General features: G+C 38.8%; 6 protein-coding genes and 1 long non-coding RNA gene across 8 annotated transcripts; 4 read left to right on the top strand and 3 right to left on the bottom strand.

Annotated features, from left to right (window-relative positions):
- The first annotated feature begins 11054 nt into the window (after positions 1-11054).
- On the top strand, positions 11055-17906 carry LOC311278936. The gene is made up of 4 exons (XR_014625505.1): positions 11055-11219; positions 14083-14135; positions 17391-17550; positions 17711-17906. It is a non-coding gene; the product is annotated as an uncharacterized lncRNA (long non-coding RNA).
- A 4717-nt stretch (positions 17907-22623) lies between these two features.
- On the top strand, positions 22624-25725 carry dynll1 (dynein, light chain, LC8-type 1). The gene is made up of 3 exons (XM_084389609.1): positions 22624-22738; positions 23444-23582; positions 25338-25725. The coding sequence occupies exons 2-3, from the start codon at positions 23451-23453 to the stop codon at positions 25473-25475; spliced, it is 270 nt and encodes an 89-aa protein (XP_084245735.1). The 5' UTR covers positions 22624-22738; positions 23444-23450; the 3' UTR covers positions 25476-25725.
- A 944-nt stretch (positions 25726-26669) lies between these two features.
- On the bottom strand, positions 26670-30709 carry rpl6 (ribosomal protein L6). The gene is made up of 6 exons (XM_084389604.1): positions 29771-30709; positions 29569-29685; positions 28982-29125; positions 28142-28190; positions 26960-27144; positions 26670-26847 (listed from the first exon to the last, which is right to left on the bottom strand). The coding sequence occupies exons 1-6, from the start codon at positions 29915-29917 to the stop codon at positions 26695-26697; spliced, it is 795 nt and encodes a 264-aa protein (XP_084245730.1). The 5' UTR covers positions 29918-30709; the 3' UTR covers positions 26670-26694.
- A 1186-nt stretch (positions 30710-31895) lies between these two features.
- acaa2 (acetyl-CoA acyltransferase 2) lies at positions 31896-39487 on the bottom strand. Its single transcript, XM_084390504.1, has 10 exons — positions 39302-39487; positions 38411-38577; positions 37057-37185; positions 36863-36979; positions 35571-35718; positions 35321-35496; positions 34184-34313; positions 34025-34095; positions 33688-33842; positions 31896-32437 (listed from the first exon to the last, which is right to left on the bottom strand). The coding sequence occupies exons 1-10, from the start codon at positions 39315-39317 to the stop codon at positions 32353-32355; spliced, it is 1194 nt and encodes a 397-aa protein (XP_084246630.1). The 5' UTR covers positions 39318-39487; the 3' UTR covers positions 31896-32352.
- An 84-nt stretch (positions 39488-39571) lies between these two features.
- Positions 39572-42739, top strand: mrpl40 (mitochondrial ribosomal protein L40). 2 transcript variants are annotated; one of them, XM_084390506.1, is made up of 4 exons: positions 39572-39737; positions 39845-39919; positions 40277-40432; positions 42227-42739. In XM_084390506.1, the coding sequence occupies exons 1-4, from the start codon at positions 39682-39684 to the stop codon at positions 42534-42536; spliced, it is 597 nt and encodes a 198-aa protein (XP_084246632.1). In that variant the 5' UTR covers positions 39572-39681; the 3' UTR covers positions 42537-42739. The 2 variants fall into 2 exon arrangements, with proteins under 2 accessions (XP_084246632.1, XP_084246631.1); XM_084390505.1 differs by having other exon boundaries at positions 39597-39737; positions 39842-39919.
- A 2717-nt stretch (positions 42740-45456) lies between these two features.
- On the bottom strand, positions 45457-47734 carry cUnh22orf39 (chromosome Un C22orf39 homolog). The gene is made up of 3 exons (XM_084388391.1): positions 47678-47734; positions 47108-47275; positions 45457-46119 (listed from the first exon to the last, which is right to left on the bottom strand). The coding sequence occupies exons 1-3, from the start codon at positions 47696-47698 to the stop codon at positions 45988-45990; spliced, it is 321 nt and encodes a 106-aa protein (XP_084244517.1). The 5' UTR covers positions 47699-47734; the 3' UTR covers positions 45457-45987.
- A 187-nt stretch (positions 47735-47921) lies between these two features.
- Positions 47922-69229, top strand: gle1 (GLE1 RNA export mediator). The gene is made up of 16 exons (XM_084389386.1): positions 47922-48150; positions 49205-49447; positions 50786-50932; positions 52238-52386; positions 54195-54255; positions 55658-55906; positions 57366-57594; positions 58771-58883; positions 58998-59067; positions 60021-60163; positions 60238-60428; positions 62565-62694; positions 63436-63540; positions 63623-63705; positions 68591-68654; positions 68731-69229. The coding sequence occupies exons 1-16, from the start codon at positions 48052-48054 to the stop codon at positions 68797-68799; spliced, it is 2145 nt and encodes a 714-aa protein (XP_084245512.1). The 5' UTR covers positions 47922-48051; the 3' UTR covers positions 68800-69229.
- Positions 69230-71559: the final 2330 nt, after the last annotated feature.

Below are 71559 nucleotides of genomic sequence, written 5' to 3'. Positions count from 1 at the left end.
TTATAACCTGTGATACTTTTTACCGGATTCTTTGATGAATAAAAAGTTTATTATTTAAAAAGAGCAGCATTTATTTAAAAACATTTTTTTGTAATAATATACACTACATGTCAACGGTTGGGGTCAGTAAATTTCTTTGAAAAGAAATTAATACTTTTATTCAGCAAAGTTGTGTTAAATTGATTACAAAAAAAAAGTGATAGTAAAGATTTATATTGTTAGAAAATATTTATATGTTTAATAAATGCTGTTATTAACTTTTTTTTTATTCATCAGCGAATCCTGAAAAAAAGAATCACGTGTTCCAAAAAAATATTAAGCAGCACAACTGTTTCCAACATTGATAAATAAATAAAAAATCATCATATGAGAGTGATTTCTGAAGGATCATGTGACACTGAAGACTGGAGTAATGATGCTGAAAATTCAGCTTTGATCACAGGAATAAATTACACTTTAAAGCGCTAGTGCAAAGTGCCCGTGCAAAATCAGTTTTTGTGTGTGTTTTTTAGTGATGCACCGATGTGAAAATTGTGGCCGATACCGATAACCGATATTAATATTGCTGTTATGGCCGATACCGATATTTACCGATGTCGATATCTCTGTATAGAAAACACATTTTTATGATAATCAAATAAAGAGCTATTTTCCAAAACACTTTTTTTTTTACTTTTGTATTTTATTTTCAGAAATGACTGATAGTGAGCACCTTTACCTGTGTGCAAAATATGTCATCAGATTTTCAGAAGAAAAAAAAGAATATTTATATAAAAATACATTTTTATAAAGGATACAAGTGTGTCCTGAATTCACACTATGAATAAGGATGAATAGGCAATGTCAATGTCTGAGAGTTTTGTATAACATGCTCATTGGGTTAAATGGTGAGACTGACAAGTGCTGAAAAACTGTGCTGTTGAATTACACCTTCAGCCTATAGTTCAACGATGTGTAGGCTGCTCTGTAGCCTAACCTCTGTCATTAAGAAACATTAAAGGGATAGTTCACTTTGAAATAAAATTTTGGTATGTTTTAGCTTACCTCAAGGGCATCCAAGATGTAGGTGTCTTTGTTTCCGCAGTAGTTTCAATTTTTATATTTTTAGGCCAAACCGTTCTTGTCTGTCAGTAATGCAGGTCTATGGTCACTGTCTCAAAGAGCAAGCACAGAGTCCAAATTAAAACAATTCCCCATCGTAAGTACACATTGATGGCTTAAGACACGAAACGAGCGGTTTGTGTGAGAAAACGAACAGCATTTATATCGTTGTTACTAGGGCTGGGACGGTTACCGCATTACCGCGGTCACGTGACGCTTACCGCGGGTCTGAGCTCGTCACCGTCATCACCGCAAAAAAAATAAAAAAATAAAAAAATAAATAAACACTGGCCTTCACATGTGTTCACGTTGTGTCTAATGACATGGATTCATTGATTCTAATGACTTGGATTGTGTCTAATAACATTGTGTATTGCATGGATTCAAGGTTTTCTAAACAAAACTTATCAATAAATGGAGCAAATCCGACCTTTCGCAAGTACGCAAGTTGTTCCATGACACATAATAACATTCCATTCGTAGACTTGACTATAACCCCTTATTTACACTCTGTGGCGTGTTACGGCTGCGACGCGGCTACCGGAGCTGATCGCGCCCACTCTAGTCAATGCTTGTGTGTTTACAACAGCCACGACGCGTTTCAGAAGCGTCTCTCCGCGCCGCTTCGATAAAGATAGGCGCCTAGTCTATTTTCGACGGACGCCGTGTCCAAGCCGCACCATAAATAAAAAAAAAAGTAAAAGGACCTCAGCTTTTAATTGCACGTGCTTATTTAACACAATTCTCTCACGTGAAGACCGCATTTGTCAACCCTTGCGAGTCGCGGCAAGTGCACACTCACAGCACCAGAGAGGAATCTTGACGGCACTTGCTGCAAGAAAATGGATAAGTAGACTACATAATCAAATTCACAAATATTACACCATTTAAACATTATTAAAAATACATAGGCTACTGAGTTACTAAAACAATATTTGTCAAAGAATACACTTGTATGTTCACAGTTTGAACGTTCTGGTTTCCATTTGTTTAATATCAAGATCTGAGGTGAATTATCCATTGTTGCTTTTACAGCTACAAAGCTGGAGCACTAAACGATATTCAAAGTCACATTGCATGCTTTTAACATTAAATAAAGCACATAAACAGTACCTGAGATTATCATCGCCACACTTTGTTTGTTGTTCCAGCCGCGACGTCGCAGAAAAAAAAAACTGGGGGAGGGTGGGAAGGGGGGTTGAGGTTTAAAGCGGTTTACCGCAATACCGCAGGAATTTCTTGCTTTTCAACCGCGGTAAGAAAAAATCCATACCGTCCCAGCCCTAGTTGTTACCTCTTGAACACAGCCACGTCCAAATGATCTGAGGGCGCGGGCGGGCATAGATACACTAGACGTCGCCTTGGCTACTGCAGTTCATTGGAACGAAACTGTTCAATGAACCGGCTCAGGGATGCTGTTAAACTATCAACGAACGGAGGTAAGTTTGCAGTATATAGGTATATACACCTCTTACCTCGTTGATTGGGTCCACTCGTGTCTAATTAGGTTTAATTATCTGAACGTGCTCCTCCCGAACTTTGTTAATAAAACATCATTTAACACATCAGAAAAACATACCCGGGCAAGAGACAGACAATCTACTATTACATTTGCAGACGTTACGAGACTCGTGGAGGAAAATTCCGTCACCAAAAAAATAAATAAAAAAATATCAATAAAGGACATATACATTTTTCCTCAAGGAATTTGCCCATCATTATAAAGGTAAGTAGAGAGCGATCAGGCTAACTGCTACTGAACTGTTAACTAGAATGACACATCATTAGCGTGTCCAACATATCAACACCAGTTTGTATCTCTGGTACAATTTCTAAGAGTTGGGATGGGTGGGACATGTCCCCACCACTTTTGAAACATCTCGCTGCACTAAAATACCAATACAAATACATAAAACATTTCCAGTTAACTAGTAGAGCATTCATATAGTTCGTTTGTTAAATAAGAGGCGATCTAGCGCTGAAATGTGGTGTTTTTTTAAATAAAGTGATCAAAGTGCTCGTTGCCGCTGCGATCAGTGGCGAAGATACTGTTGTGGAGACTCTCTTTTCATTCCGGTGAAATTACAAAACAAAAATTCTTTGCCTGATATACAACCAGTGATAAACATAATCGGTTCTCTTTCATCATCTCGTTTCGAGATCCACCTATGGGAAGGGCATCCGTACCTGACCTCTGCAGAAGCATCCAATTGCACCAAGTCTGGCTAGACAGACAGAAGCGCGCAGCCAATGCCAGGTAAGGCCACACCCCTTACCTAGGCATATAACTTCTCCGCGCGCTGCTATTCCTCAGTTGACATTCGCTTCTCGCGATCTCTGCACTGACACAGTTCGGTTGGATTAACGTTACGCTGCTCACTTTCGAGTCTTCAGGAGGACATATCGCCAGATCAGCCTCCGCCAGACGTGAGTGACAGTCGTTTCTTCAGCCTATCCGCTGTGTTTTTTGCATCCGGAGCCGCCCGCGCTCTCGCTGTCCTTCACCTGCTCCTCCTTACATGGCTGCCCGCCACAGATTTTTCCGAGTTCTTCACCGCTGGCCCACCCAGGGCTATGTGACTGTCTAAACCGCCGCTTCTCTGGGGAACAGCCTATCACGACGAGCCTGCCCGGCCGCGTGTGGTTCTCTCATCGCCGCTAAGGACCCTCTCCTTCTGCGCGGTCTGCTTGGGCTTTACACGCTCAAGAAGCTTTGAAGAACCCGGAGAATTGCGGTCATTGTAATTGCTGTCCATGTTACGTTAGCTTTTACTAAGCCGGCTTTTAGTTGCACGACCCAGCGCGCCGTGCTCGGCCTTTCTGACTCGGATGGAGGACACGGTGATGATGACGCGCTACCGGGGGACTCCCGGAGCGCCACCTCTCTAATAAAATATTTGAGCTGACATCAGCCCAATCCGCATTCCCTGAAGAATTGACATCTTCGCGGGAAAACCTCACTCTCGTTGACGAACCGGCCGGTTCCGATGACGGGGATGACGCGGTCTTTTTAACGTTCACTAGGCTAGCGCTCACGCGGCCTTGCCTCAGTAACGTTAGCAGCTACATCCTCCTGAAGTTGTGAGCGAGCGGACGTTCGTCTCAACATTGTGTGGCCAGCCCCAGAGGGGCAAACAACTCTTAAAAACGTTTTTTTTCCAGCGTTCGCGAAGCTCATAAGCACGGCTGTTAACACGGTCTCACGGGCTTTTATGTGTTACGACTATACGTGTTGAGGCTTTCAATTATGCCTTCCTAGGAAGACGGCCCCGAACGCAAGCGGCCTGCCTGTTGTTCGACCGTTGGGAGTATCGAGCCCGCTTTCACGAGCCACGAGCCCTCCGGATTCTCTCCCGGTCCCGGAACCCCTGTCCAAAAGACACAGGGTCTCCCGCGGACGGTCGATTAATCCTGTCTCGTGGCTGCCCAGCCCGTGTGTTTAGTGATGCTGTCGTGAGGAAAGTACATAAGCAGTGTAACCACACCTCACGGACTTGGTTCCCCTCACCCAGTTATTAAAGGCTTCGGCCCCAGTGTTTTCCCAACACAAAACACACACATTACTAAACAACACATTTAACAAACGAATCAAATGAATTCGTGCAGATTTATATATCTGCCAACATAGAGAGCAAATCTCTCTGATCCCATGCATGTCGTCCTGAGTCTGTCCACAAGAGGGCGCCATTGCCTCACAAATCAACCAGCTAGGCTCACACAACTCAGTTGTGGCTGCCCAGCTCATGTGTTTTAGTGGACGTTATGTGTGGAAGGCTTCGGCCCCTGTGTTACCAAACACAAAACACACACATTACTAAACAACACATTTAACAAACGAATCAAATGAATTCGTGCAGATTTATATATCTGCCAACATAGAGAACAAATCTCTCTGATCCCATGCATGTCGCCCTGAGTCTGTCCACAAGAGGGCGCCATTGCCTCACAAATCAACCAGCTGGGCTCACACAACTCAGTTGTGGCTGCCCAGCTCATGTGTTTTTAGTGGACGTTGTGTGTGGAAGGCTTCGGCCCCTGTGTTCCCCAACACAAAACACACATATAACTAAATAACACTTTAAAACAAACAAATTAAATAAATCCGTTACAGAGAGAGTATCTCTCTCCGCGGATATTATTTTTCTGCCTGCACTTGAGACTGCCCAGTTCATGTGTTCAGGTGATGTGTGTTTTCCCCCCACTTAAAAATCAGGGGGCACTTTGTGAGGGAAAGTTTAGCACAGTGGACACCACACTATGTCCCCTTCACTCTGTCAATAAAGGCTTTCAGCCCCAGTGTTTGCCCAACACAAAACACACAAAGTTACAAATCAAATGAATACGTTTTGGAAAGAAGACCTCTCTCTGCAGAGAAAACGTCTCACTGCAGAGAGAGGAAATCCCTCCAAACCCCTGCATGTCGCCTCTAGTGTGCCCACTAGATGGCGCCTTTGCATCACAAATGAACCAGCGGGGCCCATGCAGCCCCGCTCCGGCCCGAGCGGGGGCGCTCTCGAGTCACGAAGCGGCTTGGCAAGCCGCTTCAGCGCACGAGTGGGTTTTGCGTACCGTAACCCAGGGATGCAGGCTGCAGTTTGCAATAAAACCTCCGCTTTTCAACGGTGTTCTCTCTTCTCACACAGAAGAAAACGCCTCACACATTCTGAAAGAGGAAATTTCCTCCCTCCTAAACAAGGGAGCGATTCAGATGGTGCCACCCAATCTGATAAACCATGGTTTTTATTCCTGGTATTTTCATTATCCAAAAGGCGTGGCGCCCCCCGCCCTATATTGGACCTTCAAGTGTTGAACAAACATTTGTGGAAATACAATTTCAGAATGTGACACAAGGCTCTCTCGCCCATGCCATAAAGCAGAACGACTGGTTCACATCAGTCGATCAAAAAGATGCTTTCTTTCACATAAGCATCTACCCTCCACACAGGAAATATCTTCGTTTCGCCTACCAAGGCATTTGTTACGAATTCACAGTTCTTCCGTTCGGGCGCAATTTGAGTCCCCGAACTTTCTGTCTGTGTGCGGAGGCGGGCGTGGCGCCCCTGAGACTATCAGGGCTGAGAATTCTGATTTACATATACGATTGGCTCATCATAGCCAAATCGAAGGAGAAGGTGTCGCTGGACACCGGCCGGGTGCTCGCGCACATCACATCCCTCGGGTTCAAGGTGAATGCGAGCAAAAGCAATCTGACTCCCAGTCAGAATGTCATTTTCCTGGGCTTGGAATTGAACTCAGTCTCCATGCGAGCGCGTCTCTCTCAAGAGTGCGTTCGCTCACTGATGGACTGTCTGTCTCAGTTCAGAGAAGGGGCGAGAGTACAATATCGCACATGCCTCAGGCTGCAGGGTCTCATGGCTTCATCTATCCAAGTTGTGCCAATGGATCTCCTGAGAATGAGAGCGTTCACAAAATGGGTTTTGTCACTACATTTCAGCCCGATTCACGATCTCTGCCGCTCTGTAACGGTGACCCGTGCCTGCTCGGCGGCCCTGCGCCATTGGGAGAGCGAGAACTTTTATGCACGGGGAACCCCCCTTGGGACGGTTACGATGCGTAAAGTTGTGACGACAGATGCGTACTTAACAGGCTGGGGAACCATCCAGGATGGCAGAATGCTGAACGGTCTGGGGCTGAGCAGACCATGTTCAGCGCACATTAACTATTTAGAGCTTTTACCATTTGGAAAGCTCTGAATCATTTTCTGCCTCGCCTGCAGGGACATCCCGTTCTAGTACGGTGTGATAATACCACGGCAGTGGCTTATACCAACCGTCAGGGCGGCATGCGCTCGTCGAAACTCCACGCTCTAGCTTACAGGCTTTTGATGTGGAGCAGATGGGTTCTGTCATAACGCGTGACTCATGTTCTGGGCATTCTGAACAGAGGCGCCGGATCTGCTATCGAGGGGAAACCCAATCTACGGGGATTGGCGTCTTCACCCGCAGATAGTGAAGATGCTATGGATGAGATTTGGACAGGCAGCCATAGATCTTTTCGCCTCGCGCGAAAACCACCATTGTCCTATGTTCTCCTCGCTAAAGGACATGGACGCGCCCCTCGGGGCAGACGCACTGGCCCACCCATGGCCCAAAGTGCAGCTGTATACTTTTTCTCCCCTGTGCCTGATAATTTCACACTGGCCAGGGTGAGAGAGCACAGCCTGTCTCTCATTCTGATAGCACCCAGGTGGCCCAAAGCCCCGTGGCTGGCAGAGATAATCCCTCTGTTATACGCCGAGCCATGGCGCCTCCCCCCTCGCACGGACATACTGTCCCAAGCTAAAGGGGAGATTTACCACCCCCACCCGGATAGGATGGCCCTCTGGGCCTGGCCCGTGAGAGGACTAACCTAAATGCACTGGGGCTCCCGCCTTGTGTAATCGCCACTACTCAGAATGCCAGGGTCGTTTCCACATGATCCCTAAATGGCTGTAAGTGGCAAGTGTTCAAAGGGTGGTGTGATGGGCGTGGTCTCACATCTTATCAGTGCTCGGTGCCTGATATTTTGTGTTTCATGCAAGACCTTATGGAAAGAGGCAGGTCCTTTTCCACCATTAAGGTCTACCTGGCTGCGTTTTCAGCCTATCATGTGGGTTTTGTGGGCTCCACCGTCACACCCTCTAACCCGCAGTTTAATGAAGGGTGCACGCCGCTCTTTGTCGGTCATCAGGAGATCTGTTCCAGAGTGGGACCTCTCCATGGTGCTGGAAGCACGGCCTCTGTATCGTTTGAGCCTCTGGGGAGTATTTCCTTAAGCTGCTGTCCCTCAAGACAGCTTTGCTCTTGGCCTTGGCATCTGCTAAACGGGTCAGTGAGCTATATGCACTCTTGGTTCACCCCTCGTGCCAAATTCTCCCTAAGTGGAGATAGGGTTTCCCTTAAGCCTAACCCGGTCGTCATGCCGAAATGCTTCCCTGCGTTCACTTCGGAGGTTTTTGGAGCTATCCGCTTTTTTTTTTTGCCTCCCCGGAGGATCAGGGGCTGAATGCTCTGTGTCTCGTCTGTGCTCTGCAAGCATATGACCAGGACCAGTGCTTTCCGCAAGAGCTCTTTGTTTCAAGGGCTCCCCCCCGCACAAAGGGGAGTCCCATTTCAAAGCAATGCCTCTAACATTGGCTTGTGGACGCTATACTATGGCTTATGAAGCAAAGGGAGTGCAGCCCCTAGGGGGCATCAGAGCTCATTCCACAAGGGGCTTAGCCCCCTCTTGGGCTTTGTTCAAGGGAGTGCCACTGCAGGACATCTGCTCCGCGGCCAGTTGGGCCTCTCCTCATACCTTTGAGCGTTACTACCGGTTGGATGTCACCAGAACCTCGGTGGCACACTCGGTCCTTGGGGTAGGGTCCTCTTAGCCCTTTCCCACAGCCCCGTTGGGTTAACCAACAAGGAGTGAATAGGCCGGCTGGCCATGTTCATTCCTGTCACCAAGCATTCGCATTCCTTCTTGGGTTTAGCCATGTGCATTGGTGGTGTGGGGGCCATTATCATGTATGTGTCTCATGCATGTTTCATGCCCTGCTTGTCCACAGCAGTTTAGCGTGGCATCACCCTTGCAGGGTCATGTTTGTGGGACGTGTCAGGCACTGCCTCTCTGAGGTGACCGTCCTTCTCTGGCCTTCAGAACCTCACTGTGAGTGTATTGGGCAATCGGGGAGCTGTCCATGTCTCTCCCATAGGTGGATCTCGAAACGAGATGATGAAAGAGAACAATAGGTTACTGTCGTAACCCCGGTTCTCTGAAACATCGAGTGGAGAGATCCACCAGCGTTGCCCCGCTTGCCGCACGAGAAGCGAATATACTTACTGAGGAATAGCAGCGCGCGGAGAAGTTATATGCCTAGGTAAGGGGTGTGGCCTTACCTGGCATTGGCTGCGCGCTTCTGTCTGTCTAGCCAGACTTGGTGCAATTGGATGCTTCTGCAGAGGTCAGGTACGGATGCCCTTCCCATAGGTGGATCTCTCCACTCGATGTTTCAGAGAACCGGGGTTACGACAGTAACCTATTGTTTTGAAGATGAGTTTAATTTAACTTTAAAAATACAATACACACCCTTGCCTCATTTAGTATGTGCAGTTCTATGAATAATGCAAATGAGCCCCGCCTCCACTCACTCACTCAGCTCAGGGGTCCGTTCTTCGTACGTCGCTAACTCACTTAGCTGGATTTGATTGTTGCCGATTTGGCATGATCTTGGATTGTTTGGTTCTTCAACGCTCATCCTGGACTTGCTTTCATAGCAACATGTGCGCAAACTTAAACCTGCTCGGGAGCAGGCTTATTATATGCATGAAACCATTCAGAAAAATTTGGGCACAAATGGGTTAACGGGCAGGACGCGCAGGCGAGACGATTGAAATACTGTTTCAACCGTCCCGACAGCGCATCCTGTCATTTAAACCTCTTTTGCTCTTAAACAAAAAAACTCTGATATTGCCCACTTGTGTATTGCGGTACTAATACACCTGCCGTATTATCATTACAATGGCACATGAAACAATAAATCCAACTTGTCAGTCAAAAAAAAGTACCGCACGAAAGAATTCACTCACCGCATTCAAAAACGACACGACGTAAAGAAGAAATGTTTTCGCGGGTATGTTAGGCATTGCGTGCTGTACGTGCTGACGAAATTTGACGTAGGGGGAGAGTGGGGTGAGTTGTGCCAGTTTTTACTCAAAGTGACTTTAAAGCCATGGCAGTAATGCCTTCAACTTAAGGATGTACATATATTTCAGGATGTACGTGGTGCATCCCTGAGAACAATAACTTTGGATCTGAAATAAATGGTTTCAGAAATATAGCTCTTGGAAAAAAAGTGGTCTCATGGCACAACTTGCCCCTGGTGCGGGGGAAGTTGTGCCTTTGGGGGAATACATTGGGGGTAAATTGTGCCAGTGATTTCTGAAGTAAAACAGAACATTTTAATGTTATGAACCATAATACTATATGAAAGCAAGATAAATTCAATACAAAATGACTAATTTAAGGTTTATTTAGATATTGTCACCCTGGAATACCATAGCATGTGTTTTTCATGGTCAATTGCATAGGGATTTTGTATTGAACATAACTCTGGATCACAGTGTCATAGAGACAAGTGGACGGGCTCATTTTACTCAGACGACCAATCAGTCTCTCAGGATCATTGTGAAGCTATCAAGCTACGCCCTAGAAACCATTTAGAGCACCATAGCAACACAATATATGATATTTGTGAATCATTTCAGGCAAAAAGGCTTTGGTAATAGATGCCTGTTGACATAGCGCTGTCTGTCAATTATGTAACATATAAGAATAAAGTGACTAGGCTAATTTCTAAACATCCTATTGTGACATAGGCCACTTAAAAACGGAATAAAACTTCTCTTTAATAACATAGTGCAAACTCAAAACTGAAATCAGTGTTAGCTAAATTAAACAAATAGCAGGCAGGCCCAAGTAAAACAAAGATGAGGCATGCCCATCTCCTCACTTCTCAAGATTATCCCCTGTGAGTATGTTGGTCTAGGTGGTCTGGATCTGGCACAACTTAACCCAGGCCCTTTGGCACAAATCACCCCAGACCCACAAGTTTGAAAAACTAGCATGATCCAGCAGTTAAGAGCTAACATCATGCTAACTGTATAGACTCATTGTGTAGCCTACTAAAGCACTAAAACGTGTGAAATGTTTTCAAACTTGTCTATAATTTTTCAGACACTATAATCAAAAAACCTTAATCATAGAAATTTTACTTTGAAAGGGAAAAAACTGTTTTTTGAACTAAAATATGCTTAACTCTCATGCCATGTGTCTCTCTTCTTTGGAGGACGAGTAAAAGTGATTGCTTTTCAAAATTATGTGGTCACATGACCAATTTCTTCTATGGTTTTCCAGAAACAAGGGTGGAACTACTTCCCCCCTGGCACAAATCACCCCACTCTCCCCCTACATGACGTGGTTTTCAAGAAAATCTCAGTGTTTCATCCGTCCCGCGTTTCAATCGTCCCGCCTCTCCCATACTGTAATTTGTTGATATTTGTTTATTTTCTAAGCCCTATCAACATAATCAAAGCTTTGCTGAAAATCCTGAAGGCGAGTCAGTGGATATCACACAGGTAATGTGTAAACTTTGAGCGAGAGATATGCTGGTGAAAAAGGCTCAAAATCCAGTCAATTCACTACAGAAAGTGAAAGTAAAAACTGATGAGATTTCGGCGCACATACTCTCAGAGACAACGAGAGATAAATCCTTTTTCAACAAATGATGACTGACTGTAAAAAGTCGAAATGCTAAATATCATGCTTAATATCGCTGATGGTTTTGACGACGCAACCCAGCACGGGGGTTTATCGCGCATATCATATAATGTGAGCAGTCAAGTCACAGCTAACCGTGTCCTAACTTTTCCATGTTAATTAGAGTTTTTGTCCAGCCGCGACGATTCTATTTTAGAAACTATTTTTCTGCGACGTCGCGCTGGAACAACACACACAAAGTGTGGCGATGATAATCTCAAGTACTGTTTATGTGCTTTATTTAATGTTAAAAGCGTGAAATGTGCCTTTGAATATTATTTAGTCCTCCAGCGTTGTAGCTGTAAAAGCAACAATGGATATAATTCACCTCAGATCTTGAAATTATAAAATTAAAACAGGAACGTTAAAAAGTGTATTATTTGACAAAGATTGTTTTAGTAACTCAGTAGGCCTAGCCTATGTATTTTTTAAAGGGTGTAATATTTGTGAATTTGATTATGTAGCTTAACCATTTTCTTGCGAGTGCAGTCAAGATTACTCTCTAGTGCTGTGCACTTGCTGCGAGACTCCCCCCACAGGCTGTTCTGATTGGCTATGATTTTTGATTGACGTTGTGACATCTCACAGTCAAGTGTGGACAGATTATCGGTGCGGATCCACTTGTCCATGCGACACTTCTGTCGCGCCGCACTCAACCATATTCCTATGGGTGACGTCAAGCGATTTTAACGTGCCCGCAAAGCATTCTGGGAAGGTGGCGCTTCATTTGGAAAAATGCTGCACATCAAAATGCTGGCCGATGCCCATCTTTATGCAAATTAATTCCGTTGAACGCGACGCGACTATAGAAGTAGAGCATATGGAGGCCATATGCATATGGCAGAACACGAAATCCAGGGGGAGGAGTTGGATCCAGATCCAACTCCTCCCACCTTACATATACCTAAACCTACCCATCTCCACCCCCTGATCCCTAAACCCACCCCTAAACCTACCAATCTCCACCCCTTATATCTGGATCCAACTCCGTCCCCTGGATCTCGTGTACTGCAGTGAGGTGCTACTGACATTTCCCGCTCGGTGAAAACCATGCCCATCAACGTACAAATGTGGGGAGGCGTTGCGACACCACGCAACAGTCCTGTTGCAAAACTGCCTGTCGCTGGAATCTTATCGCGTCGCATGTAGTTAGGACACGGTGTGACGATTGAGGAGATACGTCACTCACAATGTTTTCACTCAGCGTTGCATTTCGGGAAGGTCGCCATATTGGAAGGATACTCTATCCGTTGCCATGGTTACTTCGACAGCGAGAAAGAGAGAAATAGCGACAGAGAGAGAAAGAGCAGCATTTGTTTGCATTTTGCGATATGGAGCTAGCCTAGAAATCTAGACGCACCAGGGTAGTCTAGCAACTCTCCATTGACTTTCGGAGCTGTAAAAACCTAAATTGGGTCAGGCCAATCACATCAGGCGGGCTTTATATAATGACGACAGAGTTGCGATGGTTCCCTGCTACTTGAAAACAAAGAATGGCGGCTGCTGCTGGCGAACAGTCTTTCAAATCGGCTTTGGCGGACTCTGGAGGACTTGGAGTTAAATTTTTCTTTGAGAAAAGAGCAAAGAACGGCACTTAAGTCATTCTTAAAAAAGGAAGATGTGTTCGTAGTTTTGCCGGCCGGATTCAAAAGTTGAATCTATCAACTAGCAACTCCGCTGTTGGGCAAACGCTCTGGTTGGTTGAAGTGCTGTCCTATTGCGTGCAGAGTGAATTTGAAAGACAGCCGTTTATCCCGCCCCTCGGATTGAACCGTGTCTATGGAGAGTTGCCAGACCTAACATCTTGATTTAGGTCTGGCTTGCCAGGCTAATATGGAGCAGTTTCTTGGGAATAAAGAAGCAAAAGGAAAGGGGATCTATCATGAGAGACTAAATAACAACGCCAGGCATTTAGCTGATCCTGGTAAACACTCATTGTCACAGTTGTAAACACAACGGCTTTCTTGTTCGACGAGAGGTTTTGGCGTCACCGCATTTGTTTCCAGGCGGACCGATAAAGAACGCGACACACACGTCTCCCGGACATCTTGTAGAATTCAATCAGATCACGACTTCAAAACTCCTGAAGTGTTTCTAGAAAAGTGTGCCATATGCATCAGACGGTTCGTGGGCGTCACTGAGGCTGAGACTACCCTGAATACTGCACGAAATCCTCCTACGTTTCTATTTTCTATAGCCTACTGAAATGGTTAACTATTTTTATTCAGTAATTAAATGAACACAAAGGACATAAATCTTATAACAAGGGGATGTATCATTAGAGAAAAATAAATAACAGGCTACAGCTGATCCAAAAGTAGTAATAGAAAAGTCAATTTTTTTTTGTATTAAATGCTATAATATTTTCTGAAGATTAGATCCACTGTAAACAAATATCTTTACTTTATCAAAGTGTTTTCCCCATCATACAGACAGAGTTTAAAGCATTAACCAACTCTTTATTACTACATTCAACAATGGGTTTGAAAACCCCTGCCTATGTTGCTGTCAGGTGATGAACGAACGACTCGAACCTAAAGACTCTGAGACTTTTTAGTTTATGAAACATGTATAAGTGGCATCTGAGAGTGGTTTCGCTCCGTGGAAAGCCATATATTGAATAATTATCATGAACTGTGTGTTCACTCCGGGAACAACCATATAATGTTTTTTTCGTTACAGATCGGCAGAATGTCTCGCACAGCTGTTTGTTTGATATTGAGCATTCTATTTGGGTAAGTAGCATTAAAGATAGCATAGCATTACACAGCTTTTACATAACTGTTTATTTTATTTTATATTTTTATAAAGGCATATATAAATATATTTCTCAGTTGCATCATATAACAAGTGTTTTCGCTTCCGCTCTTCTCGTTTGATGTTCTGTACTGGTTCCTGGTGCTTCTATCAACAGTGAGCTGAGGCTTTAGCACTAAAAAAAATTCTTGTTCTTCTGGTCAAAAACCATTATAGGATTAGTGCACCAAGAGTGTTCTCGCTTGGGCTTCAGTACTGTTGTGGCCGTATGGAACAACTAAAGGCTGATTTATACTTAGATTTATACTTGCGTTGGACCTACGCCGTATCCTCTACGCTGTAGACTACGCGTCGGTTTTCATTTATACTTCTGCATCGTTGTCCATGTTGACGTGCAATTACACATGCAGAGGGAGCATGTGAAAACCGAGGGAGGGGTTCTGGCAGACCAATCACAGCGCTTGCGGTATGCATATAATTGACCCGTTGTTACATTTTTGTGAAGTGCACTTCAGGGTACACCGTTGGCTACGCGTGCTACACACAGCCTATGACGTAGCTATGGCATGAGTTCAACACAGAAGTATAAATTGGTCCAGTGGCACAGCAAACCTGGCCAGATCTTCTACTCTATGGCTTTCCCCCGACCCCCCTAATTATCCCAAATGTCAACAGGATACTTCAGGGGCACCACAGGATGCACCTAGTGGCACCGAATTAGCCATGGAGACTATGGTTCCCAATGTTATGCAGGCTTCTCAATAGGGAGCCCTAGAGCCTACCCAGGAGACCGGACCTTCTCCTTCAACTGCAGAGGCAGATTTGGCACCCAAGCCCAGATCGGCTACAGCTGTCTGGCTGCTGAGGAGCCAGAAGTACTGTTGAGGTCTTGTGATATAACGGTGCAAAATACAATCCTGAATTCGAGAGCACCTTCCACCAGGAATATCTATGTTTGTAGGTGAGCTTTTCACTGATTGGTGTACACTAAGAGGGTTGGTTCCAGAGCACTGCCCTGTGCCAATGGTATTATGTAGGGCACTCTCTACCCTAAAGTTATATGTGGCTGCAAATTTCTGCACAGCTTGTAAAGGTAAATGATCAACCATTAGGGTCCCATATTCTAATCACTCGCTTTCTTAAAGGGATAGTTCACTTTGAAATTAAATTTTGGTATGTTTTAGCTTACCTCAAGGGCATCCAAGATGTAGGTGTCTTTTTTTCCGCAGTAGTTTCAATTTTGATATTTTTAGGTCAAACCGTTCTTGTCTGTCAGTCATATAATGCAGGTCTATGGTCACTGTGTCAAAGAACATGCACAGAGTCCAAATTAAAACAATTCCCCATCGTCCAAATTAAACAATTCCCCATCGTAAGTACACACTGATGGCCTAAGACACGAAACGAGCGGTTTGTGTGAGAAAACGAACAGTATTTATATCGTTAATTTGGACTCTGTGCATGCTCTTTGAGACAGTGACCATAGACCTGCATTATATGACTGACAGACAAGAACGGTTTGACCTAAAAATATCAAAATTTAAACTACTGCGGAAAAAAAGACACCTACATCTTGGATGCTCTTGAAGTAAGCTAAAACATACCAAAATTTAATTTCAAAGTGAACTATCCCTTTAAAGCTGCTCAGACTGTTAGGGTGACTTCATGGGACCTCAGTCTGGTTTTAAAGTCCCCCTGTAGCCCCTCATTTAGTATACACAGTTCTATGAATATGCAAATGAGCCCCGCCTCCACTCACTCACTCAGCTCAGCGATCGACTTGTTGACGATCACACGTTGATCTGATTGGTTACAAGGTCGTTTGTGATGTCAGAAACACCAGTGATTTCAAAGCGTGTTTTTGAGACTGTCTGGTTCACTGCAGTTTTAAGGAGGAAATACTCAGCAATGCTGAGTTTTTTCCTCCACAGAAGCACGTCGGTAAACTAGGGAATGAACTTGCGCTCCCTGGGCGGTTCAGCGCAAAAAAGGAGGCGTGTTCCAGCGCAAACGTTCCTTCATGCTATTTTGCAGGTTTAGAAAACTGTTGCGCCACTAACCAGGAAAAAATGGTTTAAAGTCAGTGGCGCGTTGCGCATGTTATTCATATGCTATTTTAAGGGCGCATGCTTGGCCATAATCAATGTAGCGTGTGCACAACGCGCATACACTTATTCTCTCATCTACACAGAAGCAGCAGTTTACATTTTTGCAAATTATACATTATTACGATAGATAGATAGATAGATAGATAGATAGATAGATAGATAGATAGATAGATTATCATACGCCTTTTTAACCGAAGTTAATTTGGGTGGGTTTCTCCATCCCCAACGTCCCTCCTCGGCTGTGAACCGCTCCTGGCGCGCGTCTGGGAAATCCGCCGTTATAATAGGAATCCGCTTTAGAACAAGCGCGTCTGCTCTTAAAGGGAATGTGAGATGACGCTCTGGTTGGTTTATTTCACGTTACGCCCAAACCACACCTATGAATAATGAAGCTACTTCAGACCAACCCATTTTAGATTTGCGCCGGGCGCAAGAGTCATTTATCCCGCCGGTATAATAGCAACAGCGCCAAGACCCGCCCACAAAGTTACTTGCGCTTTGCGCTTTGACACTTGCGTTTCAGATCGTTAAAATAGGGTCCTATAACATATTTTAGCCATTATTCGTTGGAACTTTGATTAGCCATTTTTATGAACCAAACATTGAATTTGCACTTCCTGGCACTGAGCTAGTTAAATATCTCCATGCTTCTCCCGTGTTCATCATGTAGGCTGCCTGCCCGTGATCACGATCCGTCCGCTCATGCCGCTTTTCTCCTGCCTTCACCAATCAGTAGCGCTGTTTCGTCCTGGCTTCGGCATAAAGGCCAATTTTTGTAATTGCACCATTCTACTCTAACAATTTAGTTTAAGTTTAATTCAAGCACTTTCAAAGACCTATCTTTGTTTTCACAGACTTTCCCAGCCTTGAATCCGTGTGTCTGAAATACTTTCAAGAAGCGTGGGAACCCTCACTTAAATCTTACCGACCCCAAACTTTTGTTAATATAACTCCACAATTCCAGCTCGTCATATTAAAGTTTGGTTGCATCTTATAGTATTATGGGCCAGTAATTCCTTCACATAAACGGCAGCAGGTCTTGAAGAGTTGTTGGACCATCAGAAAAAATGTATATCTCCAGATTCTGTCCTGTTTAATTACTGTCGCATTTTCTCATTAAAACAGAGTCGGTCCTTACGGCAACACATCAGTCATGGGGAAGCCAGCGATTAAGATCCTTCTTGCAGACATGAGTTATGGGTTACAGCAGGAGGCTCTTCAGGTCGCTGTCATGGCTTCGATTCTGTATGAAAACGAAATGGACATGACTCGCTACATCGCAAAGGTTGGTTCTCTAGAGTTGTACTGTGAGACTGGAATGTCTCAGTGAAATGCAGTTGTTGTGAAAATGTGCTGTTTTTTTTGTCAGGAGCTTGATGGTGGAGATTGAGAGTTTTTTGTTGATGTGAGTTTGTGGAACATTAATACTGTGTCTTTCTTTAAAGGAGTTTGAGAAGAGGCATTGGGGGAGCTGGAACTGCATTATGGGGAACTCTGCTTCCTATTTGCATCATAAATGGAACTATTACTTCCGCTTCTCTATTGGCGACGAAAAAATTATTCTCTTCAGAAGTCCCTGAGGGTCAGCAATGGTTCAAAAAAGCTTATTTTAGCCAACCAAATAATAAACATGCTCCTTCAGCTCGTGGTTCATGTGTCTTTCTGCTGTGAAATCTGCACTGATTTTTATGAAGTAGCTAAACATAAGAATACCTTCTGTATTGTTATTATATTTCAAGATGAACACTTAGTTTATTTGATTATCCAAGTTCAAGTTCAAAGTTTATTATAAGCCCAAAGGGTCATTATTTGTGCAACATAAAATGTGTAAACATGTACAAAACACACAGTAAACAACAGAAACAGCACACAACATTCTGACATCTTATCAGTTTAAAAGCCAAAGCAGAAGGAATCATGTTAAAGTCACGGGACAGTGGATGAGATGAATCTGCAAGAGTAGATCTAGCTTTCTGTAAAACACACCGTTCAGAAATGTTTGATAACCCGTTCTGCTTAATGCCGATAATCTTACACTGACAATGACATTCAAGGATTTTCGATGTATAGCAAAGTACAGATTCAATATAAGATTAGTGAAGTGTTAGTTGAATTCATGTCAGTTTTATTTATTTATTTTGAAAAATCATATTCAAATATGAGTATCAAATATGATCATCAGGCTTTTGAGGAAGGTTTATTTGTTCATCTCTCAATCATCATTATATTGCATTACATTATATTAAATATCATCTTACTAAGACATATTATTGGCAGATATAGATATTGATATATATTTTATGTCAGTATCTTAATACTGTTATAAAGATCTCATTGATTTACAAGAATCAGAATTTCATCTTACTTTTTAGCCATATAAATACTGTATCAGCATCTGCAGCAAATTGCATATTATTGCTCAGTTTGAGTCTCTGAATAAATCTGAGCTGTTTTTCCTCCTCGAGTATGAGCTCAATATTCTCACTATATAGAGTATATTAGTGCTTATATAATAATTGAGCAATAAAATAATTAAGTTATAAAATATTATTAAATGCGTATATAGATGTATAATAAAAGTGTATATAAATATTATTAACATATTACAATTTAAAATTATGTTTTTCTATTTTAATATACTTTAAACTTTAAATTTATTCATGTGATCAAAGCTGAATGTTCAGCATCATTACTCCAGTCTTCAGTGTCACATGATCCTTCAGAAATCACTCTAATATGATGATTAATTTGATGATGAGCAGCATTTATTTAAAATAGAAATCGTTTGTAATAATATACACTACATGTCAAAGGTTGGGGTCAGTAAATTTCTTGGAAAAGAAATTAATACTTTTATTCAGCAAGGTTGTGTTAATTGATTTAAAAAAAGTGATAGTGTTACGGGAGGATAGAAACATGAGGCGTACGGATCCATATGCAAAGCCTTTTATTCACAAGAGATGTTTAGAACAGACAGAGGCCCAAACAAAGGCAAACAGGTGATCTGGACAAGACAATGAGCTTTCCAGAGACAGGCGAGGGTAAACAAACGAAGACCGTAATCCAGTGGACAAGGCGAGAGAATAAACAACCATGCTGAAGTCCAGGCGTCAGGCGAACAATATCCAACAGGGCAAGACGAGAGAGGTCATCCAAGGCGAGCAAGAGTCCAGAGCAGTGTAGGCTAACAATACTTAGCAATAGGAGAGCTTGTGCATGAGTGCTTTATAGTCCCCGTGATTGACTACAGGTGTGGGAACAATTAAAGCCATGAAACATGGGAAATGTAGTCCAGGGTAATCTGTGAAAAAGTCTTAATGGTGAACAGGCGACCTCTGGTGGTGAATGGATGGAAACAGCAGGCGTAAAATGTGAAAAGATAGTAAAGATTTCTATTGTTAGAAAATATTTCTATTTTGAATAAATGCTGTTCTTTTTAACTTTTTTTTATTCATCAGCGAATCCGGGAAAAAAAAGAATCACGTGTTCCAAAAAAATATTAACCCTTTCATGCATGAATTATGATAACCTCAGTCAGGATTTTTTTTCCTATGTGTTTTTATTGCTCTTAGGGCATGAAAAACAAGAATTGATTTTTATTTTATTTTTTTACAAATTTTTCAAAGAGATTTGAGTGGACAGCATGCGGTTATGGTTTAAACTGAAGATATACTGTATTAAATATAAGACAATAATCAAACAGATAAAGTATGTGAATTTAACAAACTAATCAATACAATTATATCAAATCATGTGAAAACTAAAATATATACAAAAAATATAAATGCAAAATATTGCAAAGGCTTCATACAACTTCATACAAGTTGCACTTCGCGTATCTTTGATATCAGAACATGAGGACGTGATTCCATCAGAATTTTCTACAGCCTGTCAAGGTACAACTGTGGAAACCACTCAGATGCTCCCTCCAGTGCACCAGAGTATGGAGATGTACCCTTATTAGCTGATCATTCTGATTATGTTCAAGATGGACATGCACATTTCTATCATAGCCCTCCTCTGAGAAAACCTAGCGATACGTTTTTTTCAATCTCATCTGAAATGATCAGTGTTGGGGGTAACGCATTACAAGTAACATGCATAACGCATTCAGATTACTTTTTTGATGTTACAAGAAAAATTAATGTGTTACAAGTAACATGCATTACCTAATCAGATTACTTTTTGATCTAACAAGTAATTAACTACAAGTATTAGTCCAGTCATTTTATGAAAAAAGGTTGAACAAATTGCAACAGAAGCAAAATCAACTGAGTTTGTATCTTCAATATGTCCTGAGTAAGGGGAAAAAAGTCCAGAAGAATCCCATTAGGGGAAAGTTTCGAAAAAGACCCAAATATAGTCTATTCATACGCCTACTCATTCTTTTTCTTATGTGAATAGGGTCAAATTTTAACCTTTAGATATCAACATGAAAATTACTGAGTTGATTACTTATCAAGACAAACAAAAAATGTATTACAAGTTTTTTTAAATTGTTTGTTAACATGGACAAACGGTGCATAATCTAATTACGTATGTGCTAATTTGCATGAATACCACAACAGATCTAAACATTGGGTATAGCCAGGTGAAAATGTCTTGTTGAATCTTGTTGACATATAACAGTAAAAGAAGTACTTTAGAGACCAGCCTTTATTCATTTTTAAGAGATGGGGTTTGGGGCTGGGTCCGTGGGACTGTTTCTGGGGGATGAGTCTGAGGGAAGAACAGGAGACAAGGGTAAGGAGAGTGCAGAAGAGAAAAGGTAAGTAAAATAAAAAGTGAATCCCCAGAAACAGTCCCACGGACCCAGCCCCAAACCCCATCTCTTATTTCGCATTCGTCCATCTCTGCAATACTTTTAAGCATGCGCGATGTTTCAAATAGTATAGCAAGTGTAAACATCTTATAAAGAAACGCATTACAATAACGCACATTACATAATCAGATTACTTTTTAATGTTATGAGTAAAGAAACACATTGAAATAACGCACATTACATAATCAGATTACTTTTTGATGTTATGAGTAAAGAAACGCATTACAAGTAACATGCATAATCAGATTACTTTTTGAACAAGTAAAGAAACGCATTACAAGTGTCATACATTAGCCTATGTAATCACATGACTTTTTTCGATGTCAATGAAAATTACATTCTAATAATACAAATACATTTATTTACAGTAGAAAAAGTCAATGCAGATTAAGTTTTTAAGTTTTAAATTTCAAAAACAATATTCACATTATAATTATGAATTGTAGCTGAAATATAGCCATTGCATGCATGACGTCCACTACAGTGGACATGTGATTAATCAGAGTTTTCTCTCAATCTAAAATCAAAACTTGGAAAATTTTACTGTGATATGACTCATTAGATATTGCTTGATGCTGCAATATTTTTTTTACCTACAAGAGTCTCCTATAGAAGGAATGGGTGGATATTCTGGAGCAACTTGGCATGTCTGACTGACCCTTGGCCATCTTGGTTTGGAGGGGGAAAAAATCGAAACACAACGGCTCGCCACTTGGTTGCAATGTATAGGATGATGCACCAGGGTCCAATGAAGAGATTGATGTGCAACTTTGCCATAAAAACCCGTGCAAATTCAAGAAAATGCTTTTTTAATAGCTACTGTAGTGACCACTATGCGTGAAAGGGTTAAGCAGCACAACTGTTTCCAACATTGATGAAAAAAAATCCTCATATTAGAGTGATTTCTGAAGGATCATGTGACACTGAAGACTGGAGTAATGATGTGACAATTCAGCTTTGATCACAGGATATAAATGACACTTTAAAGCATTTTAAAATAGAAAACTATTATTTTAAATTGTAATAATATTTCATAATATTACTGTGGGGGGGGGGGGGGGGGGGGGGGGGGGGGGTCTGTATTTTTGATCAAATATGATCAAAAGAGACTTCTTTCAAAAACATAAAAATTAGTAATGTTTCCAAACTTTTGACGGGTAAATGCCATTGTGTTCGCATTAGTTTCTTAGACTTGATGTCTATAACATTTTTTTGCAGTTTCTTTGTCTGCTGCGATTAACTTTTCACCTCATATTGATTTATTTAAACATGTATATTTAGGAAAATACTTAATTTCAAACTTTGGTTAAGAATAAATATCTCCACGATCACATTTCAACATTTCTCCCGCCCTTCTTCCGGAGAATTCCCTCTCTGATTGTTGCTATGGAGTCCAGCGAAGCGTCTTGAACGCAAGGCATGACGGTCTGAAATAAAATGCAGGGAAACATTGCAGCGAGACTCTTGCAGAGCTGACCAATCACAGAGCCTGGCTTGGCAGCGACAGCCAATAGGATTCAAGAGTGGGAGGAACCAACGGACAGTTACACACCTACATTACTTTGGTCAAGCACACAGCGTGAGCATCACACACAGGCGCTGCGAGTGAGACTCTTTTCTCTCTTTATACGGAAATCTGCACATAAATAAGGTGAAAACTTTTACATTTATCCTTTTCTACTGCATATTAGTCGGTATAACTAAATATCTAATGTGTTTTTCCGTTCAGAGCAAGCGATACTGTACCTAGTTGACACACATCTATATTTAATTCAGCTACGGACTTAAACTTAAATGAAATGATAATAACAAAGATTGATCAGAATAAAAATTAAAATATGCAAAAGTCTTTAATTTAACATAAAAACGCGCGAAGTATTTCTCATTTCTAAAAATAACCATGCCGCCATTCATTTATATTCCACTAATAAAAACACGCATCTCAAAAAGGCATTTGATTTGATAAGTTAAGATTATTCAGTTGGTTTATTCAGTCTGAAGTTATATGAACATTATTTGAAAATAAATATAAGTTTGGGGAAATCTGTGTTGCTGAGTACAGGATTTAGTTCAGGTGTCCATGGCAACAGTAACCTGGCGAAATATGCCACGTGATGTTATGTAATAAAGATGGAATAATGGCCGTGGAGCTTCTGATGTGCTGATTTTATATAATGCCCACCCTGACTATGATGGCTGACCACCATTCACCAGTTCCACCAGCAGATGCTTGAGGATTGTGGGATTGATTTGGGGCAGGGCACAAAGCATTATGGGTGCGTCACAGGGTGTTGTTTGGGCGTTCACAGATTAAATTCACTCATTCCTCATGAAATGTCTCTGTTTGTGGCTTCAGAACCACCATGTCTGACAGAAAGGCCGTGATCAAGAATGCGGACATGTCCGAGGAGATGCAGCAGGACGCTGTGGAGTGCGCCACACAGGCGCTGGAGAAGTACAACATCGAGAAGGACATCGCTGCCTACATCAAGAAGGTAAACGCCGGTTTGCCGGATATTCCAACTTCGATACGATACCTCGGAAAATATTGATTTTCGATATCATGGGGAAAACTGCCATATAGATATTTTTATCCAACTTCGATTCGATACCTTGGAAAATATCCATATTCGATACTATTTTCGATATCAAGGGGAAAGCTGCCACGTAGACTTTTTTATTTTTTTGTAATTTTGTTGAAATAGCTTTCTCACAGCACAGGGAGGCTTTATTTGAATCTTTGAACTAAACCTACACAAACAAGACAAGTAAACAGTCATCAATAACATAAGAACAAATAAAGAAATTGCAAATGGAATGACAAGTGAAGTAAACACAGCTTTAAGTGGTTCAGGTGGGTCTAACAGCAGTATTCATGTAAGAAATACTAAGTATAATTACAAACTAAGAAATTGAAGTCGTCATGAAATCAAAATACTTTGGGGTAAATGCTCTACACTGAAGTTAAGGCCCTGTTTACACGTACATGGTTATTTTGAAAAACGGTGACATTTCCCTTCGGTTGTGCCCTTCGTTTACTCGCAAACGGAGAATTCGCCTCTGAAAACGATTCTTTCTAAAAACTCCGGCCAGAGTGGAGATTCTGGAGAACTCTGTTTGCATATAAACTGAGAAAAATGTAGTTTTAGGCAGTCGACGTCACAGTATGCGACAGAACTTGCACTGCGTCAAAGGTGCGACCCATATTTTCGGGATTCTGATTGGCTAACATGGGCTTGAGCTTCTCGTTACACTGCCACCTACAGATATACACGGGTTTGTGTAAACGACCACTTTTCTGAAAACGGAGAGGGTGAAATGTCCGTTTATGAAAATAACCGGCCACGTGTAAACGTAGCCTAAGTCTGTTGCAACTTCCGGTTTATGCAGACTTAAAAAAAAGTAATCGGTTATATAAAATAACCCCAGATGGTCTTCATTGTAAATATTAAATACAGATCAATGCTTAAAGTATAAGTGCTTATAAATCCGTATTAAGCTGCTGTCCCTTTAAAAACGTATGCGCGGATCCAATATACTGATACACAACATGCGTTTGCTTTCTCAACTATTTACATTCCAAAACTGAATACGTGCCAAAATGGGCATTTTGGAAACATTTTGTGTGTATTTGACAGTTTATGCGTAATAAGCCATGACAAAGAACTCAATTTGGTTCTCGAGAGCTGTTTGAGAGGCGGCTTTATGTGCGCTCCGCTTGTATAGTATCAAAACCTGCGGGAATTATTGAAATTATGCGCAATACGAGCACTAGGCTATTCAACCGCAGCGAATGAGACGAGTGAGTGAGAGGAGAAGGTGTGTGTCAGTTCACCGTCGGAGAGAAGAGAGAGAACGCACAGCTGGTGTCAGTGTATCGATACAGCAGAAAATGAGGATTGGAACCGGTTCAGATATTACAGTATCGATGCATATCAATATTTTTGACAACACTAGTTGAGCTGAACACTTTATGGGCGTCCATTTTCTTTGTAAGGTTTATATTTAGCAGTGAAGATGTGCTCATGAATACTTTATTGTCAGGTTATTGGTGATGTCAACCCAGAATCAACATTTACTGAATGTTTCTGGTCTTATTGTGCATGATTCATTGGTTATTCCAAGTTGCAATACATCTTTTTTTTCTTTTTTTTACCCCTCCCTTCTGAGGTCAGGCCTTTCGCTTTGAGTAAATGTGTTGAAAACAGCATTTAATATTGATTAACTTTAAATGTATTCTTTCCATGCAGGAGTTCGACAAAAAGTACAACCCCACCTGGCATTGCATCGTGGGAAGGAACTTCGGGAGTTACGTGACTCACGAGACCAAACACTTCATCTACTTCTACCTGGGTCAGGTGGCCATCCTGCTCTTCAAGTCGGGCTGAGCGCCGGCAACACCATCCAACAGACCGCTACGAACTGACTGTACTGACGAGGCGAACCATTCCTGTACTGGGACCTGCCTTCTCTCGGCTGCTTCTCTGCTCCTTTCATTCTGATTATTGTTTAGAAAACGGCCATTCGGGAGGGAAATGCCATAAAGAAACAACTGTATTTATTTTTGTTTTCTATACAGCGTTTTATGTCACCTGCGTTTTTTTAATTAAAGCAAAATGGTTTGGCCGTTTGCCTGGAGTTTTGTGTCTGAAGGTTTATGGTGCAACTTCTTAGGATGGTAAAAGGAACTAATACTATAGTTATTGAGAGGGGAAACGAGAATGAACTCTTTTATTTGTATTTTAAAACAAATTTTGTGGTAAAAACCTGCAATTCTGAGGAAAGCCAATTGTGAGGGAGAGAAAAAATGATCACATAATTCTTCAGAATTGTGAGTATTCTGTGGTGGAAACAGGCATCCATAATCTTTCCCACATCTCATTAACTTTTCGGCCTGAGTTTTGTTCACCTATTGATGGGGAAAAAAGCAGCATGAAATTATGCAAGTATGAACTTGAGTAATATTGGTTGAAATCGAATATGAACAGGGTTGTACTTTGAACGGTTTCAATTTAGCATTTCAAGTTAATATTGATTTTTATATTTTTACATCATACATATTCATTTTAATGATTTTTAGTCATCTTGCAGCCATTGTGATCACGGACTTCCTCAAATCCAGTGAGGATGGACTCGCATCCAACAAACTTTAACTTCAAAATCACATTTGATTCAAGATGTGCATCTTATGGAACAAGAACATAAGCTAGGCATAACTTGTATTAGGCAAAATAGGTTGATGGGAACATTAACTTGTATTCATATCAGCATTAATATAAAAACATTTCTAACAATAGTGGTGTACACACACCACAGATCATTCCACCTAAAAATAGCCACTAGAGATGAATGCTCAAAGACAGACTGATTTAGAAACGTAAAGTGCCATTGCTTATAACAATACTTATTTTAAGCTGACTGCAATGAAAACATTAAAGCTATTTTTAAAATATTACCTTGTATAGACAAATTTCACACATGGTCCAATAGCAAAGTTACTTTCACACAATCTGACGAACATGCAGAATGATTTGGTATTCAACAAAATAACGCAAAAAAAATAAAAGAGGCAGAGAACGTGATATGGGTCGAGACTTTATTTGCAGTTTAGAAAACCAGTTTGTGTGGGTAGACCCCATTGGACAGGGAGAATGTGGAGCGCAGGTATCCCTTGAGCTCAGGGACCTTCTTGATCAGGGGAAGCAGAAGAGAATCCACTGCTTTCTGGTCCGCCTTGCGCTGCTCCGTCAACTGGTACTTCTGCAGAGACAGAACAAGAACAACATCAGAACACTCAGTTGCGGTCACAGACAGAGTCTCCATCCGGAGTCCTGCACAAGCGTCCGGTTGACTGGAGCTGATGGGGTTTTACCTCCTTCTCTGTGTCGAAGATTTCTCCCTCCTGGTGCTTGGGCTTCCTCATCTTCTTCTTCTTGAAGTAGGAATCGACCAGTGTACTGGGGAACTTGACGCCGGAGATGTCCAGCTTGGTGTTGGTGGCGATGCAGAACTTCTGGTGAGCTCTACGCAGAGGCACTCGGTTCAGAGCCAGAGGACCTGAGAGAGACAAGAGACGGGCATCAATTATTCACTCCCTCAAACTGCACAATAAAAGCTGCACACTAATGGGGGGGAAAGGGACATTGCAAGGTTTTGATTTCACAAGATGACTTGAACTATAAATTAATAAATATTAATCATTCTAGAATGATTAGGGTGATTTTGTTGGGGAGTTCATCTACACAAAACTAAAATGCTCTTCTCAGTCCCAAAGACTTTTTAGACTTGAGCGATTTGGGAAAAACATTGGGTGTGGGTACTTTCTTTTACTCTTCACAAGTTTTCATGCACCACATTCACACTGTTTTTGACCAACTCTCTCCAATGGATCTCTGAGCTACTGTGAGTGATTGGAGGCGGAGCTCATTTGCATATTCATAGAACCATATATACTAAATGAGGCAAGGGTGTCGAGTTACATTCAAGCTATTTTAAAGCATAAAGAATTTTTTCTCAAGGAAAAAACATTTAATTGTGTAATTTTGGTGATCAAAGATGAGTTAAGGGATAAAATGGACTACTTTCACTAATTACAATACTAATATTGATATACTAGTCCATTTTCAAACTGTATAGCATCAAGCTATTATTTTGATAGGTTGCTGGCAAATTAATAACTTTGCTGCTGGTTTCAGAGTGAAGATAGTTGCATGTTAATGAAACACAAACATGAACCACACACACACACACACACACACACACACACACACACGTGTAAATGACATTTTTCACTCTGAAACTGCAACACATTTACTAAAATCGCAGCCTTGACACACCAATCCATTTACAGGAGTCAACATTTGAAGTGGATCAAAAAAAGTTCATCAAAGTTGTCCTAAGACAAGAACGGGTATTGTTCAAAATTCATGTATAACTTTGATGAAAGGTTTTGATCCACTTCGAATGTTGACTACTGTATTTTATTTGGATATATGGAGCGGCCCTAGAGAAAATCATCTCTATCCACTGAACAAACAGACGTTGTGTCGCTCACCGGTGACGAGGAGGAGTCCGCTGTCCAGCTGCTTGAGGAAGACCACACGCTGCAGAAGAAACACATTCACAGTTAACAGCCTGTGACGTTCACTGCGATCCTCATCTGAACCTCTTTTGCAATGCAAATCTCAAGTGTAACTTGTCACCCCAATTCAGCAGAATAAAGTTAACAAGTGTTTGTGTGGGAGAGAGAGCATCTGCACAGGTCGCTGTTTCGCATGTAGGCGTTTCACCCATTGAGTTGCTACACAAGCATGTGAAGAACAATAGCTATATTTGGACATTAACTTCCGAGATTTAAAACCAAAGTCTGATGATATTCAATAGGGGTGTAACGAGACCCTCGTGTCACGATGCGATATTACTGTGATACTCCAAGACATGAGGTTAGAGGTTAACCAAAAAACTAACTGTTGATTAAAATGCTAAATTTGGTATTACATTGGGTGTGTAAATGAATAGACTTAGTGCTGAAACCCAATGCACAGGACAATAGAGACACCAGAATAACAATATTCATGATTCTGAAGCTGAAAATACAGAATTATTTTAGACGAATATGCCTGCACTCGGTCACTGACTAAATATATTTAAAATAATGTATGCTCCTTTTTACTGGCAACATCAGACATTTGGCATTATCAGGAGCCATAAATATTCCCCACTGCATTATATTCAACATTATATATAGTAGTATGTAGTACTGACACAAACTGTGACACGATATATTGTTACACCCCTAATACTCGAGAACGATTTCCCTGCTCTGAGCGGGAAGCAAGTGACTTGTTTAAATGACACTTGGTCCCATTTATTGCGCTCAACACTGCACATGTACCTTCCCACGGTGGCGTCCGGTCAGCAGGATCAGGACTGTTCCAGGGGTGATGGACTGGCGCAGTTTCCTCCGGTGCTGAGAGAAGGGCTTGATGCCGTGACTCCGCAGCTTACGCCGCACGTCTTCTGTGGGGTAATAACGGGGCTAGACACAGGAGAGAGAGGGAGAGAAGGAGAGAGAGAGAGAGATGTGAACACAATGTTAAATGCAATAGACCTTCGTCAGGTTAGACGCCATACTGAAATTAACCAATGAAAGCGAGGCTGAGAGGGATTACAATGGCACACACTGTATAAAGGTCTTAGATCATAACTTTCAAAACTCATATGGAGTTTGACTATTGTACTTTTTTTTTTTCAGAATTGCGTTAAGTTGCAATTTCTTAAATTGTTTATTTTGTTGAGGAAAGTCTTCCATAAGACTAAATATAAGGCTAGACATGGTTACAGAAATATTTGTAGAAAATTTGAGATCAGGGTCAAAATTGACATTAATATTTAACCTATTTTAAAATGGTCAGGCTCATAAAAAAAAAAACTCCAGCCCCAAATCTCAGGTATATCTGGTGGTAAGTGTCTTATTCTCACCATCTTGCGGCGTTTCACAGCACGGGTGCCTCCATTCTTGTCTCCGCCGACAGTTTTGGTGACTGTGTTGGAATTCTTCTTTTCCTTGATTTTCTTCTCCCGGATTTTCTTTTCAACCTGAAACAAGAAGACAGAGCTTCAGAAAGCCGCTGATGACGGGGTGAGACTGACCCTGGATCAGAGAGTTGCTGTGAACCCTCACCTTCGTCACGGGAGCTTTAGTCTTCCTCTTGTACATGGCCCTGCGAGCGGACATGACGGAGCGGGAGTAGCGGCCGATGCCCCTGACCAGCACAGGGTTACGGCTGCAGTGTTTACGGGCAACCTTCTTCTTATCGCCCTCAGCCATCTGAGAAAATAAGACACGTATTAAAATATGAATGCATACAAAGATATTACCACATTAATAACATGCATCAACCAATAGTAAAGCTGCTCTGAAAGTCAATATTTGTTATAAAGTACTTTTCACATGACATCTCAATATCAGCACTGCTATTTTACCAATTCTAATCACAAATAGAGTAACGTTAGGGCTCCTAAATTAGACAGTAATTATCATGAAGCATATCTGAACTCCTGCATATTGACTGTTGATCGTACAGCTTGTTAAATTAACGCACACCACAATAATAAAGAACTCTCTGCTTATACAAACACACATATACACACACCTACATCCATATACACACACACATACATGTATGTATATGTGTGTGTGTGCATGGTGTTACTACAGTAACTCAACGTGACCAGTTGTAGCATTGCTAACAGGCTAAAGTACACACATAAACACATTTATAGACTAACAAGCGTCTTTAGAGAGTCTGTTTTACGCTCTATTCACATGACAAGCCGTCACATATGACTTTATGGTTTTTAATATTAACAGAAACACACAAATCCCGTTTCAGTTCACATGCAGCCAGTGTCGGCCTCAGCGCGCGCCGAACATTCATAACGTACGTTAAAACATACATCACATCCACTAATATTCACATCTACTACTGCTATATGTGTATTAAAACATTTATATATGATCCAGAGTGAAATATTATGCACCGATTAATCAGATTAATGCAGATTGTACTTGGACAAAACAGACACGAAAGCCACAATTACCTTCAGCTAGAAAAAAAAGACCGACATCCGGGCACTTGACGTATATATAGTCGTGACGTGATACGCCCGGGGTTTTGCTTACGCTCTTAAAGGCACACGCGCTTCTTTTGGCCACACGACGGGCGCGCGAGTGGCGCTCATCGGCTGAGGAAGGCAAATACATGAAAACCTTTGTAATGTTTTTGTCTTTTGTGAAATGTCGCAAATTGTACATTTGTATGTTATAAAAAGTTAATTAAAGTAATAAAGCATCGTTAGAAACGGAAGGTCAGATTACATTTATTTTGCTGCTGCCAATGCAAAGTTTTGTAAATTGTTGTACAGTTAAAGAATGCATGTAATAAACTTACCCTATATATAGAATGTAATATATGTAATATAAAGAATGTATATGCACATTGTATGTATTGCATGTACATGGGATTTAAAAAAAAGTGTGTGTGTGTGTCTGTCTGTCTGTCTGTCTATCTATCTATCTATTCCATTCTATATATAGGGTAAGGTTATATATGTATAAATAAAAAGTATATTTTTTAGTGTGTCTATATATATATATATATAGTATACTGAATATACTTTTTCACATTTTAAATCCCATATACAGTATGTATGCATATATATGCCCTATATATTTTTTATATGTATATACAGTACAGGCCAAAAGTTTGGAAACATTACTATTTTTAATGTTTTTGAAAGAAGTTTCTTCTGCTCATCAAGCCTGCATTTATTTGATCAAAAATACAGAAAAAAAAGTAATATTGTGATATATTATTACAATTTAAAATATGATCCTGAAAATGCAGCTTTGCATCACAGAAATAAATGATAATTTAAAGTATAATAAATTGAAAACCAATTATTTTAAATTGTAATAATATACCACAATATATATATATATTAAAAAAAATCTGTATTTTTGATCAAATAAATGCAGGCTTGATGAGCAGAAGAGACTTCTTTCAAAAACATTAAAAATAGTAATGTTTCCAAACTTTTGGCCTGTACTGGATATAAACCTGATTTAGAATAAGAACATCCTTTAGTCTCCTCAGAGTTATTTATTTAAAGACTGGAAGTGCATCCAAAGGTAATCCTTGTGAATCTATGTGCTACGGCTGATCCACCTGTGATTGTAGTCTCTATAACTATTAATAAATCTGCATGCCAAGAGGGAAAAAGTAAAGGCTGAACATTACACAGTGTCGTATTTTACAGCTCATTCTTTATTGATAAGAACAGTCAGGGCTCTGGTCGGTGAACATGTCAACATTCTATACAAAATCATTTAGTAAAGTCCATAATCAAGAGTTTTTGTTACATGGAGTTGAATCACAACAGAATGAATATATTACATTTCTGGAAAGCATGAGATGGTTAATCCAGCCGGATGTGGAATTAGGCACAGAGACTAAAGTACAGCAAAGGCACGTTACTTCCAGCATCACTGAACCGTAACCAAACACGAACTCCTGCACAGACACGGCTCCATCACTCAATCACATGATCCTTTTACAAGAACAATAATCAAGTGCAAAATAAACTTTTTATTCCAAGTTTGTACACAGACTGTGTTTTTCTTACAGACTTTGGGACGGTGTGAATTAGGCTTTGAATTTGACTTGATTTGTTTGCAGCAACATGTGTGTGTGTGAGATGTTCTCAGTTTGTGTTTTCCAGGACGATTGCGATTCCCTGACCGCCACCGATGCAGGCAGAGCCGACCGCATACTTTCCCCCGCGTCTCCTGGGAACAGAGAATACAACACATCACATGACTTCATGCTATATTAATACAGCAATGCATGATCAGGATTACACAACCTGAAAATGGCTCTTAAAACCCATTTTACTGCCATAATGTGACTATTTCTGAGTGAAACAGGATATTCAGATCTAAACTTAAAGGGATACTCCACTTTTTTTGGAAATAGGCTTATTTTACAGCTCCCCCAGAGTTAAACATTTGAGTTTTACCGTTTTCGAATCCATTCAGCCGATCTCCGGGTCTGGCGGTACCACTTTTAGCATAGCTTAGCATAGATCATTGAATCGGACAGGACCATTAGCATCTCTCTCAAAAAAATGACCAAAGAGTTTTGATATTTTTCCTATTTAAAACTTGACTCTTCTGTAGTTACATCGTGTACTAAGACCGACGGAAAATGTAAAGTTGCGATTTTCTAGGCTGATATGGCTAGGAACTACTCTCATTCCTGCGTAATAATCAAGAAACTTTTCTGCCGTACCATGAGTGCAGCAGGTGTAATGATAGTGATGCACAGTTAGATCAGAAATGTGCATTCAGAAAGTCATTTCATGTTGACTTTGAACAGAATCCATGTAAATAGGTCACAGTAGATGTGTTTTCATCCACCTATTTTTATGCAAATTTTGAAATATTGCATAAAAAAAAAAGGTTGGATGGAAACGCCAAGATGCACATAACTTTTAAAAATGAGTATAAAAACATATACACTCAAATGAGGCAGATTATTCTTTCATCCGATAAGAAAACATGCATAAACTACTTTAGGAACATATTTACTGAATACATCCTCAATGTGCAACAAAAACCTGCCTCAATCAAAGTTGTGATTGGATAACTGGACTAACCAGCGGACCAATCGCATCAAAGCATCTCAAATGTTGGATTGGTGGCTCTGAGGCGCCTGAGCAAAAGTCTGGTTTAATTCCCTCCAGAAGCGTCTCGCACGATTGCCTTCCCAAACACCAGCATCCGAACGCAAGAACATTACAGCGTTTATTACATTTCGTCTGACGCTCTGAGACGAAACTCACTTATAATGGAGGGAAAAAAAGCCACAACTTCCATTTTTATTACAGATATTTTGTGTCATTTTCCCAGGAAGTGACGATTATGGGCTCTTGAACACACGGGATGGAAACGTTGCTTTATTCGCAAATGTTTTATGCGATATTCAAAGTTAAATTCACCACTTTGGAAGGGAACATTGCTATTGTAAGTGTCTTCACCTGAGCTCGTGAACGAGGTGCGCAGTGATTCTGGTCCCAGAGGCTCCGAGCGGGTGTCCGATGGCGATGGCTCCTCCGTTAACATTGGTCTTCTCAGGGTCCAAGCCCAAAGCTTTAGCCACTGCCAGATACTGAGCAGCGAACGCTTCGTTGACCTGACAGACACAGAAAACAGATATATGAAACCCTGCTTGACAATCTTTGAAAAACATCACTAACTAAATCCACTCTTCATCACTCTAGTTAACATTTAAGTGGGCATTCTCTGAAGTTAAACAACTCATGCATAGTGTGATGAGCCTAATTAGAAACCAAGAGTATGTATATATTATTCTACCTCCACCAGGTCCATGTCTTTGAGTGAGAGACCAGCCTTCTTCAGGGCTTCGGTGATGGCAGGTACAGGCCCTGTTGTATTTACAAAATATGATATAGTTATTTATTTATTTCCCCCCTGCTAAGTATAGAAGAATACGTTGGTGGATATTGGACTCACCAATTCCCATGATGCTGGGATCACAGCCTGAGATGTGATAGGCCACAATTCTAGCCAATGGTGTGAGTTTGTGAGCCTTCAGAGCGTCCTCACTGGCTATGACCACAGCAGCAGCTCCATCAGACACGCCCTGTGGGTGGAGCCAGTGACATCATAAACACATGCAAAACACAAAATCACTAGTGGCAATGCTGACTAACATTTAGATTTTTTATAATATATATATGTATGAAGAGTTCAGATGCAAAAGCCTCTAAGTGCCATCAGAAATTTTCTTCTAGAATGATCATTTTTATAAAGCTTGTATATTTAAATTCAGTAATTTCACTTAATTGGCAATGAAAATTACCTATTAATTGTAATTTAAGTGAAATTATTGAACTTAAATATACAAGCTTGATAAAAATGATCATTCTAGAAGAAAATTTCAGATGGCACTTAGAGGCTTTTTATATATATATATATATATGGTTGATCTTTTTTTTAAGTCTCTTCTGCTCGCCCAGGCTGCATTTATTTGATAATAAAAACAGTAAAAGTAGTAATATTGTGAAATATTACTACAATTTAAAATAATCATTGTCTATGTGAATATGTTAAATTGTAATTTATATCCTGTGATCAAAGCTAGATTTTCAGCATCATTACTCCAGTCTTCAGTGTCACATGATCCTTCAGAAATCATTCTAATATGATTTAAAAGAAACATTTATGATTATTATCGATGTTGAAAACAGTTGTGCTGCTTCATATTTTGGTGAAAACAGTGATACACCACAATTAAAAATTTGACGGGAAGATACCAAGAGAGAAAAATAAATTACTTATAAATACTACTTATAAATATTACTAATAAAATACTTATATTCAGCAAGGACCAATTCGATAATTAAAATCGATCAAAAGTGACAGTAAACACATGTATAATACTACAAAAGATTTGTATCCAAATAAAATAAATGCTGTTCTTTTGAACTTTCTATTCATCAAAGAATCCAAAAAAAATAAAAAATAAAAAATTCAGTTTCCTCCAAAAAAAATGAAGCAGTACAACCGTTTCTTGAGCAGCAAATCAGCATATTAGAATTATTGAAATGCTGTTTAGAAGCACATGCTCTTTTGTTCAGTTCTCCCCACCGAAGCGTTGGCTGCAGTGACGGTTCCTGCTTTCTTGAAGACGGTGGGCAGCTTCGCCATCTGCTCCAGTGTGGTCTGAGGACGCGGGTGTTCGTCAGCCGTCATCGACACTTTCCCTTTCTTGGCTTTCACGTCGACGGGTGCGATCTCAGCGGTGTAATACCCAGCCTCATGAGCTGCAGCAGAGAGAGAGAGATGTGTGTGAGTGTGTGACCCAATGCAGTGCTGGGCTGTCGATCGATACGCTCACCTGCTTTCCACCTCTGCTGCGTCCCATAGGAGTACTGGTCGCAGTCGTCGCGTGTGATCTGGTATTTCTCTGCCAGGTTTTCTGCTGTGATGCCCATGGGGAGCTTTATGTGCAGATCTGTCAGTCCTGCCCACAGCGTGTCTTCCAGCTGATTCACACACACACACACACACACACACACACACACACACACACACACACCAAATGTTATTCAAAGCTTCATACAGTAAGTACTGTATTCCAAAACCTTACACTAAATATACCCTGTAAATTTCACTGTCTATATGTGCTGGTGTTCTTAGCACTGGTCATGAGGATGAAACGTTAATACATTTATTTTTTAATTGTGAAATTATTCAGGAGTTTTGGTCTAATTTATGCTCTCGTTTAGCTATTGTTGTCCAATCCTTTAATTTAAAAGATATGTTTTTACTATTATACTTACACTACCAACAATGACTTTGGAATATATCCTCAGTCTCTTTATTTTGTTTGGTAAATTTATCATCACTTTTTATGATCTCACATTTTTTGATTGAGACAAACTCACTTCTCAAATCTCTTTAACTAGTAATAAAAAAAGTGACAGATTACAGCAGCAATATGAGATTTTTAATGCTTAATAAGGTTTAGCCTGCTTTCCTCTGCTTGTTAATGTAGTCCATTTTATTTTATTCATTATTTTTTTATTAATATTTTTTTAAATGTCAATTTATAATGTTTTTAACTTTATTTATTTAGCTTATGTATAGGTGTTTTTTTATTTATTGTATGCATGTTTTCTTTTTTCAGTTTTCTGTAAATGCTCTTTAATGTTTGTTAGAATGTTCATGATATTCAGGGTTTTAACACCTTTTGACCAATAACATTTCCACGACTCCTCATTTGTCAATACTAGATAAAAAACATTTTATTGCACTCACTAAGAGCCAATTAAATATTTTGATCAGAGCATAACTAGACGGTTTTATATGGACAATGTTTCAAAACACTTAATCGCATGCAATAGCGAGTGCCGTTGACTCTGTTTCCTATGCAATGACATTAGCCAATCATAAGAGTGGGCGTTTACTGACGCCTTAAAGGAGCCGCGCCTTCAAAGCCGTTCATTTCAGACCGAGGCTCAGAATGAAGTTTGAAAATAATTGTTTTTACACATATATATTTGTTTTTTTGAGCAAAAACTTTATTAACATTATAAGTGAACCTCAAGGAACATATAAAAATATTAAAAAAATCCATGTCACGACTCCTTTAAATTCAGAATCATTGAACACCATGATGATCTTTACCTTCAAATCAACTCCAAACTTTGTCCCGAAGCGGATGTTCCTGACGGCGTAAGGAGCTTGACTCATGCTCTCTGAGCCGCCACACAGGACGACCTCTGACTCCTTCAGGTAGATCTCCTACAGCACAACACACACTGATCAGCATCTCCTGTGAGGAAACTACTGCGCCGTTTCGGTTTCATTTGGGTTCGTACCTGTGCTCCATTGATTATGGACTGGAATCCAGACCCGCAGAGGCGGTTGACAGTCAGCGCCGGCACTGGGATGGGAACACCACACCGCAGACCCACGTGACGCGCGATGTAGGGAGCGTCAGCAGAGCTCTGAACGAGAGAGAGAGAGAGAGAGAGAGAGAGAAAATTAAACAATAAAACACAACTTCAACTTTTATTAGGTGAAAAAAGAGATTATATCCTACTAGCAGGAAGATACAGTGATGCCTGTCACAAAAAGAGGGAGGACTCGACTATTCAGTGATGCACTCACACACACACTTGCACGCACACAAACACTCACACACAGTGAATTCTAAATTGTTCATAGAATCCTGAAATGTTGATTAATTGTTCTACTTTTGTTTAGAGAGAGATAGTTATAATATTTGATGCTTGATTTTACTTGCATGTGGATACTTGCATGATTTGTCTTATACATACATATATACAGTATATATAGTATGCAAGTAACTATATATATATTAGATATATGACTGAACACTGGATAAAGTCAGGTTGCAAAATTCTGGTTTCATTTTGTTGACATTAGAGTTAAAGTTTTTTTTTTTTGTTAGATTTTGGATTTCTCTTTTTATGTCAACAGTCAGAAAAAAAAGTTTTGACCATATTCATTGGAGTAAAATATCATATAAACCTGTAAAAGCCTCCAGAATATAGATAAGAAATTGTGAAGTTTGGTGTGTGTAAAGCGGCTGAAGTGGAGATTTCTGACTCACAGCTTTAAAAGATATAGTTTTGTAGTTGAAATCTGCAGATGCAAACAGATAAAGTAAACCTTTAAAGTAAAACGGGTCAGAGGTCACTCGTCATGCGTCGGGTCAGAGGTCACTCTTCCACTGGAACTAGACTCACGTACAGATGTTACCAGAAGCCAGTGATTATAGTTTATAAAGTTATAAATATGGATATTTCTCTTTCACAAACGCAAGGCTTCGCTTCAGAAGGCCTTTATTAACCCACTAAGGCTTATGAATTACTTTTATGATGGATGGATGCACTTTTTTGGGTTTAAAAATCTCAGTTACCATTAACTCCCATTACAAAGTTAGGAAGAGCCAGGATATTTTTTAATATAACTCCGATTGTGTTCGGCTGAAAGAAGAAAGTCATACACCTAGGATGGCTTATGTGTGAGTAAACTATGGAATAATTAACATTTTTGGGTGAACTATCCCTTTAAATAAGTAATGGGATGTTTGCTTTCCACTATTCTGAAAGAGGACAATGTATGTAAGCAAAATAAACCAAAATCTCAAAACTGACCAGTGCATGTAGTGTCTTAAAATTGAATATACTGAATATCATATCCCACCTGCATGACATTTCCCATGATGATACTGTTGACCAGTTCCGGCGCCACATTCCCAGCAGCGAGAGCAGCTTTAGCGGCGTGTTCAGCCAGATCCGTAGCGCTGTGGTCCTTCAGAACGCCTCCATACGTGCCGAACGGCGTTCTCTTGGCCGAGACTATGAACACACCTGGACAAACACAGACATGAGAGATCTGCTTAGATCTGGGCTGCGTTTCCCAAAAGCCTCGTGAGCCTAAGGTGATGGTAGAGACCATTGGTGGCAATTGCTCTACGATCAACTAAGGCTTACAATGCAAACTCAGCCCTGGTCAGTAGGTTCCTGCAGTTAATATTAAGAAAATCAACACTTTACAATATGCAAAATGTAGAAATGCATAGTAACCATGATACACTTTTATACATTAACATACATCGTTAAAAAGAGTAAACATTACAAAGACAAACAAGACTTTTAATGTGTGTCACTGACCTCACCTTTAACCTAATTCTGTCAGTAATGACTGTTATATATATATAGTTTGATCTGATGCTTGATTTTCCTACAGAACAGGTCACTCTTATTTTTTACTTACATTTATTTCAGTTTTGGTTATGATGATGATTCAAAATGAAGCTTTGAATCTCTCAATAATTAGCTGAAGACAAAATCCCTTTAAATAAACAATAAATAAACTGCACACCCATGAATATTTCAGAGCTGTTTCACTGGTTGGGATCATAAAACGAGAAAACAAATTCAAATAGGAAGCAAAAGGAAAGTATAACAATAAGTGACATTGAAGTTCAAGTGCAGTTTGTATAAGAGCAAAAGCGGAAAAAACAAACAAATCATTCGCGTAGTTTCAATATAATGCACTTAATTCAAAGTAAAATATATAAAGTTTACTAACCTCTCAGGAGAGACATGATAGTGATTGTAGTTGAGAAGGTGTTATTGACCGTTTGAGCGACACACACACACCGCGCCGACCTTTCACCCACTTTACCCTCAACATTCACTTCACAACATTCGACAAACCTGTCAAATATTACATTACGCTACATAATGCACATTTTACACGTCAACTTACATTAAATTATCTATGTAATAAGTATGATGTTTAATATCCCTGAAATCGGTCGAAGATGAAGATATAGTAATGCGGAAAGTGCGTATGTCAAACGGACGTGTTTTTACCACGACCTACAGATTCGCATTGGCCACCGGAAGGTGTAAAACAGTTTTAACTTCTCATCATTGATATTTGTAAAGTCGATATTCCTGGGAATTATGGCGGGGATTGTGTGTCGTACTGCAAGCCGGATTATATCGAGTCAAGCATCATGGTACGTGTTTGACTGTAGAAATCCACGTGCATCTGATAATACCAGTATTTCTCTAATAGAGGTCATGATGATGATGATGATGATGATAAATCTCTCTTTTACAGTAGCAGTTCTGTGGTTGCTGTCAGACACAGTCACTGGTTCACATCAATGCTTTCCCTGAAAACCTCAGTGCCATTAAGGTCAGTGCAGAAGTATTAAACACTATTCCCTAATGTAAATCACCATAGTTTATTTACTGTAGCTCCCATGGAAATACCATAGGACTGCCATATTTCATATACCATGTAATCATGATTTTCATGGTACTACAAGTTACTTAAAATAATACCATAGGACATTTAGCTGCTGTGTAACCACCACTGTTATTATAAAACAGAAATGAATCTTCTAATACTGTTTCATGGAGTTTGCATATCAGTTTATTATGATTTTAACTGTAGAAAATACAGAGTTTTGGCCTGAAAACTATGGACTTACCATGGTAAAGTTTTGTATTTCACTATAGGAAATGTTGAGATTTCTGTCTTGTCCAACAGAGCAGAGCCGAAGAAGAAGAAGAAAGTGGACCCGCGCCGAGAGATAATGATGAAAGAACGTCTAAAGAAGAAGCTTAAAAAGCTGGAGCGAGTTCCTCCAGAAATGATTCCCATTGAAGACTTCATTACATCAGCCAAGAGCTTCGACAACACCAGGTAAAATAACTGGACACACATACTTTATCATAAAAACATACATACTTTACATATAAAAACATGTTTTCTACATGTTTAGAGGACTAGTAAAGTCTATAAAATGACACAAATTGAGATTATATGGGAATTATGTTTACTACTGGTCAGAGTTTATTTATTTGATCAAAAATACAGTAAAAATTGTAATAATGTGAAATATTCACTGTCATCCCCCTTATTGCGCATAGATGTGAATATCCAAACGTAATACAGACCAAAGGTTGGTCTCTTTTTAAAGAGGACACAAAAAAAATATGAAAGTGCAAAAAAGTTATATAAGTTTAAATTTACTTTAAAACAACTGTACTTTTTTATTTTATACAAATATATTTTTTAGAAAGTAATTTGGACTTTAAAAATGCTATAAAAAAGTTGATATCACAAAAATTTAAGTTCCTGTGAGATTAATAGAAATAGTCACCGGGTGACGCCCACATTATGTTCTCTTTTAACAAATTAATACATTTCTATCACAGTCACCAAATATGGAACCTTGAGTCTCAGACCTTAACAACCTTATGTGTTTTATTAAGATTAGAAAAAGAATTGTGCTGTACATTTTTAATATGAAACACAACACCGCCCGCTTAAAGAAATTACAAGTAGCATTTCCATGGTAAATGGTGTCTGATTTTAAAATGGTTTTACTGGATGAATACTGAGGGTGTAAGCGTTCGAATGATACCTAATTTATGATGATTAATAAAATATGTGATAGGAAAAAAGGCAATTAAAAAAAGAGTGTCAGTTAAAGTCGGCATGAAATCAAAATGGACCCTATTTACTTTGTTAGCGCATATTACTAGTCTTGTGGTGAACAATTAATCCGTGCAAGTTAAAACACAGAAAAAAATGTTTTGGCTTCGTAATCTTTAATCAAAATCTGAAAATGCCCCTCCCCTCTGCCTTGGAGGACCTTCCCTGATGACGTATGCTTGACGGCTTGGGTTGAGAAACGCTTAACCACTCCCCTCAAACCGTTAGTCTGTAATGAGCGAGAGATGGAGAGGAGGAGCACTAGAGTAAAACCCTGCCCTCTGTTCAATATTCCTTTTCACTGGGAAATACGTCACAGCACTGGAGAAAAGTCGTTTGCAACTTCCGGTTCACACGGACTTTAAGTGGTTAAAATAACTGTTTTCTATTTTAATATATTTGAAAATTAATTTTATTCCTGTCCTGACAAAGCTGAATTTTTCTGATTCAAAGAATCCTGGAAAAAAGTATCATGGTTTCCAAAAAAAAATGAAGCATTAAAAACTATTTTTAATATTAATAATTAAGATAATAATAATATAATATAATATAATATAATATAATATAATAAATAGTAATATATAAAATAATATAATCTTATTATAATTATTAGTATTATATCATGTGACGCTGAAGACTGGAGTAATGATGCTGAAAATTCCGCTTTGATCACTGGAATAAATTACATTTCACAATATATTCACATTGAAATTATAATGATATTCACATTATTACTGTTTTACAATATTTACAATGAATGCAACCTTGATGACCACAAACCAAAAACATCATAATTTCCAAACTTTTGCCCAGTAGTGTACCGTAGACACCAAAAACATTAAACAAACATCTTATATTACTAACTTTTTAATGACGGACTTTTCAAGAAAAACGCTTTACATTCATGGTATAAAAAAGGGAGGGAAAACAGTAGAATAAGGGTTACTGTGTACATTGTGATTGGGTGATTTGAATGAATCTGATTCCTGTTTTCTCCAGGGTCCGTGAGGCTCCTGAACTGAGTTTCGAGGAGAGCGAGCGCAGAGCTCTCCTGCTGAAGGAATGGTCCCGATACAAGCGCTCGCAGCACCAGACGGAGATGCTGGTGATCCAGGAGGCGCTGGAGGCCCAGACACAAGCGCTGGAGGAGCTGAAGCTGGAGTCAGAAGAGCTTTATAAAGCAGCAGTCAGTCCCGATACAGACATCTTCCCTTTCCAGCACGACGGCCCCTGTTACACGCCGCCGCTTACGAGCTACGAGGCTCCAGAAGGCAAATACAACGACATTACGCGAGTGTACACGCAGTGAGGTCGAGCTACGGCTCTGAGGAGGGGACACACGTGTTGCTTTCTGGGATCGCGACTGATGTCAAAAACATCAGAGAAACGGACTGTGAGAATGAAGAGCTAAATTATCTTTATTATAATGTGTTGTTGTTCGTCTGCTCCATTAAATCACCCGTTAACACACCTGAACACGAGGACAAATAATAAAGTTTTTGCAAGCCTTGATGTGGTCTTTAAATCATTTCTTTCATTTACATTTACATTTAATCATTTTAGCAGACGGTTTTATCCAAAGCGACTTACAAATGAGGAGAGCAACAGAAGCAATCAAACCAACAATATGTGTTTGGTCTAACGTTGTTCATTTGTGTAATTTGTAAAAAAAAAAAGTACTTTATTTTTTTAAATGGATATAGGATAGAAGAGAAAAGAAAATGTTAGTATTAATGGACCAAATGTTGCCGTTTCATACCTTTATTGGGATATTATGGCAGTGACTTTTAGTGTCAGAATACAGATACAATAATTATCCATTTACATATTAATTTCTGATTTCTGTTGCGCAATAAATAAGATCTCCAGTGAAACAATAAATGCCAAACTCTTGTAAAAACATTTCATGTCTTCATTCATAAACATATATAGAATTAAAATACTTTAAACTGCAAAATTATGGCTTTTGGACTTAAAGAGTTAAATAGTCAATAATTTTATCACTTAAAACTCATCTTTTAGCTTAAAATGACGTTTAAGCGTTTTTTCCTTGGAAAAAAATGTGTCATGCCTTAAAATACACACTGCTGGTAACAAACTACGAGTGTACACGCAGTGAGGTCAAGTTACGGCTCTGAGGAGGGGATATAAGTGTTGTTTTCTGGCTCATGACTGATGTCAAAAACATCAGAGAATGAAGAGCCAAAATTATCTTTATTATAATGTGTTGTTGTTCGTCTGCTCTGTTAAATCACCCGTTAACACACCTGAACACGAGGACAAATAATAAACGTTTTTGCAAGCCTTGATGTGGTCTTTAAATCTAAATTTAAATTTCTTTCATACCTTTATTGGGATATTGAGCTTTATGCCAGTGACTTTTAGGTGGTCAGTGTCAGAATACAGATATATAATTAACCATTTACTTATTCATTTCTGATTTCTGTAGTGCAATACATAAGATCTCCAGTGAAACAATAAATGCCAAACTCTTGTTAAAATGTGTCATAAACACATTTAGAATTAAAATACTTTAAACTGCAAAATTATGACTTTTGGACTGAAGGTGTTAAAGTCCGCCTGTAGTCAATCATTTTATCCTTTAAAACTCATCTTTTATCACCTAAATAACATTTAAACATTTTTTTTTCCTTGAAAAAAAATTCTTCATGCCTTAAAATATCTTGAATGTAACTCGACACCCTCGCCTCATTTAGTATACGTGGTTCTATGAATATGCAAATGAGCCCCCCCTCCACTCACTCACTCAGCTCAGAGATCCACTGGTTGACGATCACACGTTGATCTGATTGGTTACAAGGTAGTTTGTGACGTCAGAAACACCAGCGATTTCAAAGCGTGTTTTTGAGACTGTCTTTGGTTCACTGCAGTTTTAAGGAGAAAATACTCAGCAATGGTGTCGACTTATGAATTTGCACATGGTTTGTCTTAAAACACATTAAAAACACCACATAGACACACAAACAACATTTAAAACCTTGATTTTCACCACAGATAAGAGTTTAAATGGAAAATAATCAAAACATAGGACATTATCTAATATTTCTGTGCCATATTGACTCTCATGAAATGCTTGAATGTTAATTTTTTTAGTTACATATTTAACTTGATAAAGACTTTTTAAGCTGATTTGCATTTCCCAGTGAAAACCGGGAAAATCATATCTACAACAGACATAAAATATTTTTTCTGTATTTAAAAAAGTGGGGAAAGGCTCCTTTTTATCTTCATAAGGTGGTAGATAACTAAAATAACAAAACATAACCAAGAAATGTTATTATTTTGGGTCTGTACGGTTGCCTTAAAATATTAAAGTGGTGGTATAATGCCCTTTTCACAAGATGTAAAATAAGTCTCTGATGTCCCCAGAGTGTGTGTGAGAAGTTCTAACTCAAAATACCCCACAGATATTTTTATATAGCATGTTAAATTTTCACTTTTTGAGCAAAAACGCACCATTTTTGTGTCTGTCCCTTTAAATGCAAATGAGCTGCTGCTCCCGGCACAGGGGGCGGAGCTTCAAGAGCTTGTGTTCTTTTACCTCACACACACATGCACTGGAAATTAAAAAAACTTTTAGCCTTTTATGTTCAAACCAGAGTCAGACAATAATAGAGAGACTCGAGAAGAAGTGACAACATGTAGAAGCAACAGGACATTTCTGAATGGTTAGTTGATGAATTTATGTAGCTTATGTGTAGTTATCTTCTAGTCATTAATTAGCATATTCTGTCTTGATAATCTATAAATCGTGTTCCGGGGGCGGGGTGTATGCAAATTTTAGGGTTAGTGATGTCACTAACCCAGGAGGAATGTGGTGTAGTCTCTACCAGCGGTTTGTTGCAGTCCTTAAAAAGCTATTTCTTTAAATGAAAATATCTCCCTTAGCTTTGAACTTTGAGTGTCGTAACTTTGCAGATGTTGTTTATGCTCAAACAGCAACATTACACACTAACTAAAGTTAGAAAAGTGAAATCATAATCAACCACCCCTTTAAAATATGTGGGTCAAACTGACCCACGAACATCACAGACGTATTAGAAATAATGTGTATATGTCAAAACACACCAGAGTGTTGAAACTTGGCATTTCATGACCCTAAATGAGAAAGTCACAAAATGTCAACAAAAACAAAAAAACATAGGTTAACCGGTATTTCCAACAACTCAAAAATCAAAATGGGTCAAATTTACCTGCAACATTACACTAGGGTTTGTTAAATTATTAATACCTTTATTGGGATATTGAGCTTTATGGCAGTGACTTTTAGGTGGTCAGTGTCAGAATACAGATACTACATATAATATAATTACCCATTTACATATTCATTTCTGATTTCTGTAGCGCAATAAATAAGATCTCCAGTGAAACAATAAATGCCAAACTCTTGTTAAAACATTTCATGTCTACTAATTTATAAACCCATTTATAGAATTAAAATACTTTAAACTGCTAAATTATGGCTTTTGGACTGAAAGAGTTGGGCTTCCTGCATATAAAGCCTATTCTTTAATTACAGATATATTTACTCTTTCATGAAATGCTTGAATGTTAATTTTATTAAGTTACATATCAAGATCAAGACTTTTTAAGCTGCTTTGCATTTCCCGGGAAAATCAGATCAGAAGCGCGTGGGTCCAGTAGAGGTAGTGTGAGGAGATTCCCAACGGGAAGTTCATGCGACTCAAGTACTGTGTTCTTGCATCATCAATAGTCCTGTATGATCTGCATGTGTGTGTTTAAGAGTCCTGTGGTTTGTCCTGGTTGAGAGGGAGATGCCAGTCATCCGGAGGGGTTTGCCGAAGCTCCCAGACCGGAGTGAACTTTCTCTGCTCAGCGACCCGTCTCCTCTCACTCTCCTGGAGGGATTCCTGATGGTGTGTATGAGATGATGAACACACAGTATAAGAGAAGTGTAACTCGTCGACCAGGGTTACAACTGGTCAAAAGTTTTGGTCGGATAAAAAATTACAGTAAAAACAGAAATATTGTGAAATATCATTATAATTTAAAATAACTGTGAATATATGTATATATTTTTCAGTGATCAAAGCTGAATTTTCAGGATCATTACTCCAGTATTTAGTATGGTAGCTTGTTTCCCACCACAGAATAAAAATTAAAAAAGGTAATTTTGACTTTTTAATCTCGTAATTTTGACTTTATTATCATGCAATTGCAAGAACAAGTCAGAATTGTGAGATAAAAAGTCGCAATTACCTTTTAAATGGTTTTATTCAGTGGCAGACCTTCTTTAATGTCACATGATCCTTCAGAAATCATTCTAATATTCTGATTTGCTGCACAGTTATTATCAATTATTATTGATGATAATGATACATTTTTACTGCTTAATATTTTTTGGTGGAAACCTTGTTACAAGGTTCAAAGTTCAAAAGAACAGCGTTTATTTGAAATAAAATTCTTATTTTGACCAATTTAATGCATTTTTGCTGCATAAAAGCATTCATTTCTCTTCTTTTTTTAAATCTTACTTCAACTTTTGAATGATAGTGTATCACGGTTTTCACAAAAATATGAAGCAGGACACCTGTTTTAAACAATGAAAATAAACAGAAATATTTCTTGAGCATCAAATCATCATATTAGAGTGATTTCTGAAGGATCATGTGACACTGAAGATTGGAGTAATGATGCTGAAAATTCAGCTTTGATCACAGGATATAAATTACATTTGACAATATATTCAAATAGAAAACAGCTATTTTACATTGTACAAATATTTCACATTTCTGATCACATAAATGCAGCCTTGGAGAGCAGAAGAGATTTATTTCCATATTATTTCCATGCTTTTGACTGGTAGTGTAAGCTAATCCCACATCTGTCGAGACTCACCTTGGCGTGTGTGCTTTGGTTTTTCTCCCACTCTTTACAGGTGTAATAGTCTTGTTTCCACTGCTGGCAGTCTGGTGCTTTGCCGTAGGTGTAGTATTCATGGAATCTGTTGAATAAACTCTTGCAGTGCTTGAATTCACTCCAGTAGACGTCACAGGAACGTGGTGGCTGTGGCCAAGAATTAAAAATACACTCATTAAAAAAAAACAATAAAAAAAACAGGTACATACAAATATTTTAGGGCCAAAACAAAAGTCATGCAGTATAACTGGTAACAATAATGGTACTATTTAGTACTGAGTGATTACACTAACAAAATGAACTATTTAGTGGTACTGCCACAGTAAAGGTACAATATTTATGAAGAATAACATGGTAATTCACACCAAAAGCATAGTAGTACCATTGTATTTGGTATGCTTTATTGACTTTACTGGGTTAAGTAGTACACCTCATTATGCAAATACACTGATAACATACAATATTTACTATATGTACAAAACAAACGGAAAACGAGTTACTCAACATTTCCATAGAAAATATATAGACATATATAGATATTAGACTGACCCTCCACTGTGACCCTGCCATACTGCGCGCGCTCTTCTCTGGTGACTTTTGTCGGCGTTTTAGTTTACTCTACTGCCATCTATTGACAATGTGAAATAAACTGAAATTGGCCTTAAAATTGAATATATTATTAGAATAATTTTTTTTTATCATGTTCTTATTCTGTTTACGCGTCTGTATTATATGTGTATTGTATGATAATTATCGATACATGTATTTAATTAGTCATCCAGACTTTTATTTTGTAGTCATCAGCAGCAGGCGGAAGCGGAAGTGGCAGTGTCACCGGCGGTCCGTTTAGGCTACATCGGTGTTAGTTAAAGCTTCACGTAAAGTAAATCCGTGAGGGGTAAACACTCCCTAATGTCCCAAAAATGCCTTCTGAAAATCTACGCTTTGAAACTTTAGTGGCCCTGAAAAACTCTCCGAAGGGGAAGCTCAAATACAGCCCAGACTGGCTGGAAAAAGGGGAGGTAAACATGCTGACAATTTCAGAATTGTGTTATTTAGCTCATATCTTAGCATTATGATGGTTTAATCACATTTAATACTAACAAAAATTAACCATGGTGCTTACATTTTTTTGTATGCCTTGGTAACGTTACTCTGTGAAGTACCTTTATGATACCATGGCATAAATATGGTAATCATATGTATGAGAATACCATGTTATTATTATGTTATACTATCACTGTACCATGATATTGTTATATGATACTATCACTGAACCACGGTACAGCCACAGTAACTTGTTGTAAAGGATCTAAATTATAGTTCTTAGTTTGCTAGAGCCAAAAAAAAAAGTCAGATTTCATAATAATAATAATAATAATAATAAACAAAATGTATCAAGCTCTTTTCATACATGTAGTAGCTTTTTAAAGTATCTTTAGCTTTAGCTTTTTAAAGTACTTTACTAGAATGAAAACCCTTTATTCAATACATTTATTACTATGTTTATTAATATATGTTCATGTTATTTAATAAAAATCCAGCCGTTCATTGTTTGTTCATGCTAGTTCACCGTGCATTAACTAATGTTTACAAATCCAACTTTTGATTTTAATAATGTATTAGTAAATGTTTAAATTAAAACTAAGATTAATAAATGCTGTAGAACTCTTGTTCATTTCTAATGTTAACTAATGAAACCTTATTTCAAAGTGTTACCCATTTGTTTGACATTTCAGCGTTTACTTATGGAAACTTATTTCCGCCACAGGAATAACGAATAAAAAGTTACTTGTACATTTTTATCTCACAATTCAGATTTTTTCTATTTTTAGCAAAATAAAAAATCACAAGATATATTAAACTCACATTCTGAGAATAAAAGTCGGAATTGTGAGAAAAAAAGTCTTTATTTTAAAATCCACGGTGGAAACAAGCTTCCATATTGACTCAACTAAAGAGAAAAGTGTATAATAAAACCTTTTGAAATATTTCATAAAGCAATTAAATGTTTACGAACAATCACTAAAGTTTTCTTCCGTTTTGTCCTGTGATCTTTATTTCGTTGTTTTGCAGGATGTTCTGGCCGGCTGTATTGAGGTGTCCAGTCTGTCTCCTCTGTCAGGGCAGATTCTGAAGAGAATGAGTCCTCGACCGCTGCTCAAGACCTGCTCTCTGACCTCATGTGTTCGTGATACGAGTCCTGGTCTTTCTGAAGATGCTGCCGCCTGCGGTTCGCTTCCCATCAGCCCCAGACAGGCTTCATCCCCCAGCTCTCCACCTCCGGTCTCCATCTTCACCGAGGAGGATGAGGAGAAGGTGACGTCTTTGCTTATTAAGCCACGAAATGCATGACTTGCTTTTACATTTATTTATCAGGTTTACATAAGTGATTTATCTTAAAGAGACAGTAACATGACTTTGCAATACAAACTTCCCAAATCGCTCAGGAAAGTGTTAGCTAGAACCGGGGTCCAAATTTCATTGAGCACTAAATGCAACTAATACTAGCTTAGTGAGGAACGGCAACATAATTTGTGGTTTAAAGGGGTGGTATAAAGCCCTTTTCACAAGATGTAAAATAAGTCTCTGATGTCCCCAGAGTGTGTGTGTGAAGTTTTAGCTCAAAATACCCCACAGATATTTTTATATAGCATGTTAAAGTTGTCACTTTTTGAGGGTGAGCAAAAACGCACCGTTTTTGAGTCTGTCCCTTTAAATGCAAATGAGCTGCTGCTACCGGCACAGGGGGCGGAGCTTCAAGAGCTGTGTAAAAACGGTGTAAAACCACGTGATAGCCTGACCCTTGCTAATGTAAGCGAGGATTCAATCATGTCTATCGTTTAGTTTAGCCATTTGAAGTTTATCTAGGATTCCTAAAGGTTTGGTTTTGTTCTCCAGAACTCTACGTGTTAATATTTCTCACATTAACTCACTAATATGGAAATATATGTGGAACAAAGTCATATTTTTTGCGACCTGTGCTCTCTCTCACTGCTTTACAAGGGAAAACGGCTAAATGAATCTGTAGTCACAGGGACAAAATGCATTTTGTTGCAAATTATAACAACACACGCAAGCTAAATGCAGATTGTAAGTGGTGATATTTCTTTCAGTAGGGAAAAAAGTTGACACTATGAAACAACAGTGGAATAATAATCCTATTATGCTCATTTACAGGTTCATAATTTTGTTTATGGGGTCTACTAGAATATGTTTACATCATTTATTGTTCAAAAAACTTTATTTTCTTATAGCATCTGTTTTCACCCTCTGTCCGTTGTGTCCGAAATCGCCCCCTATACCCTTAAATAAGGCACTATTTGAAGGGACAACCATTTGTAATGTTGTCTGAAACCATAGTGGACGTTATCGAGTGCACTCATTCAATCCCACAATGCACCGCAATAACGAGTGTACAACCAATGTACGCATATATCAGCCGATACCGATATCGTGCATCCCTAATTTTTTCTTTTTTGATCATCCATTACACATTAATATTTTAGTGCGTAACATAATTCTTATAAATATATATTGTTCTGTTTCATGCTTGAGTGAAAGAATATTGTGTGCTGTTGCTGGTCATATTGGGACTCATGAGATTGTGGCACTGCAATGCTGATTGTTCCTGCTTGTGTTTATTGTTCATGTCAGAAAGGGGAGGAAATAAAGGAGGCTCCTGTTGTCAGTCCTGAAGCGAGTGTCAGCTCGACCCCGTCGATCTCCGTTCTGTCACCCAGAGCCACACAGATGGCCGGCTGCATCCGCATGTGTGAGCAGAAACACAAGGCCAGAGCAAAGGTACAACACACACTCTCTCTGCACTATTTAACAAAATCACAGCATTACTGTAGAAATGCAGCCTTGGTGAGCAGAAGACACTTCTTTCATTTAAAACATAAAAAAATATTACCGACCCCAAACTTTTGAACAGCAGTGTATATGTAGGATTATAAAACGGATAGTTCCAGTCCTTGATTCTGATTGGTTGAGCCGCGTTCAAAGCCGTTGTAAATTACTCAACAAACACACACCTGTGACCGGATTACATTAGTGTTACTGCGCAACTGCCGTTTATGAGTCTTTGTCGCTGCATGTGTTGCTTAGCAACCTCTTTGGAACTACATTGCTTGTCGGAGGAATAAATGTGTTGTTATATTTTTTTGTTGCTGGTGTTTATTTTATGAATAAAATAAATATTAAAATGAAATTTTTTATGGAGTAACCGTTTTATTTAAGCAATAAGCCCCTTGAAGCCGTGTTTTACAGTGGATTTAGAACAGCTAAGGGGGTTTAGCTGTTTAGCTCCACGTCGTAGCTAACAACGCCCCTTAGCTGTTCTAAATCCACTGTAAAACACGGCTCCAAGGGGCTTATTGCTTAAATAACTAACCAGACACTGGTTGTGTCCGAAATCACCCCCTATACTCTTAAAGGAATAGTTTCCTTCCCCTATACCCTTAAATAAGGCACTATTTGAGGGAACAGCCATTTGTAGTGGTGTCCGAAACCATAGTGGATGTTATCGGGTGCACTCAATCAATCCCACAATGCACTGCAAAAATGAGTGTACAACCGATGTACGGCTCAAGGGCTAGAGAATACCCACAATGCACTGTGAGGGTTCTAGGTCCTGGGCCTACTGTCAGATAAAATTATTAGTCTATTTTTTTTTTTGTCATATCAAACCTTTGGTTAAGATTAAGCTTACTTAATCTTTTTCATTTCTTTAAATTTGTTCTGCCATGTCTGGTAAATCAGTTGAGGCAGCAGACAAAAACTACTCAGCATTCTTCACATTATTTCAACAGCCATTAGGCTGCTATTTTTTATAATGTACCAAAAGTTTGTATTGCAATTAAACTTATATCATTCATTCTATGACAAAGGAAAAAAAAATGCTCTAAAGAGATCTAACGCCTCCCACCCCACATTCATGCTTTAAAATTATTTTGGTGGGTCTTGAGATAGGTTATTCTTGTCTAGGTGGGTCCTGGAATGGAAAAGTTTGAGAACCCCTGATGTAGGGAATAGTGAATGAGGGGGTGATTTGGGACACAGTCTCTGATGGTGTGTGTGTGTGTGTGTGTGTGTTTTCTCTCACAGATGGAGCTGAGCCTCAGACAGGAGCAACAGGAGCGGCTGGTGGCCACAGTCGCCAACCGGGAGTCTGAGCAGCTCAAGCGCTTCGAGGAGTTCATGGAGCTCAAACAGAGACAGGATCACCAGAGTATGAGAGATATGATGGAGAAAGAGTATGTGACCCCTGATCTGTCACTCACACTGGGCGCGTTTCCATTACAGATTTGCATAAAACTTTTGCGTTTTTTCTTCTTCTAAATGTCAATAAAAAACCATTGCGAAATGGTTTCCATTAACCGATGTTATGCGACTAAAATGTACATTTTTCCTCTCTCGATAAATCATTCCAGAAATCATGGAATGGATGTTGTTCGATTTATATATATCCCAGCCATGCACTAGCCATTATTTTTAATGGAAGGAGACGTAGGCGTGTATCCAAGCATTAATGGCAAGAAAAGACCCTTATACTTGTGCGCGGCTCATATGAGGTGTTTCTGGGTGTTTCTCCCTCATATCTGCCTCTTGATTGTGGCATTTCTTTGAGGTTTAGAATCCAGTATTCCTGTAATTCATTGTCTTTTATGAATTTAATACAGAACTTTGTCTCGTATTCTGTCTAAACATACGTCTCGTCTTCTGTCCAGTCTACGTCAGCTGACCTGTAAATGCGCAAAAACTGTTTCCATTGCAGTTTTGTGAAGTATTCCTTTTTTGAATTACCAGAAAAACCTCCTCATGCGAGCGTAAAAACTTTTTTGCGATTAAATGGGAGTTTTTGCGAAATTTACGTGTGTCCATTGGGCGTATTTTCAATTCGCGATTTCAATTTGCGCAATTTGAAGGGTAATGGAAACGCGGCCACTGATGCATTCATTCTTATTTAGAGTCAATGGCCCTCATTTATCAAAAGTGCATACACCAAATTTCCAGCGTACACCTGGCGTACACCCAAAACCACGGTGACTTTGAGATTTATCAATATGGACGTTGGCGTACGGCACGCTCAAATCCTACGCCAGCTCAGGAGGTGGTGTACGCACGTTTTGAGTGCGGGAATGCGCAGAAAAACAATTCCTAACACCACAAAACGCACTGACAAACTAAAAGATATGATATATTATGACCCACTGTAAAAAAACAACAACATAGTAATTATAAACTTCAGTGTTTATTTTTTGTGCAACATGGACGTCTTCAATGTTTAATTTGTGTGACTTTACCAAAGCATTTGATTTGTAGGCATATGTATTCCTTAAGTTGCGAGCCTGTGCGCCTTACCTGACGTTTCAAGCCTTGTTTATACTTTCGCCTGGCTCAGCAGCGCGAGTCTCCGCAGACTGCGCGCGCACCTCCCCAAACGGACGAGGCGTTTATACTCGACGCGCTCGCCGTTGTACTATTCTTTGAAACGATGGTTAGGCCAGGGTTAGGCCCGGCAGGTGTGCACGGACTAGGTTTAGTAATGAAAGGCTTTCAATGACCAAAAAAATAATTCAGACTGACAAAATAATAAAAATGACATTCTTCTTCTTTTAAATAATAATAATAATAATAATAATAACGACATTCTTCTTCTAAATAACAATAAGCGTCATTAATAATAAAAATCTAGAAATCAATTTTGCTTCTTTCCACTTCCCCGGTTTCGCTTTCTCTTTCTCAAAGAAGTTTCTCTTCTTTGCCGTCTTCCGTGTGTCCATGGCGTAAAATGAGGGCGTGGGGGGAGCGGAGACTTGAATATATAGGGGCGTGTTATTCTAATGACGCTCGTTTTCAGCCGCGGCATTTATCAAGCGCAGGTATTGCGTACACCTGGATTTCAAAGGTACGCACAGCTTCATAAATCAGGCGGTGAGAAGAGTGTAAGCATAATCTTACGCCAACATATACGCCCGTTTCTACGCAAGAATGATAAATGAGGGCCAATGTGTTTGAATCATGTACAGAATTAGTTTTAATTGGTGTTTTGTGTTCGAAGGACGCAGGAGAGTATCGGCCGGCAAGAGAAGCTGCGAGAGGAACACAGACACCGAATGAAAGTAAGATTATGAGGATTTGATATTACAGAAATCTTCCCGATTCTGTTAGCTAAGCTCTATCAACAGCATCTGTGACATGAAGGCCATTACCACAGAACATAGTCATTTTTCAAATAAACAAAAAGTGTGATTAAACCAGTTAAAAAGCAAAAATGTGCAACTAGTAGTTTAAAATTATATGATCAAGAAGTCATAGCAACATATACTTTAACTTTAACAAAATTATTTCATACATTTCAACTTTAAAACATTAACCCCCGGTTTCACAGACAGGGTTTAAGCCGAGTCCCAGACTAATATGCATTATTGAGCTGTTTTAACTGAAAGCAACTTGCACTGACTTATCTTAAAATATATCAGTGCCATTGTTTTGTCTCAAAGCACACCAGTAATTTTTTTTTTTCTAATGCACGTTTATAAAAGCTACTTAAATGTCCTAATTGAACTAAGGCCTAATCCTGGCTTAATCTAAGCCTGATCTGTGAAACCAGGCCCATAAGATATTCCACTAGACAAGATTTTAAAAAATGAGTTGTACAACCAGTTTGATTATACTTAAACGTTTAATGCAGCAACACAAGTTGAATTAGGTGGATTTTTTTTTACAGTGCACAAACATGTTGGTCCCAGCAGCATTGACCCCTTATGTTTTACTATATGTCCGTTTCATTTTTGGGCTGTGATCTCTGTACCATTTTGCATCAGTTAGGTTTGACTGCAGGTTTTAAGAGGAAAAAAAGCTTTGTTTACATGATAAATAAGGACAAGTGTAAAGATTAGGGGTGTAACGATACCCTCATGTCACTATTCGATACATATCACAATACTGAACTCACGATGCGATATTATTGCGATACTCCAAGACATGAGGTAAAAGGTTAACAAAAAATGTAGTTGATTAAAATGCTAAATTTGGTATTACATTGGGTGTGTAAATGAATAGGCTTAGACTTGGTGCTGAAACCCAATGCACAGGACAATAGAGACACCAGAATAACAATATTCATGATTCTGAAGCTGAAAATACAGAATTATTTTAGATGAATATGCTTGCTCTGTCACTGACTAGATATATTTAAAATAATGTATGCCACTTTTTACTGGTAACAGACATTTAGCATTATCAGGAGCCACAAATATTCCCCCATTGCATTATTATACATTATATATAGCAGTTTAATGTAGTACTGACACTAAAACTCTGAAAACTAGAATTTTTTCACACACAGTCATTTTATTTTGGGTGAACTCTACATACATATTGTCACTATCCACGATACATATTGTTGGATTTTTGTTTTGCGATATATTGTGACACGATATATTGTTACACCCCTAGTAAATATCAATACCTGGAATATTAGACCTATGTCAGGTGAAAACCTTGTTTTTTGTGTTGCAGATCCTGAACCTGCGTCTGCGTGAGATGGAGCAGCAGCGTCTGCGTGAGGCGGAGCTCGAGCGCCAGCGGCAGGTGGAGGGAAGAGAGCGGCACAGAGCCATTAATGCAATACAGGAGGAAGTGCTACAACTCAACCAGCTCTTACAGCCACGCCCATCCACAGACTCCGCCCTTGACCACGCCCCCTACATCACCCGTGGCAACCAGCTCTGCTCGCAGGTGTCAGAGGTGGTGCCGGCCTCCGCAGACGTGAGTCGACATGCACCGCTAATCAGTGTTGGGGAAAGTTACTTTTTAAAAGTAATGTATTACAATATTGCGTTACTCCCCAAAAAAAGAAACTATTTGAGGGCTTTCACACTGGCAGTGTGTTCGGAACGGGTCACGGTTCGCATTAAAAATCGGTAATATGAACACTGTCATGCGGACCCGGGTGCGTACTGGGGTACTGAACCCGAGACTACCTGGAGGAGTGGTCTGAGTTCGGTTGCACTTGAACCGTGCCGCGGTTCACGTGAATGTGAAAGCAACACGGACTCGGTGCGCACTTGTTCAGGGAGTAAAGTAACTGATTATGATGTATTTAGTTAAATAAAATGCATGTAAGGGATGATAGTGTTGGTGTTTACCTTACGAGCGAGAGTGAGCCTGCAGTGTATTCGCGCATATGGAATCAGGGCAACAAATTAATGGAAATCCACTGTCTCCTTAAAAGAGTCTGTTTGCAAGCAACAGAAGGCCACCTTATGCGACACACACACACACACACACACACACACACATAGTGAACTTGTGATGTTCACTCTGCTGCGCATAATAGCACCGAATTAATAAAAAACACAATATATGACCCGCGTTCTGCGTTACATTACTTTTGCGTTACCTTTTCTCACGTGGGCTGGGCTTGCTTGTTCGTTTTTTAATAACAACAAAAAAAGTTCTATTTTTGGCAAATGTTAAGGCCCTTTCACACCAAAAGTGAAATGAATAAGACTGAGGCTGATGGAAATGCATAATTACTCCTGTACAGTAGAGGGCGCCGCTCAAACACACCTTTCAGCCATTCTGGATTAAAGAACAATATGATATAGAAGACAGAAGTTTTACACACACTTATTTCTAAATCTAATCTAAAGTCATTTTTGCTTAGTAGTATGGTTGAATTAGATCATTGAATGTCAGCAGCAAAGACATTGGTTAATAAAGTGAGATTAAATACATAAAGTATATTTGTGTAATTTAATATAGCTAATTATAAAAGTTTTGCATAAAATTATGAGATTGCATTTTACTGTTTTTATTCATTTTGAGGAATACTGAATGTTTTCGTGCAAGTGAGATGAGCAAATGCATGTTCACATTTAGACTAGAACTAAAATAACCATCATGTTTACACACACACACACACACACACTCGCAACACCTCCTCACTTTATTTCTCTCAACATGTTGACAGGAGAGCTGTCAGTCAATAAATGTGAAAGAGTAACTCGCGTTACTTATTTGAAAAAGTAACTCAGATATTTTGTTGTAAATTGAAAAAGTTATGCGTTACTTTACTAGTTACTTGAAAGGTAATCTGATTACGTTACTCAAGTAACTTGTAATGAGTTTCCCCCAACACTGCCACTAATATCCATGCAATTCCAGTCGCTTTGGATAAAAGTGTCTGCTAAATGCATCAATGTAACATGTAAACTGTTCTCAGGGTCAGTTTCTGAGCGTGGAGGATTTGACCGTGGCGGAGCGAGCACTACAGGAAATGAGGTCATTGGTCCGAGGCCTGCAGGAAGAGGTGACACAGGCTGCTGAGAGGAAGAAGAGAGAACAGGAGGAAGAGGAGGAGGAGAAGAAGAGGCAGGCTGAGCTGAAAGCCCAGCAAGAGGAGCAAAAGAAAAACGCTGCACGGTCCACTATAGAGAAAGCCAAAAAAGAAGGTGAACATGCATGTGAAAGTTCAGCCAATAATGAAAGTTCATGCTCATGTCATTCCTAACCTGTGGTTTTCTTTCTTCTGTGGAGCACAGTAGATGTTTTGGTCAAACTGCACCAACATTTGATTGGAGAGCTGCAGTGACTTCAGATTCAGAGGACTTAAATATAGTGAAATATAGTGAAAAAAGTATAATGTTATGATGCTTTTTTTGCTCTTTTGCTTTGCTAAGTCACTATAAACTCTTGGAAACCGTATGGTAAAAATACAGGTTTGGAACAACATGAGTGTGAGAAAATGAAGACAGAATTTAATTATTTGGCTGAACTATTCTTTTAAAGTCACAATATTTTCTTCCATATTTTTAAATACATCCGAGTGCAATGCATAGCTTGCGTGGGCGGAGCTTAAGCGCACCGGAAGGTCCAATTACTCTTGATTAAAAACTATTTTAAAAATTAAACATAGGCACCTATTAATTACAATTTACATTTAGAAAATAGTATTAAGTTTCATTTAATGCCGACTTTAAAGGCATACATGATCTGAAGTTTTTAAATACTTCTCTAAACCAGAGTTTTTTTAGGATGGATCACAATACAGTAAATTTGCTGTAATTTAATTACAGCTGCTTAAATGACTTTTATAAAATGTTAAACTCGCATCAGGGCATTTAGGATAAATGACCATATTTTTCATTAACACTTTTTGAGAACAACTTATTCCCACTTTGAGCAAAACCGACTAATTTTTTATTTGGCCATGAAATTAAATGCACTCTTCTCTATTTTGTAATGGATAATATTATTAATGATTCATCCGTTTTTCATGTTTTAAAATTTTTAGACCTCATAATGTTTAATCAAACTCGATCTTCAAATGAATATGACAGATGGTACTTGCGTTTCATCACGACTTTAATTGCATTCAAACGCTGAGGCGTGTACCCACATATATATATATATATTAATTAGACAAAATAATAAATACAATATGGCTAAATTGATATCCAGAGGTTCATTTATACCATCATTATATACGACCCGGCCGTGGAACTTGCTATATGATTTATGCTTTTATAGACATAACAGTATGACTTTCTGTAAATCTATTTTGAGACTGTGTTGTGAAAAGTACTAAACAAATAAATAATGTGTCTTGTTTCTCATCTCCTCTGCAGGTTTGCAGACAGGAGCCGATGAAAGCACTTTAAAATGGTACAACGCGCTGCAGGATTCGGCCAACCAGTGCGCTCAGGCTTCTGAAGACCTCAGCAAAGCCAGAGACGCGCAGGTCAGACGCCCGGCAGCTCATTTCAGTGGATACTGTCTGTATGCTGTTGTACTGAATAACCATCTTCCCCTTCTGGGTTTTATATGAATATAAATATTATATGAATGTGTGCAGATGAAGAAATTAAAAATGGAGCTCCAAAAGGCTGCAACCACACCTGTGAGCCAGATCGCAAACAGCTCAGGTGAGCAACGACACACACAAATCATTCATTCGTTGCTGAAACACCAAAGCCAAAAGTTTTCATTGAGCTGAAAATAATGTTTATTTATTAATCAAATTGATTTAATATTCAACACTGAGTTGTATACAAACATTTAGGCCGTATTTCTCTTTTTAATTTTATAATATGTTTCTATTGGATGGCAGGTGCAATACAAATAAAGTTTAGTGAAGTTTTGCTCATGCATCAACTTGAAAACATTATATACTAAGATCGATATTTTGAGATTGAACTCTTTCACCGCCAGCATTTTTAAAAGAAATTTCCCAGCCGCCGCCAGCGTTTTTGATCATTTTTCACAAAAAATGTAATGTCCCCCAGAATATTTTGTTGTGTGAATATCTGAACGTGCAATATATCAAAAGAAATAAGGCTCTGCTTTTAAACAAACCCATCTAATTCTAGCTTCATGCATTTTTTATTTTTTTATCAACACTTGAATGTGGGCAAGCTTAATTAAAAAAGCAACATTTTGAACCAAAAATCATGTTTTTTTTAAAAGACTACAATATGCACAAGCAATGCTTTTATCGCTTGTTTCTGCTGCTTTTTTGACTGTTTATACTCTTTCAGAAGATGTCATAGCGCCCCCTAACGTATAACGGTGAAAGCCGGACAATTCGGTCAGTGACGTGGAAATAGTAAAGAATTGATAATGGTTCATCTTCCTGAAAATCGATTAATTGCAGCTCTAGCATTAGCACAGCTGACGTGTTTACCTATTGTAGCTTATCCACATTAAAATACGCAGCCAAAATGTGCCAAAGCGCTAATTATTCTACTGGGCTTTTTAATGCTTGAATCTGATTGGTTGATGAATGTTCTAAAGGAAAACTAAAACCATTTGTTTGCTATTTCCACTGAATATTTCAGTACGCCTGTTTATTTTCTTTAAACGTGGTTTGTGCGTGCAGGTTCCCCGCTGAAAGAGGCCTTTGAGAAGATCGATAAGCTGTTGTCGGGACGTCCGGTGACGTCGGCTGGAAAGAGTGTGTCGACGTCGCAGCATCCGCAGGGTCTGGAGTTTGTCAGTTATAGACTGGCAGAAAAGTTTGTGGTAAGGAAGGTTTTTACACAAAACGAGTCGATTTTTGAAGGCAAATAAAGTTGATTTTAATAATGCATCTGCAGAAACAAGGAGAAGAGGAGGTGGCGTCTAATCATTCGGCAGCGTTCCCCATCGCCGCTGTGGCGTCAGGAATAATGGAAATGCATCCTAAAATTGGAGACCTTATACTCGCCCACCTCCACAAGAAGTGCCCGTATGCGGTGCCACACTACCCACCGATGGAGCGTGGCACGTCGGTGGAGGATTACCAGAGGTAAGAATATTGCTGGATCACCTGGATCTACTGAACGAGAGAAACTTGTGGCTAGTTTTTGCATCTGCACTGGTGTTTGTCCATGCATCATGCACTCTTTTTTTTCCTTTAAAATACAAGAACGGTTCCTGTATGAAGACAGCAAAACCTTAAACTTTGATTTCTGTATTTGAGTTGCATATTGTAAGGGTGGTTTGGTTTCACTACAGTGGTTCAGGCTGCCGGGTTGCCGAATGACTAAAGACCCTAGGGTCGCCAACTGTCCCGTATTAGCCAGGACGTCCCGTATATTGGGTCGTGACCTCCCTCATGTTTTTCTGACTGCTACACTCTTAACCACTGACTGATACAACAACAACACGACACTTGAGAATGATCACCACACCACGTCATCATCCAATCACGCGCATCAGACCATACCAATAACACACTGAGAATGAATCATTCTTTTGGGACAAATCAGTTTGATTTGTGAACAGAATCCTCTATCTGAGGGAATAATAAGCTGATGTGATTTTGCTGCTCAAGAAACATTTCTGATTATTATTATTAATAATTAATCATTTCTTTTCAGGATTCTTTGATGAATAGAAAGTTCAAAAGAGATTTATCTGAAATAGAAAGCTTTTCCTACATTAAAAATGTCTTTACTGTCACTTTGATCCATTTAATGCATCCTTGCTGAATAAAAGTAGGCCATTGATTTCTTTAATTTCTTTCCAAAAAAAAACACAACAACTTTAAAATACTGACTTCAAACTTTTGAACTGTAGTGTCTAATGTTAAAAAAGCTTTCTATTTCAGATAAATGCTATTATTTTGAAACAATGGTTTGTGTGTACTGTGACATAATTCTTTTTAGAATTAAATTATACATAAATAGGTTACACAAAGCAAACGTGTTTATGTCTGAGAACCTTTTATACACATACCTAACTGCAGACACTGAAATTTATGTGATACACATATAATATTATTTTTAGTGTCCCTTATTTTCCTATAAAGAACCACGATTGTCCTGTTTTTTCCTTTTCTGAAGTTGGCAACCCTAAAAGACCCCGATATAATCAGTTCTATTTCATTCTTTGCTTATGGGTAAAAAGAAATTTGACCAGCGGTATACTGTTAGTGAACGTCCTGGCCTTTGAGAGCAATGTCTAGGCCGTTTACACCTGGTATTCAGATGCGTTTTTGTCTCGAATCACAAGTAGACGAGGGAGACACATACCCGTTTACACCTGGTGTTTTAAAGACATTCAAACCGACCAATCAGCAGATTACAGCTTTCCCTACTGTTCAAAAGGTGTGATAATTAGCAGATCTTGATCACCGTCGGCACCTCTGAGCTTTCAGGAATCACAAATGGCCCTTTTGGTTAAAAAAAAAAAGGGGGTTGGAAGAGGAAAACAAATGTCTTTGTTGATTTTTCCATCCATTTGGATCACACAGTTTCAACATAAACTAATGATGCATATTTTTCAGTAATACATGAAACGAAACGAGTAAGAAACATTTAACACTCACAAATGTCATGGCATAGTGTATTATTAACTCCTTGCATTTGATTTGATTTAAATAATCATGTTTTCAAAACGCATTTATTCATATTGCTCAGAATCAGCATAAATCAGTTCATTGTGGAAAACAATTAAAGGTAACACTTTATTTTACAGTGTCGATGCATATGTTGTGACATGTACTTACCATAGTAATAACAGTAAATGATGCATAATTACATGCAACTAACCCTCAACCAAATCCTAATCCTACCCTAACCCTATAGTAAGTACATGTAGTTAATTAATATTACTCAGAACTTAAATATATAATTACACTGTAACAATGACACCTTAAAATAAAGTGTAACCCAGTTAAATTTATTCACTTAAAAAATATTAACTTGCTAGCTGTGGAACAAGCAATATATTCGATTAGTTCAAATGTGTTAGATTAAATCAATTGAAACTATTCCAGAAATCTGACCGGTTTTGTATGACTGACAAATATGCATCATATCAAGGTTTACAGTTTGTTTATGTTAAAACTGTGTCCAAATGGATGGAAATTGTATATATAATGTCTAAATCTTAATATTTCTTGAGGTGTAAAGCATTATGAATGTACCTTTCCCACCAGGATTCTGGGATACCGTGTGGATGACTCCAAAGTGGAAGGGCAGGACAGCTTCCTGAAGAGAATGTCAGGAATGATTCGTCTCTATGCAGCAATAATCCAGATGAGATGGCCTTACACTGGCAAACAAGGGGTTAGTGATGTTCGTTTACATGCATTAACCCTCTAAAGCTTGAATTATGAGATGATAGTTTGACTTTTTTCAAATGGAACAGTTTATTGAACCTTTAGACAATTTTTTTTTTTAAGTCTATATATGTATTTTTTTTTGTTGAGTATCATATTCGATACATCAGGCTTTTATGGCTCGTCTATTATGATATAGTGAGAAGAGGAAAAAATCTAAGGCCCAAACTGAGCAAAAATATGCAATTTTGCACTTATAAATATATATATCGCCAAAATGTAAGATGAAATACGATGCTTGTAATGTAAATCAATGATATCTTTATAACAGTATAGCAGATATTTATGTAAATATCTGCCAATAATATGTCTTAGTAAGAATATATTTAAATGTTTAGTTTAATGATCAAAGCTCTGTAGGTTTAAAACTTATAATGCAATGCAATGATGAACTAATAAACTTTCCTCAAAAGTCTGATGATCATATTTGATACTCATTTGATTTTTCTAATAAATCATGTATGAATAATAAATTAAACCTAAGTTGCTTCAGTCCAATAAGTGTTTGTACAATTCTAATAAAATACATTTATTTGCTTAAAAAAAGTCTGACGACAAAAAGTTCTGATCATGTTGATCATTTAGAGGCTTTAGAAATATGAATATGCTTTATAGGGTTAACATTTCTGGATGCGACTGTCATATGTATGAATCTGAATCTCTAATATAAGCGTGTCTCCGCTGACAGCCTCATCCTCATGGGCTGAGTCACGGCTGGCGCTGGCTGGCCCAAATTCTCAACATGGAGCCGATCGCTGACATCACAGCGACTATTCTCTTCGACTTCCTGGAGGTACATGTGTCTTCCTATTGCAAACGAACTGTTTTTTATTATTGTTCACACTCAATATTTGTTGGCATGTGCATCTCTTTAGGTCTGTGGAAATGCCCTAATGAAACAATATCGCGGCCAGTTCTGGAAAGTGATATTGCTCATTATCGAGGAATACTTCCCACGGTATTTATACCTGTCTTTTTAGACATTTCCTACTTTGAATGTGTTGTTTTATTGCCTTCTAGATGCATAATACACCCTTATCCTTTATATATCATTCATCCAAAAATGAACCTGAGTTCATTTACATAGTTACAGTTTAATTATGCATTTAAGTACTGAGTAATAATAATTAACTACATGCACTTACTATAGAGTTAGAGTAAGAATTGGAGTTTGGTTGAGGGTTAGTTGCATGTTATTATGCATAATTTATAGTTATGTGCATGTGCAACAAGGACACTGTAAAATAAAGTGTTACCAATAACTTTTTTAGTGCCATTGGCCGGTGATTTAAGAAAATGTACGGGCCATAAATATGTTTTACCGGCCATGAAACAAGCAGTTATGACACCAACATTTTAGATGCCATTGAAGATTCACAATTCTCTATTCCAATTTCAAGACCGCAGCTAAAACTACTAGCCTAACTAATATACATTTAAAACATTATTAATGACAAGTAAATCGTCAGTAATAAAATAACAACAAATGATTAAATTACAAGCAAAAGCACAAATAAGTACAATATAACAAAGGTAGAAATGAAATAAGCAGTGCTTTTAAGGTTTGTCCGGTATGCCTGACGGTAGTTTTCAGGTACAGATATTTAAAATTAAAGTAATCAAATGTAAAATGACGCTTCACTGTATAAATTAAACATCCTTATTAAAGGTGCATTGCGCGAGAGTCTGAGTTTTCGCAGAACTACGCCCCCTCTGGCGGCAAGCGAAACTGCAACCAGAGGTGTGCACGCTCACGGACCACACGCACACGCACGCTTGCACGAGCTCGAGCTGGTCATAACCCAAGGAGCATCAGCCGCACAAATCTTTTGTTTACAATCATAATGTCTTCAGAGGTAATAAAGTTTTAAATCTGCAAGTAATTTAAAATATGTGAAAGGAAAGGCAATTGAGTAAATAACACACTTATGTGTGAGGGAAAAAATGGGGGTAGTAGAAAACTTCGTTTTTTATTCCCATCTATCTCCATGTTGAACTGTGTTATGTGTTTACTGTATCCACTTATGACTATTATTATGGAAACACGTTCATGAACAATATAAGTTATAACTTTGTAAAAGCTCAAAATTGTAATCATGATACCATACCATACACATTCGGTCAACAAAGTACACCCAAATGTCTCAAGGTAATAAACAATCAAGTGGCACTATGACGTACATAAAAGCCAAACAGGCTAATCCGCCGAAGATTTGCGGGGGTTTAGCCTGTTTTATTGATCAGCTAAGTAGCATATTCCAATAGCAATACATCGTAATTAAGCAGTAATTTGCTCAAAATTTGTGTCTAAGTATCTACCTTATATATCAGCATTTTATATCACAATCATTCTGAACCTGATCACTGACAATGGTAAGTTAGTAAAACCTATTCCGATTGTACATTTATCTAGCTTACGCTAAAGCATTACACATTTTATGGATCGTCATTTATTGTCATTATTGGCCGTATCAGACATTAGAGAATGGGATATATCTTACCTTTTTATCAAGAAAAAAGCCAACTGAGGATCCCGTTTGAGCCCTAGAGCAGACCGGAGATCTCTCCATTTGTTGAAAGCCTTCCCTATGTTTACTCTCGTCTTACCCCGACGCCTGTCTGACTCCAATTTGGACCTTTTGGTTGCACTAGACAAAAGTTCTCTTTTTTTTTTTTATCTTACGTGGAGTTTGCGTTGGTGTTTGAAATGAACTACAAGCCGGTCTCTTAGAATCCATTTTCTACGGAGAATGGCGGCGTCGGCGCATACACAAACCTGCCAGACATATGAGCGTGCCGTGAACGCGCATGACGTCACGCCCAGTCTCAGATTCCGACCCGAATCCCTCTTATTTATTTTACTGTACAGGATTATAGAGGCAATCGCAGTGATCAGAGAAGGGCTCAGTCAGCCCATCAGGCAATTGTTTAAGCATGTATGGGTTAGAAAACGGGTATTTTTAACATGAAAAGTTGCGCAATGCACCTTTAAAGTTACAAAGGTTATTTAGTCAAGAGTAGTGAGTCATTTTTTTTCTTTGTTGTTTGATTAACATTAAAAACACAGACGGTATCAGGAATATTAGGTTGCTGTCACTTTAAGAGCGAATGCACTGATCTAATATACTGATACAAGTTTCTTTTCTCAGCTGTTTACGTTCACTTAAGACATAACCGACTATGTATACTCGCTATTTTTGACATAATTTTGTGTGAATTTGTCCACTCATGTGCATGAAGATGTGAAAGAGAGCTCAGTTCAGTATTCGCGCGCTACTTGAGATGCGATGGCGCCGGATTTTTGGTGAGTAACGAAACGAGCTCCCTTTTGCGTCTTTTTGCGCTTGAATATTTAAATTGCCAAGGCTTAAACATTCGTGAAGAGGCCCGTCAACTGTCCCGGGCGTCATTCACATTTGTTCACGTTCATGCATTGCTAGAATTCATAATAAAAAATTTCACTGGCGAGTGACACCGTTTCATATACTCACCAGTGTTGGGAACGTTACTTTAAAAAAGTAATTAGTTATAGTTACTCACTACTTGTTCCAAAAAGTAACTGAGTTAGTAACTGAATTACTCTATAATCAAAGTAACTTGTTACCAGGGAAAGTAACTATTTGCGTTACTGTTAAAAAAAAAAGTTGCTATATGTCAAAGAATTTGGATTTTTTTGAGCAGTTTTCACAAGTCAGTTGAAATGAGTAGAACAGACAGGTGTTTGTACATAACTTTCAATATTTATTGCACGTCGACAGACAGCAAGAGGTTTATCCTGCACTTCAAGCATTATCTTTGTAAGAAAAGTAAACAGTTATAAAGTTGTAAACACCATATAAAGTGCATTTAACTCTAGCAAATTAAATCAACCTCTCTCAACTTTTTATTAAAAGTTTTATTAATAAAGTAAAGGCATTGAACCAGTTTATTTATAGTGCACTGACTGTGCACATTATATAACATTATATATGTTTTATATAATTAGTTTATTAATTAAATTAATAAAAAGACAAAAAGACCTTGAGATACGTTTGGTAATTGTACCTGAATGAATTGAAAATTAATTTGTTAAATTTCAGATTAATATATTTGTTTTCCTTAAAATGTTAATTAGCAGTAACTTAAACACTTTGCAGTTTGAATGTCCTGCATAGACAAAATTACGGATTATGTTTTTATGTTTCCACTGTTCGATCGCGTCCGCGCCCACACACACACGCCTCTCTCTCTCTCTCTCTCTCTCTCTCTCTCTCTCTCTCGGTTCAATACGAATACATGTACCGTTCCACCCCTAGTTCTTGCCTTTGACCTCAATTAATTTGAAGTAGTGCTTATATCTCTACCTTGAAAATGCCAACTTTTCATCGGATTGCTCCTGACTCGCCATCTCTGCTGCTTCTTCGAATCTCTGTTTAGCTAGCGTGTGTGTGTGTGTGTGGCGCGTGTGCTGGCATGTGTGTAAAAACACTGGCTCTGATTGGCTACCATGAAACACATGGCTCTGCCTTAGCCAATCATAATCGCTTACCTCGTTATTAACCCACCTCCTCACTAGCTGTGCGAGCCAGGGTGCGTTTGGATTAAACAGTTTATTCAATCAATGCATAGTAACGCACCGACTTTAACGTCCAGTAATGTAACCGGCGTTGTAACGACGGGAAAAGTCATTAGTTAGATTACCCCGTTACTGACAAAATAATGTCGTTACCTAACGGCGTTCTTTTAAACGGCGTTATTCCAAACACTGATACTCACCAACGCAGATTTTTACTCTCATTTGGCGCTTGGCGAGTGTTAATTTTAGGCCCTGATCTGGTGTAAACAGAAATTAAATCATCAAAAACATATATTAATACCAGGTGTAAACTGCTCACTTATTGATCGAAGCAACACTAAAGATGATTTTTTACCTTAAAATAATGTTTCCAAAATCGTTTCAGTGGTTCATCAAGTCGTAACGGGGTGAAAGGCCCTATATCGGCTGTAACCGCACTGTGCAAGTTTGCCAGATCGGGTCGCGTTTCTGCAGTTCGAATGAGACATAAGAAACTACAAATCTGACTTGCTTTCCGGCAAACGTTACAATAGTCATTATTTTGTTGTTCTTCGTTTCTGATGTCGCAATACATCATACTTTCATAAAATCATGCAACATACTCTATTGAAGAGATTAGTCCGAGCTTAGGACCCTATTAGTATGCTACTAGTATGCCTGTTCTAAATCTGTTCCCGCGATAACTTGTAGCTAACGTGACCGCGAAATTTAAAAATACTGCTGTTATTGTGTCACGAAATGTAGTTTTAAGAGTTTTTCAGTCGAGAATGTAGTTGTTTGAAGCTCAAATATGTTGTTTGTTTATACAGATAGCGCCTGTTTCTTTAGTCAAGGCTAAAAAGCTAGTATAAGCTCAGCACGATCATCGGATAACGTTAGCTGTATGCTAAGCTAACTAAAAAACACACTAGCAATGAGAAATGTTTAATTTCACAATCTATAGCTTCGGTTAAATACTAGTATATGAAACATAAGTTTAAATACATTAATGACTCGTTATAACGTAGTACATACGTCTTCTATAATAAAGTGATTTTGTATGATTTGTAACCAAGCACTAAAGCGATTACCCATAAAACGTGCTTTGAACCAATCGGATTGCTTGGGTCCTAAGCTCGGACTCATTTGTTCACCACACCGGCGCTGGATATACAGCGAGCGTGTGTGCGACGGTAGGCTAAATTATTTACGACAGCGGTAATGGACAGTTCCACTTCTAACCTGTAGGGGGACCGAAGAGGAAAAGTTCTATAGTGTTGCTTTAAACTAAACCTTTTTATTCCCTCAGGATTGAAGCGGTCACCAGCACTGGCCAGATGGGCTCGGTAACCAGACTCAAACAGTTTCTAGAGGTGAGCGTCATTTACTAGATCTTTAATAACTAATGCACACTGAATACTCACTGCTTCTGTTCTTTCTCTTACCCAGACGTCTTTACGAACCAAGCAGATTCCCACTCCCAAGAGCGAGCTGGGCTCGGCCTTCTTCCGGTCCTGAGGGATGGAAGTGTGTCGAGATATTCCAACCCAAACTACTCTAACCCTAACACTGAAGCAAAGTATAAGCAATGGACGTATGTGTTCATGTAAAAGTTGAGGATTCATTTAATAGAGCATCATGCCAACTTAAGTTCAAGTTTGTTTTCATTTATTTGAGCATGTAATATGATGTTTAATCACATGTGGGTGTCTTAATATATCCAGTCAATCTCATATTCATGAAAGTAATCCCACAACCCAAGTTTATAATCTGTTTTAGACTAATGATTGTTAACTGTAATCAGTTTCCCCAAAGCATACGACTTGTTTTTGGACTATGATGGAGTGTAATCTAGGATGAAATGTACTGTATATTGATGCAGATATTTATGAATTTATATGGCATTAGGATTAAACAAGTACACCAAGTGTATTATGAGTCTTTTCAAGTGTGTTTTCAAGTGTGTGATCAGAAAGTGGCGCTCTTTTGTTTTTGTAGTTCTACAGAACGCTGAAAGTAAGATGATCGGGATCCAGTACAAACCTGGGGCCTCATTTATAAAGCTTGCGTACGCACAAAACGGGGCTGAAAACATGCGTACGCCAGTTCCTGCGCAAAAGGTGGGATTTATAAAGAAAAACTTGACGTGAAAATATGCGCACCTCCACGCAAACTCTGACCCATGCGTACGCACATTTTGAAGACAAGGCAGTTTGGCGACACTGATGGTGAGTTGAGGAACTGACTGCGGATAAAGGGAATTAACCCTTTGCAAAATGGCAAAATTAACTTTGACATATTTCAATATTTACAATATTTACAAGTTGCTCATAGGTCCCGGTTACAAAAAAAAAATACAAACTAGAAAAAAACGTTTGTTGAGAAAAACTTTAAGTTGGCTTGAGAAAGCCGGACCAGAGAGTTTGAAGAAGTATAAAGTAGTTTGATGTTTAAAGTATAGGTTAAAGTTTGATAGATAGATAGATAGATAGATAGATAGATAGATAGATAGATAGATAGATAGATAGATAGATAGATAGATTAGTAAGAAAGAAAGACAGATAGATAGATAGATAGATAGATAGATAGAAAGATAGATAGATAGATAGATAGATAGATAGATAGATAGATAGATAGATAGATAGATAGAAAAGAAAGATAGATAGATTAGTAAGAAAGAAAGAAAGATAGATAGCTAGTTAGTTAGATTAGTAAGAAAGAAAGATAAGTTAGTTTGAAAGATAGATAGACTAGTAAGAAAGAAAGATAGATAAGTAAGTTAGTTAGTTAGTTAGTTAGTTAGATTAGTAAGAAAGAAAGATAAGTTAGTTTGAAAGATAGATAGACTAGTAAGAAAGAAAGATAGATAAGTAAGTTAGTTAGTTAGTTAGTTAGATTAGTAAGAAAGAAAGATAAGTTAGTTTGAAAGATAGATAGACAAGAAAGAAAGATAGATAAGTTTGTTATTTAGTTAGTTAGTTAGTTTGAAAGATAGATAGATTAGTAAGATAGACAGACATACAGATAGATAGATAGATAGATAGATAGATAGCTTTAGAATGGAAGTTTGAGTCTAGGGCTTCAGGGAGTTTAGTTTAGTTTTTGGCTTGTACACTAATGGCCCACCGTAGTCTTGGCTCAATTTGAGCACTCTGCAATGTAAGTCTATGGGATTTTTATGATTTTTAATATTAATTTTTAAGAAAACTGAAAGTCAAATCAGTTTGAAAAGATATAGCAACCCAAGTCAGAACAGTCTGAAAGTCTGAGTTTGGAGTTTGTAGAGTTAAAGCTCTAGGAGGAGTTACAGTTGGAAAATGTTGGGTCAGAAGAAGAAGAAGAAGAAGAAGTTTAAATAGGATTTCAGGAGGTTGGCTTTCTCAAGCCAACTTAATAACATTAAATCACCATTATGGGTCCAAAAGATACATACATGCATGTTTAGTTTAAAGACATAAAAGGAACTATATGCTGAAAGTACGTACATTTAATTTCTTTCACTTCCATTCTTAAATGGATGTAGGCCTATCACTCATTATGTGATTAATGTGATAAGGTGTAAAGGATTAAATCTGATCGCTGAAAACATAAATTGCCTACTGCAGCAACACTTAAGTGCATATTGTATGATGGATGCGCTGGCACTGCTGGAAGACTATGCCAATGGCAGACTTCGGAGGGAAAGAGTATTCAGGGACCGTGAGGATTTCCTAGCCCATGATGATGAGTGGCTAATAAGCCGGTTTAGATTTCCTAGAGCCATGATCTTGGATCTGTGTGCTGAACTTGGCCCAGCATTACAAAGACCAACAACACGGAACCGCGCCATCCCGGTACCAACTCAAGTACTTTCAGTTTTAGGATTTTTGGCAACCGGGACATATCAGCGGGAAATAGGCGACAGGTAACTAAGTGTACCTTTTTTTAAGCAAAACCTTATTGATTTTAACATTCTTATTACTTTATCATAGGTCTGGGATTTCACAGCCATCCCTAAGCTCATTAATGCCTGCAGTTTTGAAAGGGATTATTCAAATGACCAATCGATACATAAAGTTTCCTTACACTGTTGGAGAACAGGCCAATATCAAAAGGCAATTTGCAGCAATGTCCGGTTTCCCAAATGTAATCGGCGCAATCGACTGCACTCATATTGCTATAAGGGCTCCATATGTAGATGAATTCATTTATGTGAATCGCAAACATGTGCATTCAATAAATGTGCAAATTATATGTGACGCCAACTTGACTCTAATGAATGTTGTGGCACGATGGCCT

This window comes from Rutilus rutilus, assembly GCF_951802725.1.
Source record: "Rutilus rutilus genome assembly, chromosome: 19".
Classification (NCBI taxonomy): Eukaryota; Metazoa; Chordata; class Actinopteri; order Cypriniformes; family Leuciscidae; genus Rutilus; species Rutilus rutilus.
The sequence above is the reverse complement of the archived record's forward strand: the minus strand, read 5'-3'. Positions and strand labels throughout refer to the sequence as shown.

Coding starts and splice junctions, on each gene's coding strand:
- dynll1 (XM_084389609.1), top strand. CDS start 23,451: ATGTCTGACAGAAAGGCCGTGATCAAGAATGCGGACATGTCCGAGGAG. Junction 23,583..25,337: donor TCGCTGCCTACATCAAGAAG/GTAAACGCCGGT, acceptor CTTTCCATGCAG/GAGTTCGACAAAAAGTACAA.
- rpl6 (XM_084389604.1), bottom strand. CDS start 29,917: ATGGCTGAGGGCGATAAGAAGAAGGTTGCCCGTAAACACTGCAGCCGT. Junction 29,126..29,568: donor CTGTGAAACGCCGCAAGATG/GTGAGAATAAGA, acceptor TCCTGTGTCTAG/CCCCGTTATTACCCCACAGA. Junction 27,145..28,141: donor CGGACTCCTCCTCGTCACCG/GTGAGCGACACA, acceptor TGTCTCTCTCAG/GTCCTCTGGCTCTGAACCGA.
- acaa2 (XM_084390504.1), bottom strand. Junction 33,843..34,024: donor AAGACATGGACCTGGTGGAG/GTAGAATAATAT, acceptor TGTGTCTGTCAG/GTCAACGAAGCGTTCGCTGC. Junction 32,438..33,687: donor CACCTCGTTCACGAGCTCAG/GTGAAGACACTT, acceptor CTCTGTTCCCAG/GAGACGCGGGGGAAAGTATG.
- mrpl40 (XM_084390505.1), top strand. CDS start 39,682: ATGGCGGGGATTGTGTGTCGTACTGCAAGCCGGATTATATCGAGTCAA. Junction 39,738..39,841: donor ATATCGAGTCAAGCATCATG/GTACGTGTTTGA, acceptor TCTCTTTTACAG/TAGCAGTTCTGTGGTTGCTG. Junction 39,920..40,276: donor AAAACCTCAGTGCCATTAAG/GTCAGTGCAGAA, acceptor CTTGTCCAACAG/AGCAGAGCCGAAGAAGAAGA.
- cUnh22orf39 (XM_084388391.1), bottom strand. CDS start 47,698: ATGGCAGGGTCACAGTGGAGG. Junction 47,276..47,677: donor TGGCAGGGTCACAGTGGAGG/GTCAGTCTAATA, acceptor TCTTGGCCACAG/CCACCACGTTCCTGTGACGT. Junction 46,120..47,107: donor ACCAAAGCACACACGCCAAG/GTGAGTCTCGAC, acceptor ACACACCATCAG/GAATCCCTCCAGGAGAGTGA.
- gle1 (XM_084389386.1), top strand. CDS start 48,052: ATGCCTTCTGAAAATCTACGCTTTGAAACTTTAGTGGCCCTGAAAAAC. Junction 48,151..49,204: donor ACTGGCTGGAAAAAGGGGAG/GTAAACATGCTG, acceptor GTTGTTTTGCAG/GATGTTCTGGCCGGCTGTAT. Junction 62,695..63,435: donor CTTACACTGGCAAACAAGGG/GTTAGTGATGTT, acceptor CTCCGCTGACAG/CCTCATCCTCATGGGCTGAG.